Source organism: Rhipicephalus sanguineus, chromosome 4, assembly GCF_013339695.2.
Source record: "Rhipicephalus sanguineus isolate Rsan-2018 chromosome 4, BIME_Rsan_1.4, whole genome shotgun sequence".
NCBI lineage: Eukaryota > Metazoa > Arthropoda > Arachnida > Ixodida > Ixodidae > Rhipicephalus > Rhipicephalus sanguineus.
Window position 1 is genome coordinate 148,005,284 of NC_051179.1, and position 72,089 is coordinate 148,077,372.

A 72,089-nucleotide genomic window follows, 5' to 3' on the forward strand; every position below is an offset into this window, starting at 1 on the left:
GATCGCCGAAATGGAATCTGGTAACCCTTGGCCTCCGAAACTGTCCGCCACCCGCCCGCACACAATCGCACCTTCCTTTAGAGGAAAGATTTGCAAGCTTACGACGCCAGGTGTCAGTCTGTCCACTCCTATCGTCGAGCTTTAGCCACCAAAGAACTTGGCGCGAGCCTCGTCGACGCCGCCTCGCATGCGCCGAGTACCCACCCGGGAAAGGTCCATTGCACGTTCACTTTCTATGCTGATGGCGGTGAAGTACCATGGTACCGATATAACTACTGTCATCGCAGTGTCGTGGAGCCATTTAAGTGGCACGCAAAATTCGCCCTCCGACATCAGAGAAAGGTAGTGCGCTAGAAAAGTACTATAGTCTCGCGGCAGTCACGAATCGTATGAGACAGCTGCTGTGCATCGTACCACGTTACGAAAACGGTTGAGGTTTCTAAAAGGCACGCCCATACTCAAGCCCAGTCGTAATGATCATCTGCAGGGCACTCAGCGAATTTCCGGGTGACACGAGGAGGATACCCTTCTAATGCATTGATCAGCATCAATCGTAGGGCACTTCGGGAAACCAACAATATTTCACTCTTATATTGGGAATTATTCTTTTACTCATCAAAATTATTTATATGTTTTAAATTACTTTTCCGTAGGACTAAGATTACGATCTTCTATTTCAAAATGTGCATTTTCTCTTCCCCTGCCTTGATGATGCTTTACATTTAGTTTACCCGCCGGCTTCTTCGCTAATCCCCCATACTCGGTACGAGCTAGTACTAAACAACTAGCAAGCAAGCAAGCAAGCAGGTGCCGCTAGGGTTAACATGAAAGAAGAGAACAATGATGTGATTCGCGAGAGCACAACGCGCTGCGTGGCTCCCACGAGCTCCGACGTTGTCATGTTTTCGGTGGTTTGATCTCATCGGTGCTTTGATTTCCTCCTGGGCCTCGAAGTTGGTTGTGCCAAGTGTTCGAGGAACAACTACAAGAACTCCTGGGCCAATGCAGCGCCGAAAGAAAACAATATCTGCCAAGGTAAGCTAAACTGCAATTCAGTGTTGCTTTCCCTGTTCCTGAACTGGCTGTTTAGCGTGCGATTCCATCTCCGTGCCTTACCTTGGTACTATTGGCTGCGAGACTGTCGTTGAATAAAAATGATATTAACCTTGAAGGAGTACAGGCTTCCTCTGAGTCAGAGCTTACGATTCCTTTAGCATATTACTCTGAGGCTGCACCGCGTTACCAAATGTCGATAGAGGAAATCCAGTGGTCAAAAACTGAAACGCTATAGTCGGCTTGCATGACGGAGGATCTTTTATTGCGATCGACACACTCGGCGGGTTTTTGCCGTCGCCGTCATATACTGAATACGTATATGTATGTATATAGAAATAAAAGCAAGAAAGAAATATAAATCACACGAAAAAAATTTTGAAGTGCTTCACCGGGATTCGAACCTGCGACCCCTCGCTCCGCAGCACAGCGCGTTGGACCACGCCCCATCCGTTCTTTGTAATACTAACGGCGAGCTATCTATACTCACCATTTACCGATGGCGGTACGCAGAGCTCGGAGGTGCTTCAGCGTGTGCAGTATCACCAGCGAGATTGACTGAAGGGCGCGCTTTAGAGCAACACTCCTAAATTTAAAGCAACGCTCCTTGAGACGCGCACTAAAAAGTGGCCCATTTCTGCACCCACTCGCGATGTGGAACGCCGGGGAAACAATGCGTCGAACGCCACTGCGCGGCAGGAGACGCGGAGGGGTCACTCCACGCGCCACATTTTTAAAGAATAAAAAAAAATGTCTAAGAGCGTTGGGTTGCAGCACGTTGCTCAAACACGAAGTAACAACTGTGAAAGTTTGTTCCCGCTCGTCCTGTGTATTCCTGTGCATTCGTTTCGATAGTGGTTCCTTGTGTTTGAGCACCGCCGCAATTGTCGAGCTGTGATCGTTGTTAGTCCGCGCTCGTCCTGTGCGCGTTCTTTTCCTGCGTCCTTTGCGCTTGAGCGGCGCGCTACAAGTATCCAGCAGCTTGCCATTCTTCGCGTGACATTTTAATTGTTGCTTTCGCGTTCACTGCTCTGCCCTTGCGGCGAAACAGTGAATTTTTTTGTTTAGCCATCGGTGAATGCTTGATCTTCGCTCGGGAGTCAAATGTCGCCACAATGCGGCAGCAAGGTGACCGCGTTTATAAGGTGGCGGTATCCAAGAACGCCCGTGCACTTAGTGGTGCACGTTAAAGGGTTAGTGTGCACGGTAAAGAACCCCAAGATATAAAAAAAACTCACAGGATGCCGTATTTATTCACCTAGGCCTTGTTATTTTCACTTCTCAGTCGGGTGTATTAATCGTCCACTGCCCAACGCCGAAAGCTTTCTGCGTGTAAATTGCTTTAGCACTGCCTCCAGGATCATATGATGATGATGATATGTGGTGTTTTTATGGCCCAAGGGCCCTTTGATGGCCAAAGAGCGCCAGGTCATGGGACAAATGATGTGAACAATGATTGTGGTACGCGGCTGTATAAGGGCCTTCAAATTCCGCGCGCAAAAGGATGGTAAAACGTATAAGTATTAAAATCACGGCAGTGACATGAAATGTGTGCAGTGAGAATGAGTGGCAAACGGTCGTGATAATAAAACTATGATGACATGGTGTGAGCAGGAATGCCTCGTCAATGCCCGTGTGTACAAGGGCCGCGAGACAGGTGCTTTCGGTAATGTAGCTACCGCAGCAGAGGTCGTCTGTTCAGGGGTCACGTCGGGGATCGGAGGCATTGCAAGCTTTCTGCACCTACCCTGATTCTTCACTGCCTCCGCGATCGCTTCACCTTTGACCAAGCGACCATGTCATCCGATGACGTCACCGCGTGATCCTTCTTCGTATCATTCGTGTCGACGCCGCGGGATGTCGATGGTCAATTTTCGCGTTTGATGAGGCATCTAAGGTTTACGCCTTAATAATTAAAGCCAGAGTCATCCATTGCGGCATGTCTCAACCATATAGTGCCTTTAGTACGCCAACACGCAACATTTATTTACGACGTCTTGTTAATACGCAACCACTATTGCTTCGCAGAAGCCAGCGGGGGACGGCGAATCTGGCAACGAAGACTCCGCGGGGTCGGGAGATCAGCAAAACCTGCGTCCTTCGGGAGAGGCTGTCGCCGGTGCGGAAAAGGCTTCGTCATGCTGTCAGCAGACTCCGTGTGGCCATGCCGTCAACGTACGCACGCGGCATGGCCAGTTGTTGGCGCAGCTCGCCCAGCTACGCAGCTTGGTGCAGCAGGTCGCCGACGAGAGGGTCTGGGTTGAGAACCTCAAGAACGAGATGCTTACGCTCCAGGACGAGAACGTGCAGCTGCAAATGGCGCTGAATAGGGAGCTTCAGAAGGTGCGCAACCCTTTCCTGGCCGTCTTCGTAAAAAAGATAGGAAGGTGCTGTGCGAGAGTGCAGAATCTAAAGTGTGATTTCCAGCGAAGCTCTTTGTTTCGAGTTACCGTCACATTAGGAACTGTGGTTTCCCGAAGTTAGCAAATGGGCGGGGCTGACGCGAAAGCCGCGGGTTCGATCCCGGCCGCGGTGGTCGCATTTCGATGGAGGCGAAATGCTAGGGGCCCGTATACTGTGTGATGTCAGTGTGCCTTAATAATCACCAGATGGTGGAGATTTCCGGAACCCTCTATTATGGCGTGCTTCATAATCGCTCTTTTGGTGCGTAAAACCCCAGATATTATTAATATTATTATTATTATTATTATTATTATTATTATTATTATTATTATTATTAGAACCATTTCGGGCTCTAGAGCTAATTTCAGCAAACACCGTATATTTCGCTCACACGCCTTCATCTAAGTACGCGTGCACTTCACTGATAACGTTGTGCTCTTTTCAGGAGTGAAATTGTGGAAAGCACTTTGTGAAAAGCAAGTTTGAAACGTTTTAATTTCTCTGTTGAAGGTCCCTAAGGCAAGGGTGGCAGGAATATATATATATATATATATATATATATATATATATATATATATATATATATATATATATATATATATATATATATATATATTGTTTTACCCTTGGCCACACGCAACGACAATCCTTACTTGTAATTTAATCGCTATAGCTAAAATACAGCGCAGCGCAGGTTCGCCATCTTCTTTTTGCACCTTGTGTTTTGCTCACACTGTGTAGTTACGTCGAGCAAATTAGCTATTTGGACTAGTTGGTAGATCGTCATGAAACAGCGCGCACATACGTAGACAAATGAAGGAAGGAACCGACGACTCGAGCGCTGTCGTCGGTTCTTCCCTTCTTTTGTCTACGTGTGTGTGCGCTGTTTTATGGTGTTACCTCTAGTTCTTAAATAGCCGGAAGGTCAGTTTACTATGGCACCAGAACGAATTCAACAGGTCGGATGAACAGACTGGGCGTGTTTTCATATTTGGAGCCCTCTTCAGAACGCATTGTCCCGTCTCTTTTTTTTTCGCAATGGGCCCCGTTTCTCCCTATGACAATAAATCAAGTAGATCAGCTTAGAATTAGGCCTTGTGCATTTCGCTTCCTTCCTTTTAACGCCCCAGACACCATCACGTACAGTAATCACGGATATATAGGGTTGTGTAACGCACGTACTTTGGTTTCCAGCCTCAACAGTTCCTGTCATACCGGCGTAATTTACATCAGAGCTACTTGCACTAAAAGCGCTTGCATCGGAGCCAACATTCCCATCAGCGGCCATAGTTGCAGGCACATGACGCAGTTACTGCGAGCAATAACTCATAGCAGTCGTTTTCCTTATCGAAGTGCTTTGGCATATCAATCCCGGAGTAAGTACTGTACACGTTATATAGAATATGGGACCCATTACACGCCATCTGTGCGGCCTTTCTAGGCGGAGACCCTCTGGAACGAAACGGAGGAGAGAAAGAGGCCGCCCGGCATGTCGCCTCCACGGCCGGTACCACGGCCGCCTCTGCACCACGCCGGACACTCCCAGCACGGAGCCCCTCCGGCGCCACCAGCTGCCCTGCCATTCTACATGGACGACGTCATAAACGCGGACGTAGGGCGTAACGCCTCGGCTTTCCATCCGCTCATCGTGCCTTGGAACGTGAACGAGAACGACATACTCGATTTGGGAGATTTCGAGGAAGACCTGCAGCAGTACATCTCCTATCGTGAGTTTCTTACAACTTCGACACCGGTTCTCTCCAACCTGAAGTCCGCCAGGAGATGCCCGTTTAATTTCTCGTTAAGCAACTACGGTGTTTCAGTGCGTGACATAGCCTCATACACCCAGAATCCCTGGTGTGTAGGAACCTCACATCCCCATTTTAAGGTGCTATCCTGCCACGGACCGAGTGGCACCTGCTCTCTGCGAGCTCCCAGCCCAATTCAGTGACATGACGATCCTTTAGTGTGTTACATAGGCCAGGCCTTAGTGTAGAAAGGCAACTACAGAAATACTGTACTGCTTACAGATTTTGCCATTGAGGTTAGACGAAGGGTACGTAAGGGCACCATACCACTCAGGTTTTATGAATTGAATGGGGATATGATATGGGGAATATTTGAAACAAGTGTATGACTGTTTAAGGGCCCCTCACCAGGCCACATAGCAAATTTCAGTTAGGCGCTGGAAGTTGTGTGCCTAATGAAGAGCATTATGCCGCAAGACTTTTTCAAATCACTTCATTGCGAGCTCAGAAAAACAATTTGTAGCGGCGCGGAACCATGATGCGAGGAGGCGGGTTTCATACCCTTGCCACTCGCCCCTTGTAGCCTTCGCAAGCCAAATCCCTTCCCTGGCCTCTTCGGCAGCGGAGCCGGAGGATCACATGGCGCATACGCTTGAACACGTCATGCGCATGCATGGTCACGTGCGCACGACGTGCCGAGCCAGCCCGAGCACGCGAACGACGTTGCACGGCCGCTACCCTTATTTTTTTATGTAGCGGCCGTGGGCGTTGTGTCGGCATTGTCTGTGATGTACTGCCTGTTTCTGCGGGACGGGCATGTAAGTTGCGACAATTGTATCAGCGGTATCAAGATCCAGTGCCGCATGAACATTTAGTTAGACGCCGGAGAATATATGAGCGTAATGAGTGCTCGAACGCGCCAGAACATTACTTTCATGTCCAGGGCTGGCGTGTGCTCGATGCGCTAACCGCGGGGACAAGAACGCACGCGAAACGGAGGCACATTGGCCCCGCATTTCGGTGCAATTCACGAAAAAAAAATGAAAGAGACGTACAGATTCCCTTTGTGTGTCTGATTATTTCTCTGAAATTTTATTCATCTATTCAAGCAACAAATTACAGAAACGACACATGTCGTGTCAAATCATTATCGGAGTGTCGCAAGACTACACTCCCAGCAGACGTACAGATTCCCTTTGTGTGCCTGATTATTTCTCTGAAATATTATTCATCTATTCAAGCAACAAATTACAGAAACGACACATGTCGTGTCAAATCATTATCGGAGTGTCACGTGCTACTTTTGTCTACGTCATAGCACAGTCGTCTACGTAGAGGAGCGATGTCACAGCACTGCCGTCTACCTAGGGCCATTCTATCGTGTACGTCATCCCCTCATATGCCGGGCGCGCGCCCGCGAGAAGGGCGAGCAGCGTTCAGCTTGAAATTTGACCCATTTCCACGGCGCGTAGCGTTGCAAATTTTGGCGGATGTGATCGTGAACGCCCAGTTATGGTGGCTAGCCCAGTGCATGCATTGTGCTCATCAGCTCAGTATTGTCAAACCTGGTGAGGAGCCCTTCAAAAGAAGTGGTGGTGGTTACCTCGTGGGGACGAAGAAGGGGTCAGAAATAGCTACTTAGAGAGTATTCCAGACACCCAGCAGAAACCTGCGCCTACTTTATAATCAGACAGGCAACCATACATCCGATCGAAAATTCCTCGCCAGTCTCCGTTTCAAATTCGTTCTGCGGAATCCCGCAAAGTGGCTCGAAGCACATCACGACAAATGTTATTTCAAATCGGTACTGCGGAATTCCACACGGTGCTTCGAGCTCTCATAATTTCGCCTTCGATATGGGAATTGCTAGTTTACTGCTTAGCTCAATCGGTAGAGCGACCGCCCGGAATGGCGTTGGTCCCGGGTTCGATCGCCGCAACAGGACGAATCTTTCGGCAACTAAAAAGCTTTCTTTCTGAGAAGTCCATATTGATTTCCTTGTTGATCGGTATTGATTCCCAACCGTGCTACAAGCGGTTAACTGTCAATTTTCCTGTCCTAGCAGCCTCCGTTCTTCAGCCTGCGTTCTTCCCATACGTGCAATGCATTGCCTTGCAAAGTGTCTTACATTGGATAAGAACAGACTGCGTTATGAATACAAAGGCATCGTTGGTTAATACCTGCTTTCTCAAACCTGATTTCCGCAATCAATTCATTTACAAGTACACGTACAATGTAAGTACAGACCTATTTAAATTATGCAATCCTGCGGCGCAGGTGGCTCGTCGCCCATCGAGAACTACATCGACGGATACGGCGCCCTGCCCTCGCACCTGTCTTTCGGCGGGGCCGTGGACGCCCTGGGCACTAACCCACCCATCCACGCACAGCGCTTCCAGTGGCAAGACGAACATCGCCAGCGCCTGCGAACGGAGCGCCAACAGCGACAGGAGCACGCTCAGATAGAAGAAAGTGAGGAAGAACAGCAGGTGGCAGAGCGACAGGGACCGCGACAGCAACGGCAGCAACAAGAGCGGTCCCTTCTGCAGCAACAACGCAGCCTCTTTGGCTACCGGCGCACGCGCCGCCAGGACCAGTCGGAAGCCGTTCGTGCCGCAGCCACCAACGAGAACCCCGACGCTGAGCAAGCACAAAGGGCGGCCAGGGACCACCGCAGCCAAGGCGATGGCGTCACGGAATCCAACCGACGTCGCGGAAGTAACGCCACGAACCTGGAGTACGAACAACTGCCGCTGGACTGAGGAAGAACGTGCCAGATAACCTGCCGCTTGCGCGGATATCTGAATGCAATGTCCAACTGCCTTGACACTGCGACAGCTGTCGGCTTGCAGGTGGGGTGGGTTTGAGTCACTTGAACACCGCACACGGCAAGCGAAGCGTCTGGGGTCGCTTGCGCGAAGCATTTTGCTCAGTGGGTACATTCACACGTGGTTTCCGATAAGTGAATGTTGCTGGGCTGTTTGTTAACCTGTCGAGTGGTGACGTAGTAGTAGTGTCTCTTTTGAGAACAAGGAAATGCTGACTTTTGTTAAAGCACCTTCTTCCACTTAATACCTCTGTCCACTGGTGGAATGGTATGTGTAAGAGTCAACTGCGGCTACGACTTCAAACACAAGAGGTAACTCGGCTGTTGGCGCATAAAGTTGGTTTCTGGAACGCTCTGCTCCTACAGGAGTACGTGTTCGTTTGTCAGATTTCCGTTGCAGAAATCACTGCGCGAGCACACTTAGTGTTCTTAGTGTATCAGAGTTGATATAGAGGAAATAAGAAAAATGCTTTAGATGCCATTGTATCTCAATGCACGCAGAAAATCTTATTCTAGTCACGAATGGTCCAAAAAGGCCTGTATTATCTGACGTTTCCACGTGATCTGTTTGTGAACGTTCTTTCGTTCCGAGCAGCACATGATTTTCTTTGCGTAATTTTCTGCAAAGCAAGACTCTAAGCGTTTGATAGTAATCCGCCTTCGCTTATTTCTTCGTAGCAGAAACAAAGCCACGATGAAGCTTTAAATAATTACTGAGCAAATACAGGTACTGGGGGCGAGGTTCTCGAAAGAGGAACTGTACATAGTCCGTACCAATATGTCTCATGACAAAGTTTCGTTATTATCGAGAAAAACTTGGAGGACACGTGAACTTCGCCTTCAAGGGTAGAACGCGATAGTGTAAACGGGCCGCGTGCGCATCGCCTTCTCAATCGCTAGCCTAGCTTCGGTTCTCGGTGCATGCCTCAACCGTGCCGCTAGGAAACGAACGTCTGTGCGCGTAGCAGTGGCCGTTTGAAACTATCCTAGAACGCCCACTAAAAGTACAGTTGCGAAGGGGCCCACTACATCCATATTTCTTCCTTTTTCGAATCGGCGATGGGCCCACTACGCGTCCGTAGGGCAACACGCGAACATACGCAGCTGCTCACTTTGTTGATGCCTTTGCTAATGGGTGGGCATTTAAAACGGCCAGTCGTTGCGCAATTCACATGTGCTGACGCCTGGAGTGATTGCGCGCTTCTGCAACATTTTATTACATGTGTTAAGGAGACTCCTCCCACTACATGGCATTCGCATAGTGTTTTTTTATGAAGCAGTTTCACAGAACTCTCACTGGAACATGAGACTTTAAGTTAGCCTTCGAGTTCCTTAGCAGTGTCTTCGTTACTAGTGTCTTCGTCACGTTAATCGTCGCTATGTAACTGCAACACTGTAACTCGATGTGATAGTCCGCTATTTTTTCAATGAGAATTCTATTAAATATCATGAAAAAAAATCGCCAGGCCTTCGCGGAACACGCAGCACGGTCACAGCGAAACCTGGAAGAGCGGCCTTTCTAGAGCCAGTTGTAGACTCTCTTGGGAAAACTTAGTGCGACGTACCCACTACGCCATGGATGGATGGATGGATGGATGGATGGATTGATGGATGGATGGATGGCTGAATCACTTTATTGAGGTCCTTCGGTGCGCGCGATAAATCATAGATTTTATGTAGTAGGGAAACACCCACTATGTCATTGTTGGTCATTATGTAAGGCATTATGGGCACTATGTTTATGCTGTGGCTGCTGATGATGAAGAATTATGGCTGAGCCCTTTCTAATGGGTTGGAAGCATTCAACGACCCACCCATTGCGCAATTCGCATTGTGTGACGCCTGTTGTTATTTTACTCTTCCAGCACGCTACATTACGAGCACGTGTGTATGGGGTCTCCGCGGGTGGCTCTGTGGTAGAGTACTCGATTGCCACATAAAGGGCCCGCGTTCAAGTTTCATCCTATCCTAGAATTTGTTTCTTATTTCAATCTTTTTCTTATTTCGCGCGATAGCGTTTACAGACACCGGCGGCGGACAACTACGACGCCAAAATCGCTTGTTGTGAACTCACAACAGCTATCACTGTAAAATGAAATGGCATGGCTCTGTGGAACACCTGATTGCCATGCAGCAGGCCTGGGTTCGATTCTCACTCGCATTGAATATTTGTATTATTTATGTTATTTGCACCTTTCTCGATTTTTCGGACATGGGTAACGCAGATTTTTCGACCACAACCAACGACGCCGACACCGAAATTTCTGCGAAACAAACTCTTAACACTAAGCGTTAATAGGTATATTTGCGGCCTGAAAACCCATGCGACGGTTTAGTACATCTCTATAGAACTTCAGCGATTTCGAAGTTTGTTTTGGTTAATAAAATGCTGTTAATGTCGAAATTAAAATGAGTAGGACAGCCCCGCCACGGTGGTCTAGTGGTTATGGCGCTCGACTGCTGACCCGTAGGTCGCGGGATCATATCCCGGCCGCGGCGGTTGCATTTTCGATGGAGGCGAAAATGTCTGAGGCCCGTGTACTTAGATTTAGGTGCACGTTAAAGAACCCCAGGTGGTCAAAATTTCCGGAGCCCTCCACTACGGCGTCTCTCATAATCATATCGTGGTTTTGGGACGTTAAACCCCAGATATTATTATTACTAAAATGAGTAGGACAACTTGAACGCCGTATGCATTTTCTTTACATCACGGCCACTTGGCGCTGTAGCTTGAAACCAGAGCAAGAAAAGACGCGCAGGTTTGTTTTTAGCAGCTGAGATGTTTATGCAAGTCGTCGGTTGTAATGCGCGAACCGAAAACTATCATCATCATGAACCAGCACGCGCTATCTTCGTCCTCTTCTTAATCTTCTGCTTCGCTCCCAGAACACGTGCAAGGATTTCTTCGGCGTGGGATGGAATATACCTGATGGGTAGAGAACGAGCACATCGAGAGAGAGGAAGAAATAGAGAACCTGCGAAAGAGAATGGTATTGGAACCCGCGTACCCCGATGCGAAAGGCGAGCATCGTAACCACTCGGCTATACAGGCACGCTAGCATAAATTGCCTTTTATTGCATAGTATACCAAGGGGTGGGAAATGGAAATGAGGGTAAGAAGGATGGAAAAGAGGAGGGGAAACAGTAAAGCATAAATAGAAAGAAAAAGATAGACAGAAGGGTAGGAAAAATTAGGCAGGTCCCACGCGTTGTAGGAATCGGTTTCATGCGAAGCACTCAGCGAGTACTTCTATGCCGTATTTTCTGGCTTTTAGTCAAGTGTTACGAGTTGGATTGACGCGTTTTTGCAAGTGTAGTAGCTGCGTCCACATCGTGGGCTTACCAGGCACGTCGACAACACTGGCGTTTGAAAGGTAACTTATGGTGCGACGTAACGTCAGCCCTCACGTAGGAGTACATGCGTAAGTATTATCGAAACTAAGTGCACTTTATGGTGGAATCATGTTAATAACATACGTAACTTTCGGTAATGTATTCCTCCGGGGCCGAGCAATGCTTCAGTATAGCTTGCTGAATCAGAGGAATACAACTGTAATGTTTTTTAGACTGCTACAAAAGCGGAGCGAACACTACAACCATAGACGGTAATCTGAAATGACGCATGTATCGTAGGAATACATATTACCTAGTGTTTATTGCTTTCTTGTAAACTTAGAAGGCCAGCACCACCATATTTGACGTTGCACCGACATTACGCCTGCATGGGGTGTTTTTCCGAAGCAGTGTCTAGACCTGGCGTGGCTCTGTGGTAGAATACCTGAAAGCTACGCAGTATGCTTGGGTTCGATTCCTGCTGGGATCTTAATTTTTATTCTTTGCATTCATCGAGCCGACGCTGCCGATGTCGGTTTTTCTTAACGCTCTCGCATTTAAATCACCAATGTCTGTTCTCGCCGTTCCTGGGTAGATATATACTGTCAATCACCTGTGGCGCATACCCGTACACCGCGGCCCGTGGTAAACGGGTATGTGCCACACGTGTCTGGAGGTTTGACGACGTACGAGACAGGATTTTCACGTTATTTATATGTCATGACCCGATAGTCATATTCGTAAAATCCTCTGATCCTCCCATGCCAATTTTGGTCTACACCAAGTTAAGGAGGCGACCATGAGAGCACCCAGACGTAGGCGGCTAGATAGATAGATAGATAGATAGATAGATAGATAGATAGATAGATAGATAGATAGATAGATAGATAGATAGATAGATAGATAGATAGATAGATAGATAGATAGATAGATAGATAGATAGATAGATAGATAGATAGATAGATAGGGCTCCTTCACAGTGTCGGCTGAAGATTGTCCGAACTCTTGTTTGATAGACTGTGAATCACCTGTGGCGCATATCCGCCCACCATGGGCCGCGGTATGCGGGTATGTGCCGCACGTGACCGGTGTAGAGTATGTGATAACGTACGCGACAGGAAAGTCATGTTATTCATGCCACGACTTACTAATCGCATTGATCATGCAATGACATCCTACTATGCTAATTTTGGCATGTACCAAGCTAAGGAGACGGCCACGAAAGCGCCAAGACGTATTCGTGTAGATAGATAGATAGACAGATAGATAGATAGATAGATAGATAGATAGATAGATAGATAGATAGATAGATAGATAGATAGATAGATAGATAGATAGATAGATAGATAGATAGATAGATAGATAGATAGATAGATAGATAGATAGATAGATAGATAGATAGATAGATAGATAGAAACGCTCAAAGTGCCAAAGTTTCGCTAAGAAATGCTTCGCATTTAAAAACAAAAAGAGATTGAAAGACAGCCAGACAGAGTCAAAGAAAGAAAGAGAAATATAGGCAGAAAGAGATAGAAAGTAAGATGAAGCGAGAAACAGAGAGACAGAAAAAAAGGAAAGAAAAAATATAGAAGAAGCGAGAAAAGGAAGAAGGACATAGGAGAGAAAGCAAAACTAGAGATAAACAGAGACAAAAAGACAGAAGAAATAGGAGAGAAAAAAAAGAAAGAGGTGAAGAAATAAAAATAAAAATAAAGAAAAACGAAGAAGGCCGCCCAGCTCCGCACTTCCTTCTTGCTTGGCACCACTAGTGCGAAGCTGACTAAATTTTTTAAAGGCAAAAGCCTCAGACGTCTGTTACAAAATCGTGCCACTTTCAAAACACATGGTCCAAAAAAAAAAAAAAGCTAGCGCGCCTTATGCGCGTGTACTCCGATCACTACGTCTTCACGGCTTTTGCATAAGTAAAAGCACAAAAAAAGCACATGAACGCGTGGGTGAGAGCCAACCCGGACCTTCCTTTGATTTCAGAAGGTCCGAGTGAGTAGGAGCACGCAAGGCAGAAACGGCAGTTTGATATAATAATAATGAACAAGAGCAGAACACACGGCCATTAAGAGAGAGAGAGAAAGAGCAGAGGAAGGCAGGGGGGTTAACCAGAAGTTCCATAAAAACAATGCAGAACACAAGCATGTGAAGCTCCACACGAATGTTCTGAAATCTAATATTAATAACCGTAATATTCTGAACTTACGCGTACAGTTAACAAGAGCAGAACACAACCCCATGAAAAAAAATGTAAGGAGAGAGAGAAAGAAACCTTTATTTGTACAAGAATAAGAGCTTCTCTTCGTAGGGTAGAGCCCTTAGTTCAGGAGCCCATTGGCTTGCGCCACTCCACGTGCCCGCCGGGGCGTGGCACCGGTTCAACTATGACTGCTTCGCTCACGCGGATGCTTTTTCTTGTGGAGGTGCTCCTCACTTCAGTTTCCTGCCATTGCTTTGCAAGTGGACAGGATAAATCTTGGAAAGCTGCATCTTCGGCCGACGTTTTCTTCCATCGCCTATTTTTCCTTGGAAGGCACCGAAGGAGGCAACGACATATGAGACTCACGGATCATCACCGCTTCTTCTGGACAATGTCCGATACCAGACAACGAACCCTGGAACGTCACTGTGCAAAACTACAGCCTACAAATGCAACCGCATCTCGGTGTGTCTCTGGGGCGTGGCACCGGTTCAACTATGACTGCGTCGCTCACGCGGATGCTTTTGCTTGTGCAGGTTAGTCTTAACACCGCATGCGGTACTCATTACCTTTTTATTCTGCCGGTGCCACCCCCTGTGCTTTTCTATAGTGTAAAGGCCCATACTTGTCATTCGCGACCCATTTATTGTAGACGCTATCGGTCCAACCTATTGCGCCGTTTTGCATTTTACTTCTTATTGTTGCTGATATGCGGGGATGTTGAGACTAACCCCGGTCCCGACGATACTCTTCTCAAACAGCTAGTTGAAGGTCAAAAAGAAATTAAGAAAAAACTGGGTAGTATTGAGAAACATCAAGCTGAAAGCAAGTCTGCCATTTCGAGCCTGAACGAACGTATGAGTAGGTTCGAAACAGCACTCTGTAAACTCGAGGACTTGCACGACGTGGTAAGGGAATTCAAAGAGGCATGCGAAGAGCAGCAGGCCCAAATAAGGTCGCTTGTCGATAAGGTTGATGACCTCGAAAACCGTAGTAGGAGGTGCAACCTAATATTTTATGGTGTGTCAGACGACCAGGAGCATGAATCATACGAAAAGGCTGAGAAGTACATAACAGAAATTTGCGAGTCGAAACTACACTGTAATAAAGTTGTCATACATAGAGCACATCGTCTTGGAAGGTACAGTCCGAACAAAAAGCGGCCAATAATTGTGAAGTTCCTCTCGTTCAAAGACAAGCAGTCAGTACTTTCAAATGCTAGGAAATTAAAAGGCACGTCTATTAGCATATCAGAAGACTTTTCAGAGAACGTACGCAGAACGCGTAAACGCCTTTGGGATTACGCTAAGGAGAATCAAGGCAAAACTGGCAAAATAAATCTTAAGTTTACTACTCTCTATATTAATAAGTTAAAGTACGTCTACGATGAGGCCTCGGATCAGGTTGTGCGGGCGGACTGACAGGATCCAAAAGTGAATGGGTCGGCTTTTTCTTTTCTTATTGTGAGTTGCAGAAGTTTACGCAATAAAAGTGATGAATTCTCTAATCTTGTTGAAATGACTAGTCCGACTATCATTCTTGGATCAGAATCCTGGCTTGATACAGATATTGCTGATGAAGAAGTATTTCCAAGGGGCTATGTTTACTATCGCAGGGATCGAAATCGTTCCGGCGGGGGACTGTTTATCCTGGTAGATGCGACAATTTGTTCCCAGAAAATAGATATTGAGTGCATTGGAAGCGAAATGTTGTGGGTGAAGACTGGGCTGAAAAATGGTCGAGTAATATCGGTATGTTCGTTCTATCGTCCACCAGGGAGTAAGATAAATGCCCTTGAGGAACTTACCAACGCAATTGAAAGAGTGAGCACTGATTACTTATTTATTGGTGGAGATTTCAATCTTCCAGAAATTAATTGGTCACAGGCAGATCCCAGTTCTAGTACTTGCAGCCAGTCAGGCAATGAACTGCTAAGGTCATGTCGCCTCTTCGGGTTAACACAGCTTGTTCTGGAGCCCACAAGAGCAAAACATGTTTTAGATTTGCTGTTAACCAATACGCCTCAGTCGGCGCGATCAACACTCTGGTGCTGCCGGGCATAAGCGACCATTACGCTGTTCTGTGTGATATGAACTTGCAATACGTGAAAAATCCAATTGGTAACGCCCGTCGAATTTTCAGCTATGAGAAAGCACGCGTCAGTGATATATCCCTCGCTCTAAACTCTTTCTACGACACATTTGAAACGCAGGCGGAATTTATGCATGTTGAAGAATTGTGGCAAACATTTAAAGGAAAAATGCTGGAACTGCGCGAAAAGCATGTGCCATCATGGGTTCTCACTGCCAGGCGCAGCAGAAGTAAACCATGGTATTCACGTGACGTGAAGCGTAGGGCCAGGCAGCGTGCGCGTGTTTACTCTGCTTATAAGAAAAACCCTTGGTTACGTATTAGAGATGAACTCAAGCAAAGAACGGTAGATATGAAAGCGGCTCTCAAAATAGCTAAAGATAAATTCTTTAATACATTTCACCTGCGCATAAACAAACGCCCCAAGGAACTGTGGAAATTCTTTAAGACAAACAGCAAAGATATCTTATCGATTCCAGCCCTTGAAAGCAACGGCTCCACTATCCATAATGATGTCGAAAAAGCTGAATGCTTTATCTCATTTTTCAGTTCAGTGTACACCCCTCGAGTTAACATGTCTGACTCTTTCGTACGGCCCACTGAGGCGGTGGCGGTACAAATGAGCGATATTGTGATTGACCAGCATGGAATAGAGACCATTATCAAATTCATGAATGCCTCTAAAGCCACTGGGCCCGATGGTTTGTCACCTGCATTGCTTTCTTTATGCCCGCGCCAACTATCTAAATACTTGTGCGTCGTTTTCACTAAGTCTTTAGAAGAATCTTCATTACCCGATGACTGGAGACTTGCTAATGTAGTGCCTGTCCACAAGAGTGGACCGCGAAGTACTGTTTTAAATTATAGGCCCATTTCACTTACAAGTGTTGCATGCAAAATACTTGAACATGTTCTATTTACCAATGTTATGACTCATATGAACACGCATTCCTTACTTAATCCTCAGCAGCACGGCTTTCGTAGTCGTTTTTCCTGCACAACACAATTACTTGAATTGGCACACGACTTATCCGGTGCTTTAGATAAGGGTTTCTCTGTTGATTGCTTGTTCCTAGATTTTAAGAAAGCCTTTGACGTTGTACCCCACTCTTTATTAATTGAAAAACTAAAAATGTATGCTGTGAACGATACCGTTGTGAACAGGATAAACGAGTATTTAAATTTGAGAAGGCAGAAGGTCGTTATCAATGGTAAGACATCCCGGGAAGTTGATGTGTCCTCTGGCGTGCCCCAAGGGTCAGTCTTGGGTCCGCTATTGTTCCTCATCTACATAAATGACATTTCTTCCGGTATTTCATCACACATCAAATTATTTGCCGATGACTGTGTTTTGTACAGAATTATACACAGCTCCCACGATTGCACTACTCTTCAAAACGACCTCGATAGGGTCTTAGAATGGTGTGAAAAGTGGCGTATGTTTATTAATGCAAAAAAAAAAAACAGTGCATATATGTTTCACTAGAAAAAAGGCCCCCCATGACTCATTTTATGTTGTAAAGTCAACTAGGCTGCTGTCAGTTCGCGAACACAAGCATCTTGGTGTATACTTCACGCCGGACCTTTCCTGGAGCCGTCACATTAATCACGTCACAGCTAAAGCCGGACATGTGCTAGGTTTCCTGCGCAGAAATGCAAAAAAGTTACCATTTGAGGCCAAGACTCAACTATACATGTCTAACGTCCGATCTATCTTAGATTACGCTTGTGCTGTGTGGGATCCGTGGAAGGCAGGTGACGTGTCCAATTTAGAAAGAATTCAGAACATGGCCGTTCAGTTTGTCTGCTCTGATTATACCAGGAATTTCAGTGTTTCAAAAGCAAAAGAGAGGCTTGGTTGGGAACTTCTGCACAAACGAATTTGAAACTTTTTCACAACATATTTCATAACCAAACAGGACTGGTCCCCTCGCGATACTTTCATAAACCGGATTACGTTTCGAAGCGACTAGATCATGTCAATAAGATAAAAGAAATAAGCTGCCGGACTGACGCATTTAAAATGTCATTTTTTCCCAGGACGATAAGCCAGTGGAATCAGTTGTCTCCTGAAGTAGCAGTAATTACTTCATATGAAGCATTTTCAAGTTCACTGCTGGGTCTCCAGTAGTGTACTCGCGCTGTTGTGTAAGGCCAAAACTGTACTTTGAACCCGAGTTGCATTGGGTATATCACATGTATTACTATGTAAGTTTACAGTGAATTCTGTTTATTGTCATGTTGAAGTGTTGGAATCTGTATTCTGTATCGAAATATATTCTTCCCTCCCTCTCTAATGCCCTTGGGCGCTGTGGGTACTATGATAAATAAATAAATAAATAAATAAATAAATAAATAAATAAATAAATTAGCCAACGCTGCTGCTGCGTCTCTGAGCTGGTCAGCGCAGTCTTGCAGGAGGAATGTGAGGGTGAAGGAACAGGGGGCAGTCCGGTGGGTGTTTACATTCCTAGGTGCATCTCCAACCACCACACACACACAAAAAAAAAATGACAAACGCGGGCATGTGGCGATCCTCACGAATGTGCTCAAATCTAATATTATTATCCGTATTATCTTTAACATTATATATCGGTTGAAAAGGCAAATACGAGTTAGTGCAATCATATAAACTGGAGACTAGTCTACATGCAAAAGTGAGAATCAGAGTAGGAATCTTACGAAGCAATTTTTTTGTCGCTCTCCGCTATTTTTATACCGTATTCTTATTGAGGTCCCCTGTAATGATTACATTTCCATATTTAGAAAATGCCCTCCTGAAGCCGTCGATTAAAATACTGGCAGCGGTAATCTCCAGAGCATTTAGCTCCGTGCTTCAAACTCTCGCCACTGCGACGTCTATTCCTATTTAGTTAGGCGTTTTATTGCATCAGCGCATGCGACGAGAGATGCAATCTCGCAGACCAACTTTGTCCGTGAACGACACTGACAAACGACCTTCCCGAGCAACCGATGTATGCTCGTCACTCGTCCCTCCAGCACCAAGGTGACAACACGTAGCGAATGCCTCGAAAAGGTTGAAGCTGATTAAGCAGTGCGTCCAACATAGCGACAGGGCATCGACATCACTAACTAGTGTTTCACGACGGACTCGGACACACTAGATATTCAAGACAAGTGGGCGTGGCACTGTAGACAACGTGCATGTGGTCGTTGTCAACATCACCGCTGATTCGCGACTACGAAGACTTGGGGTCCAACGAGCGGTCGACGGCCCCTAGTCTGTAGTTTATATGGCCTACAGAATAGGACAAAAAAGATATGAGCACCGGGTTCATCACGCGGTCGGTCTGTTGCAAAGGTGGTGTCGCCGTGCGGGAAGCCATTTGCGCACTGCGATGGGGATGTAGAAGGGACACGCCTAGCCGCTACTACGCCATGGCGTGCATGTCGGACGCACGTCCGATCGCACAGCCATGCTGGCCAAGCAACGAAAAATGGTCGTGAAGTATTGCAGGCTGGGCTGAGAGATATCCGTGTCCTGGGCTAGAATATTCGGAACGGGAGTTTCAAACATTAATGAATCCTGGCGTTTTTACGCTTCAGCACCAGGTTATGATTACTAAACACGTCGGAGTGGTACAGTAACTCGCGTTTAAACCTAATGGTGAATTCCAATGGCAGATTCGAAGCACTTCCGGCAGCAGTTTTTGTGCTCCATGCGGAGCAAGTCTGTTTCACTGACATATTGAGAGTGCTCTCTGCATGTTTCATTGGCAGATTCGGAGCAGCTCCGCCGCCAGATCCACTCCACGGAGAAGCTCTGTCTACTCCGCGAAAAGCGGCGGATTCGACCAGAATCGCAAGCTCCCCGCGCGTGCGCAGAGCGTGGCCTACCGCGTGACCGACGGAAAGCGCTGCCCTAGCACGCCCGTTGTTTCCATGCGTGCCCGTGAAGGCTAAAACGGCGCGAAACGAAACGAATGCTGGGCGCTTCCGGAAGCGGATGTGCGCTAGCACCCCCTGCCATTTGCTCTGGCGGGAGTGCGTGTGTTCCACTGGCAGATTTCCTTAGGCTTCCCTCCGCCCGAGCGGAGTCCTCCGGCGCAGAGTTCGTCGGCCACTGCGAATCCGTCATTGGAATACAGCATAAGTTCATGAACGTTGTTGCATTTTGCACCCGGAGAAATACGTGCACCCACGACCTCGAACTTAGCCAACAGCGCTACAGCGCATAAGCTTAAACGACGGCAGGCTAGGAAGCGGCGCAGTAGATGTGCGTTACAACGCTAATCTTTAAGACTATGAGGACTATGAAATCATAAGCCGAAGAACCTCAACTGCATCAACGCAAATTCGAGCTCATTTACTATTATTTCTGAACATGAACATAGATAGAATTTGCACAAAGGAAGCAGTGAAATGCTTTATGCGTGAAAACAATACAGTGTTGATTTGTTTAGTAATTCTATATGAAGTAGACATCAAAACTCAGGTTACAAGAGGTTACGTTGGGCAATTGGGTGTTAGGTGGGAACTTGAACATTTTTGGCTCAGTTAACATCCTAATCATCTCAGTCCTAAGTTTAAAGAAAAAGGGGAGGGGGGATGAAGGAAGTGTTGCGCGGATTAGACACGTTACTGTAATATTTATAGTTATGCTCGTGGAATGCCTTGCTCGGAAACTTTTCAAAGGACACAGCCTTTCTGGCTCACTGCAAATTCTGTACGCGAAAGTGATCAGTATTGAATTTAGAAAAGTGGAAGATAGTAAGGCGTGTGCACAGCTAGCGTGACACAACAGACAACCTGTAAGCTAAGAAGATGAATCCCACCAAATAGCTGAACGCTCTGTCATTCTCAGCAATGGTGACTTAAGAAATTACGAATGCAATGGAGATGGAGTCGAGGCCCTGAAGGAAACCCGTCTGGTCCGGACGTCTCACCAGAGATTGCACGAGAGGAACACCAACCATAAAAGAAAAGGGAAAAAACCTGGTTGATCCCTCCGTCATAAGAATCGGTATGACGCGAAAGTGATGCGTATCTTCACAGACGCAGTGGGGTGTTTATCGTACATTGATATATGAGAGATTGCGCAATCACTGTCGGAGTTTGGCAGCTATAGCACCATTTAACGTGGAGCGTTGACGCTTGGTGGCGCATTTCCATCCCGACGACTAACGTCCATGATTATGATTAAACCTTTGTGGTAGATGAAGTAGTTAACATACACTTGAATACAGCATATGGTGAATCACGCGCAAAGGTGGCATTAACAAGCACATAATAAACACTGGTACTGGATATGGTCCATTCAGAGCGTCGTCACTTGAGGTGAGAAAAGGCTCTTCACTACGCTCTAAGTAATAGGGCAACCTATGCCTCCGCTCATATATACAGTACCACACAGCGCTTCAGGAACGTGACAGGCAGAGTTCGTAGCTTGAGCCGTGAACGCGCGAAGGCGTTCCACTACCCGGAAAGCTGACGTCTTTCTCGCAGGGAAGGTGTGGGGTTACAAGAAGCGTTTGTAAAGCCTCGTCTGTATGTGTCGGTAACGGAGTTGGTAGAGCGGCCGGCACTTATCTCCGCGAACCGGGAGTTCGTAGGTTCGACTGCTACGTCATGCACGTCAACGAAACTTTTACTTCTAGTTTTTCTTTCTGTTCGCGTGCATTTCGCCAACGTCATTCTCGCGACGGGAATCACGCCATTGAATCTTGGTGGACCCCAGCATAAAACACTCTCGTATTAAAAGAAGTTTCGAGGACTATCGGGTCCTCGACTTTATTGTAAACTAGGCTCCCGTCAGGGCAGTCGAAACGTATTTTTCATATTCTTTTGTGGTCGGCGTTACTCTTGTTTTTTATCGCAATGAAAATGGCCATAGACATTCCATTGTCCACCGCTGCCATCGGTGTTTCTCAGTGAGTATTCTGTGTTTCTTCGTCGTCGCATCTAAGAACTTAAATTAGGCTTCGCAGTAACACGTGTTACAACGCATCACCGCATTCCACGCAGTCAAACCATACTGTTTAGTTCCTTACTTGTCCCGGGGCGAACTTCCGTGAGTCGGGAAGCTGTGAGGGGCGTTCAGAGTTGGCGTTGCCTCAAGTGTTCTGTTGAAGGCAGGAGAGCCGGTAAGGAAGTTACAAACAAAGCACGCATCGCATATTACTTCAACTGGCGAGAGGTGGCGCGACACGTTAGTTACTTGGTTACTTAATTCTGCAGTAACACTAGTTTTCCGTAAAAATAGTGGAGCCTTTCTTTTCCGTCGATCCCCCGCGCGCTGCAGCTCTCGTGAAGATACCTATTTTTGCGACTCGATTTAGGGTGTAGCCACACGACGGACCGAATCCGTCTTTTCCGCCGCGGACGGCGCATCACGTGACCCCGCGTCACGGATTTGTGCCATCCGTGCCGCGTCCGCGGACATCGCGGACGGAAAATGCCAAGCTCTTTTTCGCATACGGATTCGCGCGGAATAACACAACAGATTTAGCCGAGGGTGCCATTATAGGTCTGGCAACAAGCGCTGCTTTTTCTTTTTCTCGTATGGTTTCGTAAATTTAGCCGATGAAGATTTTTGTTGTTATTGCCGGATATCTATCTGTTCAAGACCTTAGCGAAGGCCACGCTATTTATACCACCCTATACATTGCAATTCATGTTTGCACTTATGCGCTTCATGTTTTCGTTTTCTTTTGTCGTCTACACCTCGTTCAGTTTCAGCAGCAGTTGTCTCTCGACTTGATAAGAGTGGAGCCGCTCGATACTAGGGCCATAAATATTCTAAGAACAACCCAGCATAAACCAAGTTCAGCTAGCACCAGCAGCCAAGTTCGAACTCAGCATTAGCCGAGTTCAACGTAGTATCTGCCAAGAAAGGCCCTTGGATCGACCAGCTTTGCTGTTATCTAGTCTTGCGCGCCAGTGCAAGCTGCTGCTTTTTTTTTTCTACTCCCAGCAGCAGCACGCGGCTGCAACGCGGCAGCGCGATTGCGCGATGCCGTTCGTCAAAATGACGCGCGTCAATCGCGCCTGCAAGCGCGTCATGCGATTCCACTTTTAGAAAATAGCTGTAAAATGTAGTCGATTGCAAGTAATCCGGTACTTGTAGCGCGTTACATACCAGTCTGATCACGAGCGAAGCGTATCAGTGGTGTTGCAGTTATCTGTGTGCCTCCACTTCTTTCTGCTTGATATCGCTTGGTGGTAATGACGGTGGTACATTCGAATTGTTCCAGCACCCTAGCAACATGTAGTAAACGGTGTGGGCGTGTCCGGTAGGCAGAACATGCTATCCCGCTCGTAAGCCCCCGGATACATGGCGTCCAGCAGCGTTCCGTCCGGGTATGTCCCAGCCTGGAGTGCTGTCCAGGTGGCCGTTTTAACGCAATAGCCGTAAAGAGCTCGTTTCGCAGAAACTTCGGTGTCGGCGTCTTTAGTTGCGAGTGAAAAATCGATGTTGTCCGTGAGCGGAAATTCGATGTAGATGCGAATAAATAACATATTACAAACTGGCGAAGCTTGCACTACGCACAAGCCTTGAAGCAGCGAAAGTGGACGTTTCTGAAGACTAATCTCGTTGCTTCTAGGTTGTTTCTAGGCCTTAGCTAGGTTATGAGGGTTGCTTTTAGGTTGCTAGGCTTGAACTAGGTTGTTTCTACGTTGATTGTCAGCGCAGAGAGGTTCGAGTTAAACCACACACGGTCACAGATAGAGCACGGATCTCCAAACTCCAGAGACAGAAACTCACGCTGAAGCCAAGCCTTCGCACCTCTTATATATCCGCGGGCAGGTCGTCGTTGGCGTAGGCGTTCCATCGCTTGGGGATCTTCTCGCAGCCGCCGTTGCCTTTCCTCTTCCCTTGTTGGTTGGTTGGTTCCTTAGGGAAATATCTCAACCCAATACGGGGGATCGGCCACGAAGCGTGCGGCAGTAGACTTTGTGCAAAAATAAAATAAAAGGAATATGCAAAAACGATATTTTATAGTGAAAAAAAATGTTGGGGCAATTTTGATTTTTTCCTTTTTTATGAAATGTTAATGAAACGACTGCTATATAATAGAAATAAATAAATAAGTAATTACAGAAATTTAAGTAAGAGAATGAAATGATATATTTCTACTTACAATTTAACATGGCAATCTCTTTGTTTATTTAATATAAATGAATATGGCATCATATATGCCCCTGTTGCATTGCCCTACTGCCGACGCCCCGAGGGAGAGTAATGCCGATGTGAAAAGCTCAAGGCCAAGTTTTTGAAAAGGAGGTTTTAGAAATCTTTGCCTTATGTTTTGGTATCTTCGACATTCTGTGAAGTAGTGCTCTATTGTTTCGGCTTGATTACAATAATTACAGTTAGGGGAAGGAACGAAACCAGGCCTGTGTAAATAAAAATTTAGTGACGGTATTCTGCATCGCAGTCTAGTTAACGTTACTTCCAATTGCCTTGTACTACACCATGTGCTATTCCACGAAAACCTAAGGTGTTGAAAATATGTATTGTTTAGGACATGAGATTTAGTACGTTCCTCTTGCAGACAAAAATTTCGGAATCGGGCGATCGTGTTATTAGAAGACGGCCTCAGAACATTTATGACCAGTCCTTTGAGACATGCTGCCGCCAGAGTGTCCGCCGCTTCATTTAATATCACTCCAGTGTGGCCTGGTACCCAAACCAACCGGACGTGCCGTACGTGTTGCCTTCTTTCTTTTTATTGTACCAGTGGTGAGTTGTGGGATTTACCCAGTTTTGTGGCATATGCCTGATAGGCCGCACAAATTACGGCTGCCTTAAACAGGTTCGCTGTTAAAAATCTTCGGTCCGAGTGAGGATCGAACCAAGGCATATAGAGTAGGTGTTGATCGAACCCAGACCTTCTGCATGGCATGGAGGTCTTTTACCACGAAGCCGCGCCACTGCTTGGAACTGCTCCGTAAAGAAAAACAAGTCATAAGAATGTCATGTATAGTGGGAGGTGTCTCCTTAACGAATGCAATATTGCGTGGCAGAATCGTAGAATCTCGCCAGGCGTCAAAACGTGCATTGCGCAATGAGTGGGTGGTTGAAAGCTGCCCACTCATTATATACCGTGCAGCTGCGCAAGCGCGCGTTGCTCCTTACGGACGCCTTGTGGGTGATTCGCCAATTTGCAAAAGAACGAATTATGGCGCAGAGGGAACTTCGCAAGTGTACTTGCAGTAGGCATTCTAGGATAGTTTGACACGATCAATGTTACGCGCACAAACATTCCTTTCCTGGCGGCACGGTTGAAGGTGATGCGCACGGGCCCGGTTACGCTATCGCGTTCTACTCTTGAAGGAGAAGCTAAAACGCCCTCCAAGTTTTTCTTCCCTCCTTTCCGGCAGGTTGCGACTTCTCTGCTTCGTTTTTTCCTCTTGCCTCAACCCTTTGAACGCCAATAATACATTTGGAGTTTCACGTGCCCAAAACCGTGATATGATTATAGGGTTCGCCGTACTGGAGGATCCCGGAAATTTCGACCATCTGCTATTCTTAAACATGTATCGACATCGCACAGCACACGGGCCTCTATAGCTTTTCCCCTCCATCGTAGTGCGATCGCCACGGCAGGGATCGAACCCGCGACTTTCTTGTGAGCAGCGCAGTCACTCCGCCCCCGAGACAGACTTTATTCGCCAGCTTCTTGACCAATTACCCGTAATGGGTAACAGCTTTGCAATGAGCAGTAAGCAACTGTACCACAGGATATCGTTCCACCGCACGTGCATTTGCCCTGTACACCGGGCTGGTTCGCAGAAGAAGAGAACGCCGACGATGGGATCTCCTGACACAGGCACGACTCCGAAGGCGACGTCAACTCTGGCGCTATCGGGGCAGCACGCAAGATGGTAAGAATTCCAAGAACACATATTTTCTCGATATCATTGTGAAAGTGTAAACACCGCAAAATTAAATCAGTCGTAACCCTTAGGCAACAGCTGCGAAGGGCCGCACTCGCAAAGCTATTCTATCATACGTGCAGTTTACTTTTTACTATTGCATTTGAGTAATCCACGATGTGTCCTGCATCAAGATTAGCTGGTTGTTTTCTGACAGAATAATTCAATAATCCGAAATTTTCGTGAATACAGGCATTTATGAAGAGCTAGGCGTTGGACTTCTGCGAAAGGACGCGGTGCAGGCAACAACGCTAGTCGGGAGGTGTAATTTGTGAATTCAACATAATTCGCAGTGTAAAACTGTTTAGAGCTTAAACTATATTTAGGTAAAACTACGTGCGGGCACGTATGTGGAAGCTTTCTCCACTTCCGTATAAAAACGGTAAACTGAAGTCAGTGGGATGCCGGCTTTCCCGCTAAGTTTCAAGCTTATAAGAAAGTTATAACAGCAAGGTTAAAGCTTATAAGTAACTGCTTATTATTTAACTCACAGAACTTCAGTATAAAGCAACAGTGCTCAGCACGCCACAGAACATTCTAGATGTTTCGTGCTTGGTTCGCTCGAACATTCATGTAATTAGTGTGTGCATGCAATTAAACCTAATTTCTAAACGAATGTTTTTCCAAAGAGCTAGCGTTCATGTTCTACTAGGGGTGGCATAATTATCTGCAGAAGAGAGCCTAAATACAAGCCCCACTGCTGCAAAAGTATAATGACAGTACTTAAGGAAAAAAATCGAAAACCACTCTATGAACTTAGTTCATTCACTTCGGAAATTGCGTCATTTTGATTTGAAGGTTTCACTTACACGCTAACATTTTAAACGCCTGTCGCGCTGTCTGTACGTCATCAGCATATGAGCCGATTACTGAAGGCGGCATGACTGTACTCGGTGATTAATTTTTTGCAACAAAAGGCAATGTACAACAGACGTGTGATGGCCCATTTGTTTCTGAATAAGTGTACTGAACAGCGTTCTCCCAAGGCGTTCCTAATGCCTAAATTCAGTCCGCTTTCGTCACATTACCGCACTACGCGTGATACCATTACTTTTATGTGGAACAAAAATACCGTGAAAAACTCTGTGGAGGAAACCTTGCATTCTTGTGGCCTAATTCCATGTGGTGGTCAAGTGTGGTTCATTTCCGTCAGTAGCCATTGATAATATCAGTCACGTGAAGAAAATTTATTCGATGGAATGAGTCGATGGAGTTTTCGAGTTGGTTCTTTGTCGATACGCCGCTGGCCTCCCTTCACGTACTGCTTTCTTTATCTGTGCTTACACCGTGTCATTTCAGGTGCGCAGTTCTTGCGGTCAGCCTATGCGTCGTTGGTTTGGTATTTGGTACCACCATGTTCATCCTGCACCTCAAGGGCATCCCCGCGCGCCCAGCTGCTCTGATCTCGCGCGAATGCCTGGTTGTACGGACTTTGGCAGGAAAAGTCCGAGGCACGGTCCTTCAGTACAATGTCAAAGGCACTAAATACAGTACCGTCGCCTTCTATGGCATCCCCTTCGCAGAACCACCCGTAGGCCGGAACCGGTTCCTGTCGCCCAAATGCGTGAAACCGTGGAACGGAACTTTCGATGCCACGTACAAGAGGCCACCTTGCAAGCAGCTCGACACTCACTTCCCAAAGAACTACACCATTGACGCATCGAACACGACCGAGGAACTGCCTGCACATCAACGTGTGGGTACCGGTGATTGCGCTAGCCCGGAAAAGCCGCACGCCGTCGTGTTTTGGGTGTACGGAGGTGGCTTCGCGGGCGGCGGAAACAGCTACGACTTCTACGATGGCCGTTTCGTGTCCGGCCTGGGAACTTGGTGGTTGCGGCGCCCAACTACCGCGTCTCGCTCTTCGGCTTCCTCAACTCGGGCGCAGGACACGACGTGCGGGGCAACATGGGTCTGCATGACCAAGTGCTTGCGCTGCGATGGGTGCGCGACAACATCGGCCACTTTGGCGGAGACCCGAACAACATCCTGGTCGCCGGGGCCAGCTCAGGCGCCATTTCGCTTTCCCTCCTGATGGCCAGTCCTCTGGGGTCGCTGTCCAGCTTCCGCAGAGCGTACCTTATGAGCGGAACCATGAACACGCCTCTGGTTCGCAACACGGGCAGCAAGGCGCAGGCCACTTTCGAAGCGATTGCGAAAGCCGCTCAGTGTCTATCAACTAATGCGACCGCCGCGTTGCGCTGTCTTCAAGAGCGCGACGCCTCGGCGCTTCTCGAAGCCTCCAAAGGTGTTGCAATACAACTCATGCCGAGCCCAGAGGCGCCCCTGCTCCCACCGGGGGCCGTGAAAATTGGCAAGCGCGACACAGGTCACCTAGAGGTTATTTTGGGCACTACCTTTAACGAGGGCATGTTGTTCTTCCAGAACGTGTTCCCGCAGTTTCAGGGCACGAAACAGGTGGACCCTAAGGAAACCATCAAGGTGGCGATTCAGGGCATTTACGGCAATGTCAGCGATTCACTCGTGGATATCATGATTGCAGTCCTTAGAGAAAGCTACGACATCGACGATCCGGACTATAAAGGCTGGGTCGACTTAATCGGTGACGTACTGTTCCGTTGTCCAACGAAGAGTTTCGCGATCGAGCTTGCGAAAAGCGGAGCGACGGCCTACTACCAGGTCTACGAGCCGAAGCCCTCCTTCACAGTGTTCGACGGTGACAGCGCAACGCACGGCGAAGATGTGCTTGTATTATTCGGCGGTGCAACCTTTCTCTATCCTGACCTCGCCACGGACGAAGAAAGAGAAACAACCCTTCGCATGATTCGCACCCTTGCCGGTTTTGCAACTAACGGGTAAGGTCCTTTACATTACCGGTCAGACAACGGCATTCTTCACACAAATACACACACACAAAACGAAAATGGAGTAATTCGAGAAAGATGAAATATTCACACAAGGGCTCGCAAGTCATTAGCAGAAGAGCGTACTTTCGAAAAAGGTCAACAATACTATCAACCAAACCACGCAGGGTGCGTAGAAACATTGTAGCGCAAGAACGCCGACTCATCACCGCCGTAATTCGTTTCCGCGACACCTATCAGGCTGGTGAGTGGTTGATACGCGAGGCGGCGTTTTGTTTTCGATGCCGCAGCCTAACTGGCACGCAGAAGGGGGCAACCAAATAAAAAGTGGGCTGCTGAGTTCCACTGAATGACTGGTGATGCTAGACGCGAGATTCAAAAAAAAAAGGGGGGGACATTAAAGAATATGTCGGGGGCCCACATATGCCGATAAAAGAACGTGCAATTATGACGACATCTGTTCATCTAGGTGGAAAAATATCTGCGCGTAACTAGCCCGGTCAAACACATTGCTTCAGTTAAAACCCACACACTGCGAAAAGCGCGACTTAGCATTTTGCATATGGTCGCTCGAGCAGCAACTTTGAACTTTGATTCTAAGGGCGCGATCGCGATCGCTGGCGCGCGTACTATCAGCGGGCGGCTCGTACACCCCCTTCTACATGCTGCACTCTGAACGCCGATGAGACTGTGCGGAAAAAGCATCTCTCCCTGGAGCGGCCGTGTTCTCTTACACCAGCGTTTTGTAGAGTTATGCGAGATCGGATCCAAGAGATAGCTGCCAGCGTCACCTCGTATAACATTAAAATTTGTTGCTATCGCATTCATTGCTTCGCCATTGCGGTGAAACTGTGACTTTGTTTTTCTTTTCTTCTGCGGTGGCGTTACAGTATGAATTGAATTGGATGATGATGCCCAAACTGCAGGTCGCCAACACGGCTTCCATTTCCCGCTAAAATTAGCGCAACTGAGAAAATTTCGAGGCTGGTCGGGCATTTTGCCGCAGCCTCGCGCAATTTCAACAAAATTGACGCTTTGGCTATGCTTGGCGCAGAAATACGGAATTGTATCAAACTGGCGCAATTGGCACAGCTGTTGCACTCCTGCCTTTACTTTCGCGTTATCATCGATTAATCTGAAAGAGTTATCTTTTTCCTTTTTTTCGATTTTTGTCCAGCGCTGAATGTGCACGAAACGTACCAAATCCAACTAGTCCAGCCAGCTGTTCGCGGCAAAACCTCGAGACAGTTTCTATTTTTCAGATGGTGAATATTGGCGATGAAAAATTAGGGTGGCACAGCTGCGAGTGACGATAGTGGCACAGCTGCAAACTGCAAATTCGATGACCAATATCTCGAACTACGCCTAACTTTTGTGATTTCTAAAAAATAGGTATGCCATATATTGGAACGCACTACAACTTTGTAATAATGTTGCAGGTCTGTGCCAACACTAGTGGATGGCAGCTCCTGGCCGGCGGTTCACGACGGGTCCTCCAACGAGATTGTGCAACTCACGTACGCTGGATATAACCACAGCAGCCCGGACCGCGACTGCATGCTAGCGGACAGCATTATAACAGTTCTAGATACGTTGTCCACCAGCGTGTCAAAGCGGGCCGTGACAACCTTCAGAGTCCACGATGAGACCTCACGGGTGGCAGAGGAACTTATGCGTGTGTACATGCGACATCGTCTTGGCTAAACATCGTTTCGCATTTGCGCATGAATAAACCACGAATGAAAATATGTCATGATTAGTCTAGGCGTGGCCAAAGAGCACCATGTCTTATTTTGTAGTGTTAGACCAATGATTACGATGATAGGATGTCATTATGGCTGTAAGGAGGCCTAAAATCACGCGCTATATAGAAGCGTAAAAAGTGTATATAGCCTAAAATTATGGTAGCGACAAGTCGTGTGATCTATGGGTTTTGAACCCTTATGAAAATGAACTTTGAGTGTCGAATGCGGACCTAATGCACACTTAATGAGTCATTAGATTTGCATTAGACCTGCAAAGCCTAATGTCCTTTAGCATTACATGCACATTAGAGAATCAAATGACGATGCGTATTAGGACTTCTAATGATAAAACTACTTAGACTTTTAGTTGCGGTTCCTAATGTCAAAGTACATCACATGAAGAAAAAAACAAAAACAAATGTGAAGGATTATTTACTCCCACATTTACATCATAGTGGTCTAGAGTTGCAGCTTGGTGTTTCATTAAACCTAGAAAATTAATTGCTCTACACTTTTGAACGGTGTTTTTAGTAAGAAAATAAAACTGCTGATGATGTACAATAAGGAACGTGGACATGTGTTACCTTGAAAATTATTTAGACCTGACATTCTTAATGAACATTCGCTACAGAAAAGTTAACTTTGGCTGAAATTCAATGCAATATTAGCTATTGCAAATTTAAATACGCTGGCCATGCATTCAATATGCCTAATGTCCTTTAGCATTACGTGCACATCAGAGACTCAAATGACGATGCGCATTAGAACTTCTGATGAGAGAACTACTTAGACTTCTAGTTGTGGTTATACATCGCATGAAGTAAAAAACAAAAATGTGAAGAATTTTTTTAGTCCCACATTTACATCATGGTGTTCTAGAGCTGCAGCTTGGTGTTTTATTAAACTTAGAAAATGAATTGCTCCACACATTTAAACGGAGTTTTTAGTAAGAAAATAAAACTAGTGATGATTTACAATAATAGAAACCTGGACATGTGTTACCTTGATAATTATTTAAACCTGAAATTCTCAATGAGCATTCACTACAGAAATATTTTTTAATATTTGGGATTTCATGCGACAAAACCACGATATGATTGAGGCATGCTGTAGTGGAGGGCTCTGAAAATTTCGACCAACTCGTGTTCTGTTATTGTCGCTGACATCGCACAGTGCACAGGCCTCTACCATTTTGCCTCCACCGAAATGTGCCCGCCATGGCCAATATCGAACCAGCAAGCTTCGGGTCACCAGCCGAGCACCGTAGTCACTGATCCACCGCGGCGGACTTGTTAGAGGTGTGCACGTGCTCCGGGCAGCCCGAAAGCCCGAGCCCGACCCGGCCCGCGGGCCGGGCTCGGGCGGGCCGACGTACTTTCACCTCGGGCCCGGGCCGGGCTCGGGCTACTTGGAGATTTATCGGGTCGGGCTCGGGCCCGGCGGAAAGCCCGACTCAAGCCCGAAATATAGAGAATGAGCGGGAATTGTTTTCCAGCACGCATACAGCTTCTTTTCTGCGACAGCCCTTTACCGCTTTTCCTTTCCATTTGCTACGTTAAACAAAAGGGGAGTAGGTAAAGCACTGCCTCTGTTGCACTCCGACAAACAGAGAAGTAGCACCACCTGAGCTAGTGACGGCACCACGCGACTGTTCCGCGTTAGATTTAAGGCCAAATCCCATATGAGTGAAAATGCATGCGACAGCGACGAGCGACCCGACGTAGATCGCCTTCGTGCAAGCTGACGCTTGCATTGGCATACCCCATACACGTGACGGCTTTGGCGAGCGAACTCCATTGCTGCTGGCATGAGGCCGTCTACTTGTATAGCAAAAGTGCTGCGAACAGTCTCTATTAGAGACTGTTCGTCGTGTGTCGTTTGATCATATTCGATATGCACAATAAAATGCCAAATTACCGGAAAACGATGTTTTGTTTTCGCAGCGAACCTTCAAAAAGCCGGGACGGGCCCGGGATTTTGTTTTCGCACGTCGGGCCGGGCCGGGCGGGCTCGCAGCCCTTTGCCGTCGGGCTCGGGCGGGCCTTCGACAAAGTCAGCGGGCCCGGGCCGGGCTCGGAATTACGGCCCGTGCACAGCTCTAGGAATTGTCGCAGAAAAGTTAATTTTGGCAGAAATTCAATGCATTAAGAGTTATTTCAATTTAATATACAGTGGCCATGCATACACTGTGCCAATGTCCTTTAGCATCACATGCACATGCAAATTACACTCAAATGACAATTTACATCAGGACTTCTCATAACAAAACAACTCAGGCCCGCTATTTCTAACAAGCTTACAATACACTGTTCAAGATGTCGCACAGTAAGTTGGTTCACACCGTAAGTGGTAACGCGAAAATTGGCCTCCTTTTACACCAACCATACTTCTAGGAAGCGTTCAGGTGATGACAAAAGCCAATGATACTATTCATAAAGAGTGATTTCAAATCTATAAAACGCTATTGACATCTGAAGTGAAAATAACATCTTAAAAACAGTACTTATGGAAACTACCAGTACACATTTCAAAAACATTTATTTCTGATAAAAAAAATAATTCACATAATTAAAATAAAACATGAATAGAAATAAAGTACAACTTTCCAAGTTCCACAGCACAAGAGATGTGAACAAAACAAGAATAGGCACGCACAGCACTGACTAGACCAACACTCCATTCCTGTGAACATGAAACAAGGTATAATTACAGTCAGAAGAAATTTGAATGCACGTACAAATATGTAGCATTGCCAATCAATTTCCTGATCGTGTACCTTTTACGCTTTATCAAGTATAGCAGTACACAGCCCTGTTTGATAGAACAAATAACTTATCATTCACAGTAACATACACAGTATGACTGAGCTAGCTTACAAGTTATGTAGAACCAGTAGTATACCTACATATATACGAGATACATCTCAAAAGTAAGATCTATATTTTTTAATATAAAACAATCCTTTCTTTAGTGCAGTAGTTTCATCGTTAGGTTGAAGAATGCTTTGTTTTTCTGCATAATTGCTATATTGATGATGATATATGGTGCTTATTGGCGCAAGGGCCATTTGATGGCCAAAGAGCGCCAAGACATGATAACGAAACTGAACAATGGTCATGTTACCTGGCTGTATAGGGGCCTAAAATTCCTCGCGCTAAAGGCGGGTAAAACAGATATGTAATAAAATCATGAGAGCGACGTGAAGCATGGGCATGGAGAATGAATGGCAAGTGGTCATGATGGTAAAACAATAGTGATATGGTGGGAGCACGAATGCCTCCTCAAGGCCTTTGAGATCAAAGGCAGGAAGGCAGGTGCTTTCTCCAGTATAGCTACCGTAGCAACAACCTCTTTTCAGAGGTCGTGCTACGGATTCCCTGGGTATATGACGTGAAAACTATCGACGTCTTTAAAAAACGCGAACAGTGACTGATGTTTAAAAACGGCTTCCCTACCGACGAATATTGATGGGTGTAGTGGTAATTGTTGCCGGTAGGGTAGTAGGAAGTGTCGTTTTCTAAGCGTTTCTAGTTCCTTACACTGTATTAAAATGTGAATTAAGGTTAGTGTTTCACCACATCTCTCACACATGGGTGGATCACCACCAGATAGAAGGTGTGAGTGTGTACTGTGTGTGTGTCCTATTCTTATCCTGGTAAGTGTTACTTCTGTGCGGCGTGACTGTGTTACTGACGGCCAATACGCGATATGTGGCTTGATAAGATGAAGTTTATTTTGTGTTTGCGTGTCCCACGACCGCTGCCAGTGATCTCGGAGCTTTCTTTTAATGAAGGGTTTTAGGTCGAGTGCAGGGACAGCTATGGATGTATCGGCGGTAGCATTTTCGTGGGCAGAAGCAGCTAGCTGGTCCGCCAAGACGTTTCCTCTAATTTCGCGGTGCCCTGACACCCAGCACACTACGACCTGCTGTTTGAGTGCGTAGACCGTGCATAGAGTAGTGTAAACCGAGACTAGGACAGGGTTCTTGTGCTTTTTAAGATTTTTCAGAGCTTTCACTACGCTTAGCGAATCAGTGTATATCACTGCACTTTGTAGTTTACTTTGTTTAATATGTTTGATGGCCGCAAATATCGCGTATGCTTCAGCTGTAAAAATACTTGTATTGGAGTGCAGAACGCCTACATCTGAAAAGGATGGGCCAACCGCTGCGTAGGACACAGAAGTGTGAGACTTCGAGGCATCGGTAAAAAATTCTGGGAAAGTGTACTTGTGCTGGAGTTCAAGGAAGTGTGTACGGATATGTGCAGCAGGCGCGTGCTTAGTAACTTCCATGAATGATATATCGCAGTTTACGAGTGTCCACTGCCACGGCGGGGGATATGCAGCGGGAGCCACCAGACGGTGTTCAAGAAGCGGCACACCCATTTCTTCAGATAGGCCCCTCACACGAAGTGCGTAGGGCTTTCTCATGGCAGGACGGTTTTCAAACAGGACAGAACTGGACAAATCATTTATAGTAGAGTGTAACGGGTGTTCGTTGTTCGCGTTCACCTTGAGGAAATATACAAAAGATAGGTAGGACCTCTGGAGGTGTAACGACCACACGTTTGATTCAACGTAAAGGCTTTCTACGGGGCTAGTACGAAAAGCACCCGTAGAAAGGCGAATGCCTAGATGATGGACAGGGTCAAGCATCTTCAAGGCGCTTGGTGTCGCAGAGTGATAGGTTATCGCCCCGTAATCTAGGCGCGTGCGTATGAGGCTTCTATAGAGATTCATCAGGCACTTTCTGTCACTTCCCCAGGTAGTGCGTGACAACACTTTCAGAACATTCATGGTTTTTATGCATTTGTTTTTGATGTACTTGATATGTGGTATAAAGGTAAGCTTCGTGTCTAAGATTAGCCCTAGGAATTTATGTTCTGTATTTACCGACAGACGTTGACCATACAGGTTGATGTCTGGATCGGGGTGAGTGCCTCTCTTTCTGGAGAATAAGATGCACGTGCTTTTCTGTGGATTTAGTCGGAACCCGTTTTCCTCTGCCCATTTAGAAACCTTGTTCAAACCAAGCTGAACCTGCCGCTCACACATAGCAAGATTACAAGACTTAGAGCCGATCTGCACATCATCGACGTACGTAGAATAGAACATGTTACGCGGGATGTACAGTCGCAGCGAGTTCATTTTGATAATAAAAAGTGTACAGCTCAATACACCACCTTGCGGAACTCCTGTCTCTTGGACAAATACTCGGGACAAAACATTGCCCACTCGAACACGGAATGTCCGATTGGACAAGTAACTATCGATTACGGTGAACATCCTACCTCGTATACCTAAATGTGAGATGTCTCGAAGTATGCCAAAGCGCCATGTGGTATCATAGGCCTTTTCCATATCGAGGAACAGAGATAGAAAGAATTATTTGTGGACGAAGGCATCACGGATTTGTGCCTCGATACGTAGCAGGTGGTCAGTTGTGGATCTACCTTCTCGAAACCCGCATTGGTATGGGTCAAGTAGACAGTTCGTTTCAAGGAAGTGTAGGAGTCGCCTGTTTATCATCTTTTCGAAAACCTTGCACAGACAGCTTGTTAGGGCTATAGGCCTGTAATAGGAAACTGAGGATGGGTCCTTGCCCTGTTTTAAAATAGGAATAATAATAGCTTCTTTCCAGGCAGAGGGGATCTCGCCGGAAAGCCAAACAGCATTATACAAGGAAAGGAGGGTTTTTTGGGTTTCAGACGGCAGGTGTTTCAACATTTCATATACAACACGGTCGGAGCCTGGGGCGGAATTATTGCAGCAATTAAGCGATGCTTGTAGCTCAGCTATGCAGAAAGGTTCATTGTATGCTTCGTTATTTGTGGATTTGCGCTCTAGTTTCTGTCTTTCGATTCTTGTTTTGTATCGTTGGAAGGCTTCAGTATAGTGCGACGGGCTCGACACCTGTTCGAAGTATGCGCCGAGGAAGTTTGCCTGGTCTTCCAAGCTGTCGCCTTGTGTGTTAACTAGAGGAAGTGAATGTGCTTGTCTGCCTGCTACCCTACTAACCATGTTCCAGACTTTAGCCTCCTGTGTATATGAATTGATACCCGATAAAAACTTCTGCCAACTTTCCCTTCTTGCCTGTCGGCGCGTTCTCCTGCCTTGGGACTTTATGTTCTTAAAACTGTCCAGATTCTCAGCTGTCGGGGAGTCCCGAAGCAGCCTCCATGCCTTGTTTTGTTTTTGCGCGCGTTTCGGCACTCAGTGTTCCACCACGGCACACGTCTTTTGCCGGGCAGTCCACTTGTTTGTGGTATACACTTACTTGCAGCATCAATCAAAAAAGCAGTAAAATATTCTACTGCTTCATCCATGCTTAAAGCACACATGTCGTTCCAACTTAGGAGAGCCACTTTACGAAAATGTTCCCAATCTGCTTTGTCAATTTGCCATTTGGGAACCTGTGGAGGACATTCATTTACTATTGGTGTGCTGAGAACTACAGGAAAGTGATCACTTCCGTAAGGATTATTAATGACTTTCCATTTGAGGAGGGGTAGAAGTGATGGAGATGTGATGCTGAGGTCTATGGCCGAGTAGGTATTGTTGGCGAGGCTATAATATGTTGGCTCTTTTTGATTCAGAAGACATGCGTCGGAAGAGAAAAGGAAATGTTCAATAAGACGACCTCGCGCATCGCAGCGAGAGTCACCCCATAGACAGCTATGTGCATTAAAGTCCCCAAGTACCAGATACGGTTCTGGAAGTTCATCTATTAGTGATTGGAATTCATGTTTCTGAAGGTGGTAGTGTGGAGGTATGTAGATAGAGCATATGGTGACGAGTCTGTTCAAAAGAACCGCTCGAACAGCCACTGCCTCAAGGGACGTTTGTAGTGGTAAACGTGTGCATGCTACTCCTTCATTAACTATAACGGCTACGCCACCAGATGACGCTACAGCATCATCCCGGTCCTTTCGAAATATAAGATAGTGGCGTAGAAAATTGGTGTTCTTAGCTTTTAGGTGTGTTTCTTGTACACACAGCACTTTTGGCGAGTGTTCGTGTAGCAACTCTTGGATATCGTCAAGGTTTCTTAGAAGACCTCTAACGTTCCATTGTAGAATTTGTGTGTCCATTTTGGGTGTAAGTTAGTGCTGTGTGTACTGGAAGAACTATTGCCTTAAGTCACAGAGCCCTTTCCAGGCCCTGTGATGCGGGCTTTTTCTTTTTTGGCGCGCTCCAAGGAGCTACGCCGTTCCTTCGGCGCTTGAGACGCCGTTGGGCTTGCCGTTGTTTCCATCGCCTCGGCAGAGGCGCTGGATGCCCGCTCGCGGCTTACGCGCACGGGTGTCAGAGATTTGAGGCTTTCTGCCTGAGCAGAAGGCCCTGGGCCTGCAGATCCAGAGGCCTGCGTGCCCTTTGGTTGCGGAGCAGCACGGGCTGCTTCCGCTGAGGGGGCGGATGGCGCTACCGCCCGTCCACTGTGCGTGGTACGCGCGGCCGCCGCGAACTTTTGTGGCACTGCCCCCGTGCGTGCCACATCCGCGTACGAATGACCCTGTGCAAAAGAAAGGCGTTTGCGCGCCTCCCTAAAAGATATGTTTTCTGTGACCTTGAGTGTGATTATTTCCTTTTCCTTTTTCCACGAAGGACATGTGCGAGAGTAGGCGGGGTGCCCACCGTCGCAGTTTGCGCAGTGTGGGGTTTCGATACAGTTGTCAGCAGGGTGTTCGTGTGAACTGCACTTGGCACAGGTTTGACGGCCACGGCAACTCTGAGAGCCGTGACCGAAACGCTGGCACTTAAAGCAACGGGGCGGGTTCGGGATGTAGGGTCTGACCTTAAGTTTCAAGTATCCTGTTGCGACATGTTCTGGTAGGGTGCTTGTGCCAAATGTGAGGATTAGGTGCTTTGTAAAGATTTCTTTGTCATCGCGCCTGATTTTGATCCGCTGGACATTTATCACATGTTGTTCACTCCAGCCCTCGAGGAGCTCCGCTTCTGTCAGGTCGAGAAGGTCTTGATCTGATACCACACCTCGCGAGCTGTTGAGAAAACGATGCTGGGTGATTGAGACAGGTGTGTTTCCCAATGAAACAAGTTTAGACAGTTTTTCGTACTGAGTTTTGCTTTGAACTTCAAGGAGGAGGTCTCCGCTAGCCATTCTAGTTGCCTGGTAACCATGGCCCAAAGTTTCAGTAAGGCATTTTGACACAACGAAGGGAGAGATTGTTCTGGCATTCTTATCGAGTGTTTCACAATGGATGACGTGGAATCGCGGGAAAATTTCATTTGGCTTTAAGAATAGGTTAGCTGTATCTTCGGTGCGTCCCCTCTTTGTGCGAGGACGATCATTGAGTCTGGGAAAGGAAGTGGAGGCCATAAGATAAGTGTATTTTCGGCAGCCATGCCAGCCGCCCACCATGGAGCCCAACATGGGGACGCGACAGCACTTATGTTTATATAAGGCATGCCAACGCCAGCTGTACACAGCCACTATAACCAAATATAATGTGCCCAAGTGAGGGCACACACACAAGGTTAACCCTTGCCGCCAGGAAAAGTGGAAGTAAATAGAAGAGAGGAGAGGACAGGAAAGATTAAAGTGAGAGAGAAAGACGAAGATGAGGGGAGAGAGAGACAGGAAAAGGCGACTGCCGATTTCCCCTGGGTGGGTCAGCCCAGGGGTGCCGTCTACGTGAAGCCGGGGCCAAAGGGGTGTGTTGCCTCTGCCGGGGGGCCTTAGAGGTCCAATCACCCGGCGTCGGCTCAACCCCCAGGATCCCCTTTTCCCCGGACACGGCAAAGCCACGCACGGCTAGGCGTGGGAGGGGGTCGAAATCCCCCCGTTAGCTCGGGTCCGTGGTGTCGCTACACACCAAACGCCTGCTTCCACAGACGCCCCTGCGGGGGCATAATTGCTATATTGGTCGATGCATTTTTGTAGATGCTGTGGAGGTTTTACAATGTCCATGTCATACCAGCTCTCCACCATGTGCTTCAAGGTGCAATGAACCTCATATTTTACCTTGTCCTCGGAACAGAACTGCCATGCAGACACGTGTCCCTTCAACTTAAGGGAAAGATGGCGGACGCTATATGGCGAGTCCTGATTGTATGGTGGGTGGGTGATACCGTTTCTACCAAAGATTTGCAGAAGATAGTCAGTTTGACAAAAGACGTGTGGAAGCTAGGGCATCATCGCGTAGAATACGTACGCATTTGCTCACTATTTTTCTTCAGTTCTGCATTTTTCAGTGTTTCACGGTATCTGTCAGCATTTGTTGTCCCAGCAGGCAGAAAATCAACCAAAAGTACCCTTTTCTGGTCTTATGACTAGTGCCATGACTTATGACTAGTGCCATGAGATACCACCGCGTCGCTTTGAGCGGACACGGTGGACTCCTGAGGCCGTTGTGACGCTGCCCCCTTACGCGTCACCTCGGCATAGCTTTTGTGGAAGAGGTGTGACAAGCGTTTTGTCGCTTCGACAAATGAGATCTTTTCTTTTACGGTTAGTGTGATGATTTCCTTCTCTCTTTTCCAGGATGCACAGGACCGTGAGTAGGCGGGATGGTCTCCACCACAGTTGACACAATGAGGTGAGGCTTCGCAACTTTCAGCTTCGTGATCATTTGAGCTGCATTTTGCGCAGGCGTCCTTCCCTCGGCATACTTGCGATGCATGCCCAAGCCGTTGGCATTTGAAACACCGCCTCGGGTTTGGAATGCAAGGCCTTACATTGATCTTCAGGTATCCTGCCTCAATTGAGGTAGGCATGTCACTTGTTGCGAAGGTCAGAATGATAGGTTTTGTTGGAGTTTCTTGATCATTTCTTCGTATTACAATTCTCTGAACCTTGATGACTTGTTGATCTTGGAACCCGCCGAGGAGTTCCTTATCGCTAAGGCCAATGAAATCTTGCTCGGATATGACGCCTTTGCTTGTATTTAGAGATCTATGGACGGTGATAGATACTGTTGTGTTGCCAATGTTCGTAAGCTCGGTTATCTTGTTCTTTTTCAGTTAGTTCAATGAGCAAATCGCCACTTGACATTTTAGTTACTTTATGCTTTGGTCCGATTTTTTCTTTGAGGCACTTGGCCACCAAAAAATGGTGATAGCTTCCTTGCTTGTGTACTAAGTGTAATACGTGGTACTTCGGGAATGTTATTCTGGGCTGGAGAGAAAAATGGAAGGTTGCTTCGGTGCGGTTCCTCTTGAGAGGCCGATTGAGAAGGGCGGAAGCTTGTGTAGCCATAAGAATAATATGTAAGTTCGGCAACAGCGCCGACCGCCCACCACGGAGCCCTACAGGGGGACTCGGCAGAGCTGTGTAAAAAAGGACTGCAGCACGCCAGTCGTACGCCACCACTATAACCTAATATGGTGTACCAAGGTTGGATGACCACACACGGTCAACCCTTGCCGCCAAGAAAATTAGAAGTATCTAGAAAATAGGAGAAGACACGAAAGATTGAAAGAGAGAAAAGGACGAAGATGTAGGTAGAGAGAGGGACAGGAAAAGGCGACTGCCGATTTCCCCTGGATGGGTCAGCCCAGGGGTGCCGTCTGCGTGAAGCCGGGGCCAAAGGGGTGTGTTGCCTCTGCCAGGGGGCCTTAAAAGTCCAATCACCCGGCGTCGGCTCAACCCCCAGGATCCCCTTTTCCCCGGACACGGCAAAGCCACGCACGGCTAGGTGTGGGAGGGGGTCGAAACCCCCTCGTTAGCTCGGGTCCGTGGTGTCGCTACACACCAAACGCCTGCTTGCGCAGACGCCCCTGCGGGGAAACATTTTAAAGTAAGTATATGACGCCTGCTTGCGGTTTTCTGCCGGCGGCGCTGGTGTGCCGATTTCTGGTTTAGGGCCGTGTTCAAGCATTTTAGCGCGAAGCAACTTTCTAGCGTGACCGCTCTTCAGGAAGGCACAGCGGCGGTACTCTTGTCTTTGTGTGAAAGTTTTGGACACTCAGTGCGCCGCACTTCAGCGAATGCCCAGCATTTCCATTGCTGACGATCTGCAGTCAGCCTACAGTTACGGTAAGAAACAGTACCTTTTTATAATCGCGCACGCGACTTTCGTTTTGGCGCGAAAGTCATACCAGTTACACAGGCGTATTTATGTGGAATATTTATGGGTCGTGGGGTAGGCTCATTTTACACATTTTCTGGGCGAACACTTTCAGGCACTCTAGCTGTGGCAATGGAAAGAAAGAAAAGGCCATTGGAAGCTTTATCTCGACGACAAAAGCAACGTCGACTCAATGCTCTTGTCGTGCCGCTGATGTGTCACCTTCCCGCGCCCGGGAACGTCCAGCAAGGTTCAGCTGATACGGACAGAATGCATACACCGGAATCGACTTCTTTTTCCGCGTGTTGGTGTCGCATCAGATGATATTAGCGGAGTTGTTTCCTCTACAAGTCATTTTTTGGACTCGCATGAGAGTACTGTGCTTGGCTCTACTAGTGACATGTTGCAAGACTCATGTGAGAGTGCCGTGCTTGGACCTATTGCTTTAGACAAAGAAACGACTACCGTGTATTTTCAAGATGAACCTGATAGCTCTAGCTCTGCATCGATGTCAAGTGAGACGACTGTGGAGGATGAAACGTTGCGTTCATCTGTGCAGAGCGGTAGCTCGGCCGAGGTGGCAGCCCTCTTGAGGAATTGGGCATGCGAGGAAAACATTACGCATATGGCAGTGTCATCACTACTCAAAATCTTGAAAACACATTCATGCTTACCAGGAGACACACGATCGCTGCTTCGAACCCCACGTGTGACTTCGATTGAGGACTGTGCTAATGGGTGTTATTGTCATTTTGGCATCGCAAACGGCATCATCTCCATGTCACTGAACTTTTCCGATGTACCTTTACTGCCCGAAAGCATTGCACTGTTTTTCTACATAGATGGGCTTCCACTGAGTAAAAGCTCACTAAATCAGTTTTGGCCAATCCTTGCTAGCACAGCTGACATCCCAGGAAGTGGTGTTTTCTTGGTTGGGTGCTACCACGGAAATCAGAAACCATCCTCTTTGACAGACTTTCTTGGCCCACTAGTCAGAGATTTGAATCACCTTCTTGATAATGGAGTGCATGTACACAACCGGCATGTCTCCATTAGTGTAAAAGGCATCATTTGTGATGAACCTGCACGAGCATTTATTCTGGGCCCTAAGTTGCATTCTGGGTACTATGGCTGTGGCAAGTGCACTCAGAAAGCTGAATATAAGGAAGGTAGAGTTGTTTTCCCTCAGACCCAGGCACCATTGCGGACAGATGCTGACTTTGCTCAAAGGGTGCAAGAAGAGCACCATGTGACTGTAACGCCACTCTCAGAGCTTCCAATCGGCCTCGTCTCTCAGTTTCCCTTGGACTACATGCATCTGGTATGTATCGGGGTCACAAAAAAATTGATACTACTTTGGATGAGAGGCCCATTGCCGCATCGTTTGCCGTCAACATCTGTAGACAGGATGTCAACATGGTTGATGGCAGTAGCACAGACCCGCAGTCAAGAGTTTGCACGAAAACCACGATCTCTCAGGGAGATTGATAGGTGGAAAGCAACTCAACTTCGATGCTTTCTTTTATATTTGGGCCCATGCGTTATGAGAGGTGCATTGTCAAGAGATATGTACAATCACTTCTGATTCTACATGTGCAATCACCATCCTTTGCAGCCCTTCTCTTTGTCCTGAATACTGTGGTTATGCAAAGGAACTTCTTATGTGCTTTGTCTCTTCGTTTCACTCTGTATGGAAAGCACAGTCTCACATACAACATTCATTCATTAATTCATTTGGCTGATGACGCCCTCATATATCGTCCTCTTGATAGCTTTAGTGCATTCCCGGCAGAAAATTTCATACATCATCTCAAGAAGATTATAAGGCATTCAAATAAACCACTACAACAGCTGGTCAACCGCATAGCTGAACGAATGTCCTCTGGCACATTGTTTGTTGTGAAGAGTCCTTTTCAGCAAGAAGTAGAATGTTCACAAAATCACAGCAATGGGCCACTAGCAGAATATTGCTCTGGGCCTAAGTACCACATCGTAAGGTTTCCACAATTTACCTTGAGGACCTCTGAGGGCAATAATGTCTGTATCATGACAGACTCCACTATTGTCATGATATCAAACTTTGCTCATGGACAGCCAAGGAAATAAAGTGCTAATTGGAAAAGCCCTTGAACGCTCTGGTGACCTCTACACCACACCTTGTCCATCGTCTTATCTTGGAATAGTCACCGTGAAGGAAACTGACAGTCCTCTCTTGTCAAGGAAGCTCAGTGATGTGAAGTCCAAGTGCATGCTTCTGCCCCTGGAAGGTTCATGTTCGCACTATGTGCTTTTACCCCTAATCCACTCAGTTCTCTCCCCTCCACACATATAGAACCGTGACCAGGCATAGTGGTTTATGCTTATTAATGCAGGTACTGTTGTTTTGCTTTGTATTACACATTATGCAGAAAAAAAGCCTTGCAACTTTGAAGTACCACCTAAATTGCTTTCCTGAACCACCCTTTGAGTGGACCGTTTGGATTCTAGGTCACACTTGATGTAATAATTTAGAACTGGCAGATGCAGCAGTGATAATGGAAGCAGCATGTTCGCTGTAACTGCCTGCGTAAGTTGCTAAATCCCACTCGTCTGCACACAAGCTGCTGCCATATAAGTGCACGTTGCTGTGCACCTCTGCCAGCCCAGTTAGATCTTTCAAGTGCAGCCAGTATGCTAGACAGCTTGTTAACCAGGTGAAACATGCTAAGTGGCACTGAAGTGGTGTGCCAGCATTTTATGCATGCTTGTTCTTGTTTATATTAAAAGTGAGTTCTTAAAATTTTTCTGTTGATATGCAGCAAAATCTACTCATTAGATTTCACTACTTGGAAAGGCACACATACATTGTTCCAAAATCAGAATAATTGATGCTTAAAAAAATTTATGTGCATTGGTACTTAACTGCTTTTGTGTATGCATGTGTTTGGTAATATGTGAAAAGTGGTTTTATGAGGCACATCACTTAGAAGAAATTTTTAAATTAGAACCAGTTTTCAGGTGCATGAAACTAGCAGTGATAATGCATTTTTGTCCTTTCTTTTCTTTTTCGTTTCTTTAATCCAATAAAACTCAATTTTCAGAGCACAAATAGATATTCACAAGCTTCGGCATCATGCATTCAAAAACTGGTGTGCTCAGAATTTATTTCGACTGAGTGTGACTTTCACAGTCGCTGGCTGAAATGTATATTGCAGTGTGTGCCGTGAAATACTTAGTTTAAAAGGCTGTTTGAAAACTTCAGTATATGGTGAAATTAATATCCATATTGGTCTCTTGTGCAAATAACTTCCGCTGATGAAAGTGATTAACCTGAAGAAGTAAACTTGCTTTACATGCATGTGGGGGGGTTTATAAAAACTATGTTACCAATTTTCAGAACACACCTGATATGTTGAAAGGTGATTCAAAGAAATATTGTATAGTGCTCATCATTTTGCATTGTTTGTTGGGTGATGATGTTGCAACTGTAACTGTTAAAAATATAACAAAGGTCTGACTAGTCTTGCTTTTTCTCATTGAAAAAATTTGTGTAAAGTTTCTTGTCATTCACAGCCAATTTAATGATCCCCACTTATTTTGTTTTGTTTATTTATGCATTTCTTCATGTGTGTTGCTTCCTGAAATAAACCTGGGCCTACTGTACTGACCTGTGCACGTGTCCAATGTTCACTGCTATTTCTGTTATTTCTTCTGCATGCTCACTATGCTAGGTCATGTATGCTGTCATCAGGTTTCGTAAGGACGGTTCTGTTGCCGTCGTCCCAACAAACTGGCTGTTAAAAAAAAGAACACTGTGCCTGTGGCCAACTTCACTAAGTTCAGATGATTTAACAAGGGCGGTAAAACGACGAACTCACCAACATGGTTCCGCCACATCCATCTTCAAGGTGAAAGTCCTCAAAACTACAGGTATGAAACAATTATTTACACATGTTATTTGTTTTCTGTCATTTGGCTGTTATTCGTGAAGCTTTTCAAAGGCTATGCAGCTGTTGAACGAGGCCAGAAGGGAGGAGCAAACAGGAAAGAGTCTTTTTCATTATTAATAATGCAAAGAAGCAGATATACCACGTAATTTCTTTTTCAGTAACGTACGAAGAAGCTCGGCGAAAGTTGCCTGAAGCGGAAAAAACAGACGATATAAACACGACGGACCAAGGTAAGGGTATCCGTGTTACCTTAGCATATTGTTATAGAATATACTTTTACAGAAAAAGGACGTGGCAAGCGGCGTAAGTACGCACGGATATTGAGCTCACCTGATCACTCTGAGGAGGAACACCTTTTCAGCCTTCCAAAGAGTCCCCCTTCTCAAATAGGTCATAGCTGTTTCTAATGCACCAAGTGAAGGCATGTGTATAAATCTAAATATATTGCAGAAACTTCAGGCAGGCAGCGTTGATGATGGACAAGTAAGTAATGCCCGCTTTTATATGCTTTGTCAAACGTAGACAGCTTGGTTTACAAATAAATGGGAGGCAGCGTTTGTTTGTAGAGGGACAAAGTAATGTAAGATTTAATCTAGTACCTGTTCCAGCTGAAGCAATAGAGCATACCAGGGAGTTGAACTAATGCATTATTGCCCAAATGTGCATTGCTTAACATTTAATTCTGTATGAAACAGCAGGCTTCCAGACAAAGTCCCAGTCGGCGGACGTTCTGAAGGTGAGCAATGGGGTTATGTTGCTGTTTATGCCCAGCTTATTAGACCTTGTCTGTTTTGCTTGGCACAAGCACTGGAGCACCGCTGAATTTATCTTTGAAGTGCTTTTCAAAATTTGCGGAAAGTCAGCGTACAGACTCTCCTGAGCAGACAACTCATGAATGTAAGGTTTCTTTGGTTCTCTTCTAGGAGGCAGATGAGTCATGTTATGGTGTATGCTAATTTCATTTTGCTTTTTTCCCCTTCTCTTGGCCTCAGTGGAAGAGTGTATTTTTGGACAAAAAGGTTCGTAGTGAATGTGCAGTGTTCTGTTAAGTCAGGGGTGACACAGCTGTGCATATTGCGCATTTTTGATACAATTCCGCTTTCATGCGCCAAGCTGCTCCAAAAGCACAAAAATCGCAAAAATTGCGCCGAACCGCTCCAAAACGGCCCCAAAAGCCTGAGTTTTGATGCCCTCATCAGCTTCGTTGGGAAAAAGGGCCGAGTTGACAACATAATTTTTCAAAAAAGCGCTACCTGGAAAGTTATACGAAGTGAGGCTGGCAACTAGCTCCTTGGATCCGATCTCGTGTAACTCTACATATCGTCATGGTGCAAGAGAATACGGCGCTCTAAGGAAAGAAGCGCTCTGCCGATGCCGAGAAAGCGCACAGTTTGCTGCTCGAGCCACACCCCTACACCGCCTTCCCCCCTCGCGTTGTTTTCGTGCTCCTTGAATACAGGCGGCGTGTTTCCTTTCTGACTGAGTAGCAGTCGACGGCAGGCCTGGCAGGTGGTGTTATGCTTCTGCATGCGCCCTCCGTGCAACGAAGATCGGTCGGTCTTTTCATCTCTGCCTCAGCCGCGTTCATCGCCCCCACTAGCGTGCTTTGACCCGCGGGTAAAACATACATGTTATAGATTTGGACGTTATATGCAGCATGACGGCGATGACGACGGCAAAAGCCCTTTCAGAGTGTCCATAAGTGCAATCACAATAAAAGCCATAGCAGTAATCTGCTAAATTATATCACTGACCTTATAAGGGCCTACTGCTATGTAACTACTACAATTCTTGTGCAGTCAAATTGTTTTCTGTTTTTCATAAGTGTGATGTCTTTTTTTTAAGTATCTAGTTTGCAGCACCTTTTCTTTCCAATTGTTTCACGCGTTTCTTACTCAGGCTGGATAAGTTGCATAGTATTCAAAGAGGTAGTATAGTTCATACCTGGCCACACTGTCTCGAAAGGCCGCTTCAGTGTTTTGTCTATTGTAGCTCGATTTAGATATGTACTTGTCCCCCCAAGTAGCTAGAAATTTGTTTTTCAAGCTGCTAAAATGACATAAAAAATGCCGCTAACTGTTCCAAATTAAGGTTCTTCTGCTCCAAAATCGAAATTTTGCTGCTCCAAAAACTGCTCCCAATTCAATTTCCGCCGTCTCACCCCTGGTTAAGTACATGAATGCTTCTGAGCAAATGGCAAAGAAGGGCTGCTGTCAAACACTTCGTAAAATTGTGCTTGTGGTTTACAGAAACGGAGGATGTTAACTCGGGAGGTGAAACACAGCCCCCAGGTAAATATCATCACTTCTTATCTTCAGGGCGGCCAACAGTGCAGTTGCATAATCAGTTTCTGTTGCCTTTCCTACTGCACTTAGTTTACTTTGTAGCATATGTCTGGCACAGCTTAGCCTCAGTTGCTCTTGTGCCATAAAACCCAATTTAACAAATTCTATGAAGGGTGGGAACTTGGCATGTTCGTGCATCATAATGTACAAACACAAATGTACAAACAGCGCAAGAAACAAGGACAAAGATCACACAGCAGTGTTTGTTTGTGTCTCTTTCACCAGTCCTTGTGTCTTGTTCTGTTTGTGCATTTATTGTGAAATACTAATCTACTCATGCGTGGATTCTAGGCCCACTTGTAAAAAAAGAGTATCTTTAGAGCTTTTATTCAGAGTTGTCGGTGTGTTTTTTGTTCAGGTAGCCTGCAAGTTATATGTTCTTTGCAGTCATTTCAGACAGGTAAGTTTTACTCCTCGCTGTAATTTGAACAGCAGTGCTCACAAAGAGACAGTACAACATATGTATTCCTTACTGCGTGCTTTGTGTGTGACTTGTGCTACAATTTGAATATGCATTTTAACAAACTAGTTGAAAGGAGCAGTGACATCAAAGTTTTGCATCCTGTTTTTTTCTATCGAAATAATAGTTAACGACCCACTTATGGCGGCTGCAAAGCTCGTTTGCTTGAGCTCGGAATGATTAATCATTTGGAGACAGTTTTATAGTGCCCAATCGCAGTTTTCGTTTCAGAGGGTGAGTGCTTTCTGTGTAAACATAGCTGGCTACGTAGCACCTGCCGAGGCAAGGACGTAAGTTTTTGTACTCCCATGCAATCCTACCCCCTCTTTCCGTTTAAAAGGTCTGCTAGGAGAGTGCTCGCAAGGATCGTGGCAGCCAATACAAACTCGTGGTGCTGGTGGCGGTTGGTTGTTTATACCGAAACCAAAGACGGGTTAAGCGTGCAGTGCCCGGCGTTACTTAGCGCAAAGTTCAGCACAGAAGAGGACTGGGAGAGGGCTCTTAAAAGCAACGAGCTCTCAGTCCAGCTGTCGGCAGTCCAGGAGGCCTGCCAACGGGCGGAGGGCCACGGTCTTCCAGTACCGGCGTGGGCGCGGCCAGCAACTGCGGCGGACCCCTCTTCGGGGGTTGTCTGATCGGGGTTCTCCAGGACCAAATAAAGTTCATTTCATCATCATGACTTGTACGCATTTTAAAATTGGTTTAAATACAGTTGAACCCCTTTATAGGAGGCATGCATGGGGTAGAAATTCTTGCCTGTTATGTGAGGTGTCTCTTATAAGCAGGCTACTAAGTTTTGCATTTTCCTATCAACCCTTACTTTCATGTAGCACACTGGTGTCTCTTATACCCCACGTGTCTCTTATATCCGTGTCTCTTATAAACGGGTTCAACTGTAATATCTATTATCTGTTGATATTTCGGAGATGGTGCCTGTGTGTCCTCACAAATTTATTCCACAGGTTATCTTGTCTTCGAAATTTTCTGTCAGTGCTCCTTTAAGTGTAAGGGTTATTATACATTACATTTGCTCAGTAATGTATTCCTTTTTTTCATGCTGCACACAAGCCATGGTAGCCTGTACCAACTTTGCAATGTTTTAAATATATTCATATATATTTCTCAGTAGAAGTGCTCCAACATGAAATCGTACCTTTCATTTACAGAATTTTTTAGAAGCTGTCAAGTTTTTTTTCGACAAGCAGCTTTCAGTGTGATCGCAAGCGAGCACACAGGCATGTGGCTATCATGGTGGCTATGCAGCACACAATACTCAAATCAGCCAATGTCCATGGACTTCACGCTTATAACATGGTCATTTAGGGTATATGGCATCATTTGTCGAGACAAGAGGGAGCAATTTCTAGCTGACTTTGAGAATTAATGGTAAAGTCCAGGTCGCGTGCTGCGTTATGATTTTTGGCTCGAGTGTTCCCAGGAGCCTCAACTACTGATCGGCTGTGTTTTTTCACCATGCTGAAAGAGTGTTGCAGGGCCCCTTTAAGTGAACAGGACTGTTTATGCATTATTATTATTGCCTGTCATGATTGCATTGATACATTGCCTTATGTAAACAGTGGCTTTAATAAACTTAACCCTGTGGTGTTGCCTGTTCAGCTTCGATTCTTACGCACCCCAGCGGTGCCTCTAACATCACGCCTCGCACGGCAGTGATGTTAGAGGCACCGCTAGGGTGCGTAAGAGGCATGACTGTTTTATGTTCGTATATACGTGTAAATAAAGACAGTTGGTGACGAGCACTCGGCCCAGGCGGACGTGTTTCTTTTCGGCGCACTGCGCCAAATCGTGGGGTGGCTTCCGGCGTTCCCGCCGGCAGCGTCGGCGTGCTGCTTCGGTACGCTTCTTCGTCTTCGTCGGCGTCGGGGCTGCCTGACCACGATAGAACAAACCCCTAAATGATATCTCAGACTTTGCTTAGAAATTATCAACCATGATGAATCATGTCCAAATTAAATGTGAATGGTTTGTGTATTTATTTCATAAAGTGGCTCAAAAGTAAATCTGATGAGGTTTTATAATGCTGCCTAGAAGCACTTGCATGCCCGTTTTTTTTGTCCATTTGAGTCGGCGGCTACAAGTTCTCTTAGGGCAAGAAATAAAAATGTGAAAACAGTTAGTGTAGGACATTTCATAAATAATTCATTCAGTTCCTTAAACCTAAGGTTCAGGTATTTTTCTCTATAGACGTCAGACTCTGGAGTTTCCAAGATGTGTGGCGCCACCTGTCGGAGAAGTATTGAGTAGTGCATAGACCGACTCTCTCGCACAGTTTGCTATGGGACCAGGTGCAACTAGCGAGTGCGAAACAACGATTGAGCTTAATATCGCGTGTGTTTGCGCATTTAGCACTCAGAACGAGAGCTGTGAATTGCTCTCCGCTAGTCGGACGCGCCACCGAGCCGTCGTGAACTGCTTGCTGGATCACTCGCCTTAACGACGACGGAAACAGCAGCAGACGAGAGCTCTCCGCACGCTACGAAGAAACTCCGCAAAAGACGCACTGTTGCGTTGTGAATTGCCTCGGACGTAAAAGACTGAATAACAACGTTCAGTTTTACCGATTTCCATAGTTGTCGTACAAAGAAGAAAGGCGAGAGCGCTGGATACGGGCCGTTGCGAGCGTGTTGGGTAAGCGAAGTGCCCGCGTTCTCCACAGCCGGTGGCATGAATGTGTGGCTCTGCTGTTGTTTTGCGTAGCCCTGATGCAAAACCGTGGTAACCTTGACTATGAAGCTCAGCAGAGGTGCTTGTCGTGTAACACGAAGTGAGCAGCTAGAGGCAGACTGGAGACGCGTGATACGCACACCGCGACGAGTTGGTCGTCACAACACAGCATTGCGGACGTATGTACGTTTTGAAGGCTCAGAGTTCTGGTTCTAACTAGCTAACACCACGTGCGTCACACAAGTAAATCGCAGAATGTTGGTCGTGACCCCCTTCAGGTTTGTTTCGCCCGTGTCCTCCGCGGTTGCCGTAGCTATCTCGGAGGCCACGGTTTTGCCTTTGGTTGTACCCCGCGAATGTAGACACGCACGTATCCCCATTTGCAGTACATACAAACGGAAGACGACCATCAAGAGACCATTTGAGGATGCGTAATAAAACACTCCAATGCACAGGAAGCGAGAGATTAAGGGAGAATGCAACTGAAAAAGCGAAAATCGCCGGAGCCATTCGCCCCTGATGAACCGAGTTTTGTAGCACTTATCGTAAGATGCATAGCTAAGTAAATTGATCGTGTATGTAGGTACTTTATCGCTGTGGCATACACCCGATTTTAACGCATTTAGGCTCTAGAGAACGGGTGTCGGAGGGCTTGCCTCGAACTCGGTGTCGTGTGATGCTCGCTTGTACTTGCGAGTTGCAGCGCGCGGGAATAACTAAAACTTATTTTGCATTGTACTCGCAGTTCGCTTTGATCAGCTTCCTTTGTTTTTGAAGCGTTGATTGGCGGAAGAAGCTTTCCAGGTCCTTGATTTTCAGGAAACCGCGCCTCGACACCAACGAAAGAGGAGGGTTATATTGCGGCCTATGCACATTCGCTTGCGGGCGGCTCTCCTTGCACTACCCAGTTAGTGCCAGGGCTACGATGAGGGCGCTGGTGGCGGCGTTTTTCGCAGCGCCGCCTGGGCAGAGTCTGACGTCTATGCCTTACAACTCTGGCTGAAGCAGTTGTCATCAATTAGCTAATGAAACATTTAAAATGCCTACATGTAGCTATAAAGCTTTGTGGGATGTGGTAAAGTTGTAATAATATAATAATAATATCTGGGGTTTAACGTCTCAAAACCACGATATGATTATGAGAGACGCCGTAGTGGAGGGCTCCGGAAATTTAGACCACCTGGGGTTCTTTAACGTGCACCTAAAGCTAAGTACACGGGCCTCAAACATTTTCGCCTCCATCGAAAATGCAGCCGCCGCGGCCGGGATTCGATCTCGCGACCTTCGGGTCAGCAGTCGAGTGCGTAACCACTAGACCACCGTGGCGTGGCAGTGGTAAAGTTGTCGACCGTGTAGTTTTCACGAAAAGCCTGACCACTTGAAAACTGATGTCCTCCTTGCAGAACAACCTCATCAAGGACTGTTGTCTTCAATCAGCAAGGAAATTTCATGTAAATACCTTTTGCACTGCTTCATTTGCTATGCTGTTTACATGTCAATAATGTTATTGCTTGGGTTTTGCACTCGTGTTTTTTCCTGTTATATAGTTAAGAATACTTCTGGAGATGTCACCAAGTAAGAAAGCATAAATCTTATCCATAAATTTTAACCTTATACGTAAGAAATTTGTAGCAGTTTAATCCTATCGAAAAAAGGCTACGGCCGAAGGAATACAGTTCTGTGAAGTGACCAAGCCGTGTACTTGAGTTAATGTGTCCTCAAACCATAAAGCATTTTTATTTTCCATTACAGTGTCCACTCGCACTATTTTAAAAGAGCTTGCTCTAGTGAAAGCTCAAAACGAAGCCCTGCTCAACCTTTTGAGTGCCAGAAACGAGGACGGCGATGAGGAGGCGCTGGCCCAAACCTACCCAATGGAAACACTAGACGATGTCGAGCAGCTGGAGAGAAAGCTGCAAACTTCTAGCAGCGCCCGCAAGCAACTGGTAAATAATATTGCTGAAATGGGTTTTATAATAATTTGTTGTTCCTTTACAGTGCAAAGTCCTAGCCAACCTTGGTGGAAACACAGTGCGCGCGGTTACTGCAAACATTTTGAAGTTCTTGTTCCAAGATTCTCTTCCGGTGAAGTACAGCCTCCACGGCCAGAAAGGCAAGAAAGCTTTGGCACAACTGGTGCTCTTCGGGATAATTCTCCGTAAGTGTGGTCACTTTGTATTGTAGCTGCATACAGTCTACAGTGTTGGCTTGGTTTAATTAGAGTGTACTAGAATAGGGGAGTGGGTCCACTGGAGCCGGTGGCAAGCGGCGCAGGTGAAGCAGAAAGCGTGGAAAATTTGCGATTGCGCTGCAGTCGCCTTCACCTGAATTCTCTGGCGATTCGGCCGTGATGGAGCTCTGGCGAGAGCGCCGAGCTATCGTCTGCTTGACGCACCGCCGCTCACGTGTTGTTTTTACGTTTTGTCTGCTAGCTTCTTTCCTTTAACCTGGTTTGTGCTAAAAGGCAATCAACTGAAATGAAGGGAACACTGTCGTTATTAGCTATGTGCCGGGTATTTAGTGAAATAAGCGTGTTGCCTTCCATTAGTTGAATTATTCTGGATACGCTGTGCAACGCCGTCCACGGCATTGCACGAACGCTGCGGGTTACTCTTGAGAACCAACTGATGCGCAGCTGCCCACTGCCGCCAACCGCCGCTCGCGGCCGTTACCGTGGCAACATCAGCGGTAACCATGGCAACCTTCAGGTGAAGGCGACGGGAGCGCGCCGCCTGCATTGGAACAAAGACATCAATCAATGTGACTAGCTAAGTTTCTAGAGTGTTTGCCAACTATGGTATTTAAAAGCTTTTCTGGTAATATGAAGGCTCATTGAATAATGACGTGCTTTTTACAGAGTCTGTATGAAAAAATGCTCTTACAGCATCAGCCTCGAACGCGGAAATTCGAACAAGCATCATGGGATGGCTGAAAAATGCTCAAGCCCGTCTTGACACTGCCATGCGGCGGTAATGATTCTTGAATGACAAATTTTTTTGTGGTCTGCCGACATCCATGCATTTCATTTCACCTCTAATATTATGTTACAAAGACATAATTCATGGCAAAATTTAAGCGCACAAAAAATAAAAGTAGACATACCAGCACTGTTAACCTTTTATTTAAAAAAAAAAAGGTCAGCACCAACTGTGTTTTTCATAATCATCTACTTATGTCTTGTGTGCACTACTATTGCACAAATAGTAACCAACTCTCCCAACTTTCAGTTCTGCAATACCTAAGAAATTAGTCGACCAACCACACGGCATGTGTTTTCGCTTTGAAAATCAAGGCGCTTTGATTTCCTTACAAATATACCTTCTTGTTCACTTATTTTTAGTCGTGGATCAAAAGTGAGCACTACAGTTAATAAATTGAGTACTGAATACAATTTTAATAATGTACATTTTTGTATCTAGAGCCGATGTTATTTTAGCAACATTCATGAAGGCTTTGTACATCTCTGTGTTAGGTGATGAAAGAAATTAGGCTGGATCGTTCACATATTTATGACCATTGTTTCAGTGCGAAGCCACGTTTATTGCAATTCTGTCACGTTCTGTTACCCTTGTAAGTGTATGTTCATTACGTTTGCACTTCATGAACCAGTTCACAGTAGCACTAACCCTTGCCACATTTCAAGTGTGGCAAGGGCTACACTCCTCTGCTTTCGACTTTCTCTCTTTCCAGGCAGAAATTACCAACAGCAACAGACGCGCCACCGCTGGACATGACGTCATCACTAACCCCTTAAAACTAACACGCCAGGGATGACAAGGCGCCTTTGACAAAGATAGGTCCCCTATCGAAACGTCGGCCAGCCTGATCTGAGGCACTTTCTCCTGTTTTGAAACCTATAACGTGTATCAATCTGTCGGCTCCCTTCTTGATCATGAAAGCGAATGTTAACTGGAAAAACATATTGGTCCATGTGCGCGTGTAAACCCAGTGCGGGCGTCTATTTCTTTATTTTATTTTTTTAGTATAAACATGCAGTCGTCTATCACTTGTTTGCATCTTGCACTTCTTTCTCGTATTTCGCCTTGTTCATGCTAAACATTGATGTAATTATGCATGATTATCAAAGTAATTGACCCTGCCACCAGCTGTGAAGAACACTATGGTTTGAGCACAACTAGTGTGAACTGTGCATTCCACCCGTGGATGACGAAATGATTGTGTCCCCTTTTGTTGGGAAAGCTGTCAATATGGGTGAACCGGTCGGCCTGATGGTGAGCTACAGAAGCCCACTGCGTACTTGTGCTGCGGGCCGATCTGGTACAGCATTATCTCCGGGATCGTCCCCCATTCTGTAATGACGGACCACGACAACAACGACACGAAAAGTGCCGACTGACGGGCCTCAATGTCATAACAAGCTAATGAGCGCAGTCCGTCTTGGTGCTGGCAGGGAAACCACAATGATCCCCAAAAAAATGAGCTTCTCGACGCCAACCAGTTCACTCGCAGCGCAGAAACGCGTTGAAAACAGTGCAAACAGAAATCTAAATATCTGCTGTGTACAAATCAATGCTTCTTGGTTTATATAAGTGGTGTCCAACTGCCATTTTCGCGACTAAACAACAAAACAAATCTCGGAGGCCATACTCAACTGCGCGCACCACATTTGAAAACCAAAAATGAACCCTTTATACTTTGAAACCAATCTTTAAGGCCATACTTATGCACAGCACTAGCTGCACAAGCGACGTCACTGCTGGTAAATTATCATCATCGTCATATGCTCAAAACATTTTTTTCCTCTTTGTTCACCGTTTTCCTAGCGCGCCATTTGCAAAGAGGCTTTGGAGTGCTTGCGGTAGAGAGGCTCTACTTGCGGCGTGTTTCTCGACTTCTATTTCGCCATGTCGCACGTTCTGGTGAAATGGCTTACCGAAGAGTCCTGGGACGTGTACCCAGTGCGGGCGATTCAAACCACGAGCATAACTTTACAGCTCCTCACAGAGGAGGGCAGCATTAAGAAGTTGCGCGGAAGCCTGATTGTCGTGGACTGGGAGCCCGGCCAGAAGCCAGCGGGGGCAAAGCTTTTGGATTTTGGGAAGTGTGTGGAGACATAGGCGTGCGCACAGGGGGGGGGGGCAGGGGGGGGCGGCCGCCCCCCCTAATAACCTAAGAGGGGGGCGCAAAATCTGCCCCATACATTGACCCCCCCCAGTCACCTAAGAGGGGGGGCGCAAAATCTGCCTCGTACATTGACTTACAAGGGGGGGGGGGCGCTGCGATGAACCTTCGCCCCCCCCCCTAAAGGGGAACCCTGCGCACGCCTATGTGTGGAGAAGTGTAGCTTTAAGCACTTGTTGTTGATTGAGATGGTCATTGGGCCAAATTTCTGCAGGCTTCCAAAAAGCAATGGAGCAGAAGCGGGCCCGGCTGGCCAAAGTTGCCACGGCCAAGCGACGGAGTCCCGGCGGTTCCGGAGATGCGCCTGCGGAGACGCACGGAGAGATAACTTCTCGCGTTGCACGCACTTTACGAACATATTATAACCAATCAGCTCGCACATTGCGTTTTGCACTGCCTTGCAATGTTAGCCGCACGTACAGGACTGCCTGCGTCACGTGGCAGCATCAGCACTCGACCGTGGGAGTAAAAAACTTGGAGGAAAAGAAAACCATTCGGTAATAATAGTGGAGGACAACAGTGAAGAAGTGTCTAAGTTGCACGACTGATAGACGTGTGACTTTTATTTATGGTTCTTTGCAAAAGGCGTGCAGTGATAGGAAGCAGACTGATTGGACTACAAGCGGCGTGGTGCCCGTCTTTTGTGTACCACCTTGATTTGATGCTATAACGACGCCAGGATATAAATCGTGCGTCACTAGTGCTTATCCGCTTTTCGTTGCCCTAGAACTGTATTAACGCACATAATATAAATGTGTTTTTGTTGCTCTAGAACTGTATTAATGCACATATTATAAGTGTGTTGAGCACAGAGAAAACACTGAACTGTCATATGTTACAACACGTGGTCAGTTTCATTTGTAACTGTGGAATAGCAGTTATCTCTGCAAAGCGAGAATGACAGCTAACACGACTCCTGCAGGCTGAAGTTTAATCAACTTCAAAAAATGTACGTGTTTGTACCAGCTTCTGCCGCCACAGCAAGCTCTGTGCAGTAACTGCCCCCTTCCCCGAGCCTGTTGAGTTGTAACAGATGTCACATTGTCATATCTCTGCGCAGCTTGTTTCTGTGCTGATTGCAACATAATACCAATCTGTTTATACTGATGGTTGTTCAGAAACACAGGAAAATGTGCTACTTTACTGGATCAGATTTGTGTTCTTTGTTTCTTTCCTGTGCTGCTTCCTTAGTAGTGCAGTAGGTAAGCCACATTGCATGCGTAGATGGCACAGCTTGGAGCAAAAAGTTTGCAAGTGGCCCGTGTGGCAGCGGCCTCTGTGGCTACAGTATCTTTGTTCGAGGAGATTCTCAACTTAACTCCATGGGGGCCTCCACAGCCGACACAGGCGGCTTGTACGTGTGAGATGGGGGTGGAAGTGATATATGTGCATGTGTTACTGATTGTGGACAGGCTCCTCTTTATTTTTCGCGGATAGCTCCCCATTCAAGCCCTGTTGGCCATGTGGTATCCATTCCGTAACAAGAGGGCCTCCCACTTGCATTGTACAAGTGAAGAGCCGCCCTCCCAATTATGACAGATCTCAGAAAGCATGTGAATTGCAATTGGCCTGCACGGATGCTATACATCAATTTCACGAGAAGGCTGCCATTTTTAAATCTCTCCACCGCCGCAGCGCCGTCTAGCGCCTGCGATGGTTCGCCGCCCTTCCGGTGTGTGGGGTTCCGCGGCAGTGTATGCAGCGTATGCGCTCGGTTCACAAGGTATTGCTGTTCTTCGCGATACACTGGCAACACAGGGCAACGCTTTTCGAGTGTAAAGGCGCTGATAAATAATCGCTAAGCTTTCAGCTTCAAAATGGCTGAAACAGAAAGCAGCGGCGGCCCACGAGACGTTCCCGCGGAGCAGCGCCGACGATGAGAAATGCCAATGCAGTTCTTAAGCAGCATGTGTAAACTGGTAATTGCTTTGTATGTTTTGTTATAGCTGGCCGGGTGGGGTTCTTGGAATAATCACTATAAAAGAGCGTTAACATTTAGGACAACTGTCGAAGTATAATCGTAGAAACGTAAATGGAGACGAGCGAACACGTAGACCATTGCGCGGCTGCGCGCTAGGTGCGCGCATTAGTGTTTAAGATGGCTCCCGGGTTTCCGTGCCGTGATTATTGAAGTTCAACGTAACTCTAATCCCTAACAGACCATTTTGGTTCCGCTTGGCACGTTGCAATACAATGTTCACGGGACGACAGGAGCACAAACACCGATGCCTGTGTTTATTCGTGTCGCCGTCGTAGCTTGTGGCCTCTGATCCTTGCACAGGATAAGGAACAGAAGTACGACGTGTGAGCTCAAAATTCGGTGCAGAAACAACACCTATGATAAAATAAAAATAAGCCTGTTGCACATTTGGAAGCGTGGCATGGCGTAAGTTCGCTTCGGCGCGAGCCGCCGCCCCTAGCGATACGCCGAAAGGGCGCTCGTTTTTGGTAACATTATTGTCAATTTGTTTTCTGGCGAGTATTTCAGAAGCATTACGACGAGCGCACGTGTCCAGGTAACGACCTGGCTTTAACGAATGTGGGCCGATTATTCACGACACCCAGTCTGCCGCGGGAAATAAAAGAAAAAAAAAAAGAGGTGAGGTTGTCATAACGCTACCCCAGTTATCGTCACAAAATTGACAAGTCGAGAAAGAACGTACTCTCGAAGAAATGTTAGAGACGCGTACCTGCGCCAAAGCTAGCACATGCTGTGAAGAGTACTGGTAGCTTTGGAGACGATGATGTGCATCTGTCAGTACTCCGTGGCAGACTTACTATGAGGCAAGTGACTGACTGAGGCACGTGATTTCTTAAAAGAGCATGCATATATTACACCAGGTACCACATCATGTAAACGTAGGAGTAAACAAAACCACGAACAGATGACCGAAAACTGGATGTGCTAACATGAGGTACATTTTTTAGTGTTTTAGCAGATTGAGGTGCAAATATCTTTTTTTATTGAACTAAAAAAAAACAGTAGAAGTATCACTGAGAATGTTTTCACGGACAGAAACAGGCCGTTGTCTGTGTCAGTAACAGCTGTTACATAGTTTTCCGAGGGGCGAGATAATTTTCGAATGTCTTTGGCAGAAAAATGCAAATTCCCTACTGTATGCAGTTATGCTGTGCAATAATAGTTGGCTCACATGTTCACAGAAGCATTGACTACAGATCAGCAGTGTTTTCTGTGTGTTCATGAAGCCTTGGAGGCTCCTCTAAGCCTCGCATTTTGTTGACCTTAAAATGTTTTTTTCTTGCAAGACATTTTCGACAAACTGATTACAACTAAGCTTTCTTTTTTTGTAGTTTCAGAATGGCAATGAATGCCACTGCAATGCGTCACAGCGCATAAAAGATCTTGAAGATCGTGTTCAGGACCTTGAACAGAGGCTGCAGGAGGCCAACAACAATTATGGTGTCACATATCGACAGGTACATTAAAAAGAGTCACAGTTTCGCCGCAGGGGCGAAGCAATGAATGCGATAGCAAGAAACTAATGCTATACGAAGTGAGGCTCGCCAACGGATACTCTCAGATTGAACAGCGCTCCTGTTGCAAAGGCGGCCGAAGCAGCGAAGGAAACTAGCCTGCTTCAAGTGTCGAGCTGTGACACTTGAAAGTTCGCCCTCATCTTCTGTTTGTTCGTTTAGCGGCGTCCCTTGAGCACTAGTTATTTTTGTACGCTCCGTAACATGAGCGTGGACATCACGGTGAAAGCTTGAAACATTCCTCTTCCCCTCACAACGAGAAAACCGCGCGAGCAGACAGCGGAAGGGCAAGGTTCTCCCTGCGCACATATAAGAAGTAGCGAGCGAGCTCGCCGACGACTTTTAAATGCGCCCGTCTCGCTCCTAGCGCCATCTCTCTGGTAATGAAGAAACGCTTACAAGCGCTTGCCCTCTCTGAGTCCGTCCAGCGGTAAAGGGTGTGTATATAACGCCCGCCGTTAGCAACGTGGAGGATCTGCGTTTCGTGGCGTAGTGGTTAGCGCCACTCGCTGCGGAGCAAGAGGTCCCTGGTTCGATTCCGCGTTTCGGAAGCATTTTAAATGCGAAGCATTTCTTAGCGAACCTTTCGCATTTTGAGCGTTTCTATCTACGTATCTATCTATCTATCTAGCCGCCTACGTCTGGGCGCTCTCATGATCGCCTCCTTAACTTGGTGTCGACCAACATTGGCATGGGAGGGCAAGATGATTTGACGAATATGACTGTCGGGTCATGACATGAATAACGTGAAAATCCTGCCGCCTACGCCGTCAAACCCTTTCCTCCAGACACGTGTGGCACATACCCGTTTACCATGCCGTGGTGTACGGGTATGCGCCACAGGTTATTGACAGTTTATAGCAACCCAGTAACGGCGACTACAGATAATATAAATGCGAAAGCCTTAAGAAAAACCGACATCAGCAACGTTGACCCGACGAATGGAAAGAATGAAAATCAGGATCCCAGCAGGAATCGAACCCAAGCATTCTGTGTGGCATTTAGGTATTCTACCACAGAGCCACGCCAGGTCTATAATCTGGTTTGTAAAAGCAGCCTAGGCAAGCGCAATGTCGGTGCAACGTCAATTTTGGCTGTAGTGCCGGCTATCTAATTTTACAAGAAAGCAATAAATACTACAATTGTACTCCTACGATACAGGCGTCATATCAGATTAACGTCGGTGGTTCCAGTGTTGGCTCCGCTTTTATAGCAGTCTAATAAACATTACGTTTGTATTCCTATGACTAAGCAAGCTATACTGAAGCATTCCTCGACCCCGGAGGAATACATTAACGAAAGTTACGCATGATATTCACATGACTGCACCATAAAGTGCACTTAGTTTCGATAATACTGACAGATACTCTAAGGTGAGGGCTGACAAGGGGAGAAATTCGGCCTTGTTGGTAAGACATTAGGAAAAATTTTTCAGCGCAAAATAACACAGGGACGAGAAGGGACGACACAACACGTGCGCTCGTGTTGTGTCCTCCCTTCTCGTCCCTGTGTTATTTTGCGCTGAAAAATTTTTCCTGAGGGTTGACGTTACGTCGCACCATAAATTACCTTTTAAACGCCTGTGTAGTCGGCCTGCCTGGTAAGCCCACGATGTAGACACTTACACTTACAAAAACACGTCGATCCACCTCGTACAGCTTCGCTCAAAGCCATAAACATAGAACATAGAAGTACTCGCTTACTGCTTCGCATAAAACCGATTCCCACAACGCGTGGGATCTGCCGATTTTATTTCTGAATTATTTTTCTTCTTTGGGGCGTTATATACATATATATATATATATATATATATATATATATATATATATACGGTGCATGACGGCGGCGGCGGCAACATCCAGCCGAGACTGTCCATATAATTGCTATCGCAATAAAAGTGTGCAGTTTGTTTGTTGCCAGAGATTACATCCTTCTGCACAATTTTTCAAGATCTGTTAACTGTTCAACAGACATTTTTTTCTGCAGGTCATACAGAATTATCTCGAAGAAATTTTCTGCAACCATATTTTTCTTACTCTGATTAAATTATTTAATTTGTTACCTTCTCTTAGGGAAGCTTTCCCTCTATGCTTACCATACTGATGGGACCCAATTACTGAAGTGTCCCATATTTACTTGAACTGATATGTCGTTAGAAACTGTGGAGCTTGCTGCCTATGCTTCATTGCTGACACATGCACAACCCAGCATGTCATTGCCCTTGTCATCGCTCTTGTCATAACTTGAAACCCTCTCTTATTCACAACCAGACTCGCTTTGCAAGACGTATACCGTATTTTGACGCATATAACCTGCTCCGAAAAACTGGAAAATGTGCTTAAAAGTAGGGGTGAGGGTTATATGCAGGCGTCTTATGCATATTTTTTTCCTCTTTTTGTAGAGTTAAAGTTAGGGGAGCAGGTTTATGCAGGGGCGGCTTATATGCGAGAAAATACGGTATCCAGTCTTCAGAAACACTGGACTTTCCTCTGAGTCACATTCAGTCTTCAGCAATGCTGTCTGATCTACTCCAATAGACCCGCCACGATGTTCTAGTGGTTATGGTGCTCGAGTGCTGACCCGCAGGTCACGGGATCGAATCCCGGCCACGGCAGCCCCATTTTCGATGGAGGCGAAAATGTTTGAAGCCCGCGTACTTAGATTTAGGTGCACGTTAAAGAATCCCAGGTGGTAGAAATTTCCGGAGCCCTCCACTATGGCGTCTCTCATAACCATATCGTGGTTTTGGGGCGTTAAACCCCTAAAATTATTATTAGATCTACTCTAGCAGCTTTTTCTTAAAGTACCTCTGCCACTGGCATTCCTCCCGTGCACTGCAGTTTGGCTGACTCACAGTTGTGGACAATCAACAACTTTGCAGCTGAAATGCTGTTTTGTTTGCAAAGTACTTGTTGGTCACTATATGCACTACTATAAATTCACTCGACTCCACTGCTGCTATGAATTCTTTGACCCAGGCAAGGAGAACCTTCCCATTGAGTTGATGTCTTGTAAAAAAAACTAACAATCCACGAAGGAACCAGACCGATAGCCGTTCATTGTTCCAACTTCTTCTTTTGCAGTGCTCACCTGCACGGATTCATTATTTCATCTTTTTCTTCATAATCCCGCCCCCCAGTAGAGCTGCATAACTCGAGCTTATAGAATTTGTGTGCAAGTATTCTTAAAAACTTGCTTTCTTGAGCTTTCTCTCGGCGTGCTCGAATTATGCCATTTTGACCAGGGTAAACGTCTATGATTCGCCCTAAGGACCACCTGTCAAAGTGCGAAGCTCCTTGATCACCAAATCGCCTTGACCAGACTGCTACTAGGATATGCTGGGCAAAGATGAAGTGCCCGTAATAGGCGCTCCTTCTTCCACCGGATCCACTGGTGATCTACCAGCTTCTGACAGTATCTCAGCTTCTTGCTGTCACGTCGAGTAGCCTGAGCACTTCGAGCTTCATAGTCGTTGGTTCGCTGTGGAGAAGCCAGTGATGAACGTTTAGTGCCTGTATACGTGCAGGTCAGTGGTCTTGAATTAAAAACAGCATCTTCCGCCAACAGAACAATCTCAGTTCACTTTCGAGTTTGCACTTTTCCAGCACCTTGCGTAATGATGATTTGTGTTAGATGTAAAACGATGATTCGGGAGACGTTGGGGAAAGACTGGCAAGAACAACGGTTACTTTAACAGAACAACATTTATTTTGATAAAGTAAAGAGAGACAAGAATACGGCGTCTCTCCAGTTGCACAGCCGTCCCTCTTCTGCCTTCCCCCTAGGGTCCGTGCACAGTCGCACGCCCTGCTCACCACAGGGGGTTCACTTCGGTGTCACGTTACAGCTCCGGCCAAGGGCCGGCTCGGCTTGCACAGCGGTCGTGGCCTGGCGCCATCTTTCTACCCTGTCTCGCACAACAAGAGCGCGCTCACTCGGCCGTCCTGCAATTACAGACCGTCCCGGTTGGAGGTATGAAAGGTATGAAAGGCTGGAGGTATTGTGAGGTATGAAAAAGAAAGAAAAAAAAATAAAATAAAATAAAACCTCGGCCTGCACCATAATAATATAGCAGGCAATGCCAATGAGAAAAGAAAAATGAACAGGGCAGAGCCAAGTTAAATTTTGGAGGGGAAGGAGAACGGGACCCCAACCCAGAGTAGCGGACAAAAAAAAAACTACTGTTCATGTTACATTGATTTCTTGCTGCTAACATGTTGTTGTTGAGTTGAGTTGGGTTTTATGGCGCAAGAGCGACTAAGGCTATGCTGCGCCAGACACATGATGGGGAAAGGGAAAAGAACCTAAAATAACCAACACTATGGCCCTGACTATGAATGTGTGCTGGGCGATGATAGATGGGATTAATGAGTGGTGTAGCTTGGCTGTAGAGAGGCCTAAGATAACTCGCTGCCTGAGCGCGTAAAATTTATGTATACTCTAAAATTATGGGCGTGATGCATGGGCTGGCCAGTGTGTATCAATGGTGCCCGAGGTTATCAAGGAATAAAGTGACGGCGTTCTTGTTGCACTACTGCTCTGCCCGTGTCCTTATAAGCAAGGGCCGGGAGGCCAGTGCCTCATGTAAGGATACCTACCGCAGCAAAGGCCTCCTGGAAAGGCCGTGCTGCAGGTCGCATTAGTTAGGTTTTTCTATTACGGTAACAGTAGCACAGCCTGTCATAATTAAAGTGTATTTAATAATCCTGCTTCGTCTAAAAAACTGATCACATTATCTAAGGGGATTAAAGGCTCATCATCTAAGAGTAACATTGGGTGAAATGGAATGTTTAACTTGTAAAAGATATGAAAATGTTTTTTCTTAGAGTTTCCAGATGTGGGCAAGCAATTAACATGTGGGCTACTGTTAGTTGCTCATAACATTTATCGCATGTTGGTGGTTTTTCATCTGCCAATAGATAGTTATGTGTGACATGTGTATGGCCTATTCGAAGTCGGCACATTACTACTTCAATAAAACGTTCTTGATGATAGCACGTCTTCCATTCACCAAGGATAGGTTTAATTAGGTGAAGTTTGTTATTTTGTTGCGAATTCCATCTAAGCTGCCAATGAGAGCTGATGGCCAGGCGAACTGCTTTAATCGCATCCCTAACAGGTACGTTTATCTTTGAAACACGCAGCTCTTTTGCCGTTGCTGCTAGTTGGTCCGCCCTTTCGTTACCTTGGATCCCAACATGACTCGGGACCCAACAAAATTTTATGATGTGGCCTTCAGGTAGGTGTGATAGAATATTCAATATATCACCTGTGAATGGCTCATACTGATATGGCTCATACTGACGGCGAACAATGACAGTGCATGCATGCGTGTTCCTAAAACATTTCAGTGAAAGCACGCGCAGCTATTTCGCCGCCAACTTGAATTTGGTCCGTGACCGGGCAAATCTTGTCTGATTATATTTCACCGCAGGTGGGGGTCATCGCAGGTGGTAGTCAGTTCATGTTCAGTGCACAGGCCACAGGCTGTTTTAGGGGCGAAGCTCCTTAAGGCGGCACCCGTTCGTCCCTCGTAGTCGTAGTCGTAGTGCGTAACCAGTCTTACGCTTTGACCTCCAAGGTGGTGCCGGTGGGAGATTTTTCCTGTGCGTTGTTGAATAAAAAATTCGCAGCGTTAGCTAAAAGCCGACTTCTTCTGTCTCTCATTCCCATTAGCAGCCATTCTTTAACGCCAAGGTAGTGCCTGGTGAGATTTCTCCTGTGCGTGATTAAACAATAAAAATTTTGTTCAAAACGCCGTTGATTGATGAAATAAACCAACGAAAGACGGCAGATGTTTTGTAAAAGCAAAACGAAAGAACGCCAGATGTTTCTAAAGCAAAACGAAAAGACGCCAGCTGCTTAACGAAAGACGCCAGATGTTTTCTAAAGCAATGGTTTTCTTAACAATGAAAATTCACAGCGTACATGTAAAATTAAAGTGAGCCGCAAGTCGTCATAACTCATCGAACCTTTAGTATAAACGCGCCCGATCTCACGTCGGTGATGATGTACTGGGCAGAATTCACGGAAGATTCACGGTTTACCGATGAACCTTTGCAGAAAGAAATAACGAGGGACCTCTTCCTTCGTTATCTCTTTGCGCTTTCTGTGGCTTATCCGCAGAACATGCTGGTATTGCTGCTTCTACTCACTAGGTTATGTATTCCACTACTGTCGGATCTCGAAATTCCATTGCCGGGTACCTGTATGAGAAGGTGTCGCACAAGAAACTTCTCACATCGTCTTTCTGCTTCTGCTGGAGATGGCGCATTGTGAGAAGAGCTCGCAGAGTGCAAGTCTCACCATGTCGCAGAAAAGTTCCAGAGGCGCGAAACGACTGTGGACAGCCGACGAGGCAGAAGAACTAATTTTACTAGTGCGAAAGGAAAAATATTTATACGACCTCACTGAACCGGACCACAAAGACATACAGAAGCGCATGTGCACGTGGGATGTGATTGGAAAGAAGCTTGGATTTACAGGTAAGCAACGGTATCTCGAGTCATGTTCATACCTAGTACTGCATTTAATTGCTGCATTTACCTTAACATGAAAGCGTGAATGCGACAATAACGTGCATGTGTTGTCACCGGTTCGTGCACAGTAACGTACGACACGCGCTCTACTTAAGAGCAGAAAATATGTGTGGGCGCAAGTTTGGTACATTAATACGAGTGCAAAATTATCGTAACGGTAGCATGCTCACGCGCAGGCACTGCGCGCACGTAATGTCCGAGCGTGAACCATTCTTACTCAGTGAACGACGACAGGCACGCGATCTGCTTGCGTGCAGAAAGTTGTGCTTGCACGTGTGACAGTAGTGCGCGAAGGCCTTTCGCTGAGATATACAGCATAAGTAAAGGCAATCGCGGAACGACTTCATAAGCTTATGTACTAGGTTTAAGAGTCATGCAACACGCGGTCGCCGTTTTCGCAACATGAACTGCACGCCGGCGCGCATGATATATACAGCTGTATATATAGAGAGAGTACAAGGCACATGCCAGAGTGATACGACACCCACCTATTGTGTTTTCACCATGAAATTCACTTCTGCAGAAGATAAATGTATGGATGGCATGTTAATGCAATTTTCATCACCCAGAGAAGTCATGATAGCTACTTCACGAACCAATTTCTCTTTGTCATCCTCCACTTGTGTTATGGTTTTTGTTTTACAAATTCAGGCGTGCATGCATGAGCATGGATTACACTGTCTAGCTAGATTCCCTGGATTGTTTACCTGTTCGCACTTCCACCGATGCTTCTAGAGACTAGTGTCTTAGCTGGAGCAATAATACGCTGAGCATGTACAAACATAGACCACACACCTAGAACCACAAATTAAATTGGGTCTTGCAAGTATGCAAATACATATTGCCTCTTTGAATCGAGCCTTTCGCAGTGGTGTGTGGTGAAGTGTTGAAAGCGCCTAGTCTCGCGTATCTGTAGTGGGGTTGCAGATATCAGAAAGTCAAATCCCATTTTGTCTTTCATTTTCTTTATCTCCTTTTTTCTTAAAGCTTATGTATTTCAGTGCATTCTTTTGACTGGAATGAAACCAATTATCAGATAGCGTAGGATCACAGTCAAACTGTTGTGGCTTGGCCTTTCTGACCTGCATCGACCGAACTCATTCCAGACTTAATGCCTTAATACACCATCAGTCATACGGTCTTTCTTGGCAATAGAAGTGTGCCGTTTTTGAAACTGTGCGTGTTCTTCAAACTACATGAAGTTTGGCACTATCTGTATCATGGTGCACTATAGTGAGATAAGATATGATATTGGTCATGCAAACTGTTGTGCATTCCCTTTAACATCCTGTTATTTCCTGCACACAAACACAATCAACTAGGTGATTTCGCAACACGCGGTGCAATGGTGCTTTTCTTTTATTGATTTTTGTCCCTGCAACCTCTGTCTATGCGTCCTTTGAGTTTTCTTACACATCAACCATCAGTTAATGCTATACTAGATAGAGTGCTGGATTTCACGACGGCTGACGTTAAACTCCGGAAACATGATAAAATGATGTATTTTGTTTGTATTGGCATTACAAAAAGCTAGAAAAGTAGTTGAGAAAGCTGTATTTCTAAGAAAGTTATAGGATGGGATACTTATGTCCTATATGTACCTGAAGGGAAAGAACATGCTAAAGTAGTAGTTGTAGTTCTTTCCCTTATGGAACTCTAGAAAACAATGTCTCGCCACTGCAAAGTTCAAAGACATTCCACAGACTGTGTGAAAACTTATCGCATGGTTTCCAATTTGCACATTGTGCAATTTATGTTTCCAACAGTTCTCTTTGACCACTGCAATACATGCTAAGAGGCCGCACTTTGTAGGCTGAGTTAAAGTTAGGCTACTCTCTACTCGACTGAAACTCGTCTTCTGCAAAATGTAAAGCACTTCGAAGCTGCCCGAAGCAATGACGAGGCATCAGACTTGCAATAAAAGGCAGAAAAACGTTAGGTTGACCAATACTTTGAGTGCTTGCACAACGCAGCAACCCATATATGTTCACTCCTAGAAACACCTTCATTTCTTTGTTGGTTGTGAAAAACAATTCAATTTTCTCTCGTGTAAGGGGGACTTGCTCGAGACCACTATATTCAAGTTTATGACTGCCGAAAAAATCTGAAGTGGTGTGAGCATTCCCATCTTCACCAGCCGATATGCATCGCACTAGCCCCATCTCCGAATGATCTGTTAATCTTTTGGACGTGTACTTATTTACTTCTTGTGCAGCTAACGTGGCACTCGAGTCGGAAAAGCTGGGTAACAGGTGATGGGAGAGAGGCAGCTCGCCTTATGCATTTGGGGGAATTTGTGGGCCCCAGTTTGTTAGAGTGCTTAGTGTAAATTTCTGCCCTAATGTTAAAGGAGTACTGACATGATTTCGACGTTCAGCAAAATGGACGTTTTTCGTTTCCTTGGGATGTAGTGTTAACGCTCTCCCCCCACCGGAGCCGGGAAGCACACATGAAATATTTTAGTTTCAGTTAAAGTTTTTCATCTTCCAGCATCTGCAAGGCAGCTCAACCGCCATGCCCTATGCTATGACGTTTCAAGACAGCTTACTGGGTTTACGAAATCTGCGTCTTGCATGCAGCCTAAATCACAGAAATCGCTGTCGGAGGCGCTGGACGACAGTTCACTCATCATGAACCATGTGCGACTGACAGCAAAGGATAGCAGGTAGATGTTTTGCAAGTTGTAGTTTGCCCGTGACGTCACGAGCGGACTTGACACATCATTGCGAAGGTGCCCTCTCGATATCAAAATTGAAACTACTGTTTTAAAGTAGTGGTATTAAATATCTAATCAATGCAGTCCTAGGCACCACGACACTCTTAACAGGTTTCTCGACACGCGTTTTCATTTAGAGCAACAAACCGAAAATATGTATTAATTAATTAATTAATTAATTTATTTATTTATTTATTTAATATACCTCAAAGGCCCCGCAACAGAGGGCTTTACATGAGGGTGTGGGCAAACAATGTAGGGTTAATAAAAGAATGATTCTATGGCATTTCGAAAGTTATCAGTGTTGGAATGATGGATGACAGTTGGGGAAAGATCGATCCAGTCCCTGGCTGCTTGGGCGAAAAAGGAGTGATGGTGGGCTGTGGTGCAAGCAGGGGGTGGGTAGACAGCCCTGTGGTGACTTGTGCGGGCTGAAGTGCAATGGGCTGATTGAATGGGAGAGTTATAATGAAACGTATGGTATATTTTGTGATACAATGACAGTCTAGAAATCTTACGGCGTAGTTCAAGGTTAGGTAGACCTGGTTTTCTTTTAAGGTTAGTAACACTGGTATGATATGAGTAACCTGAGTAGATGAATCTAACTGCGCGGTTTTGAATTACTTCGATGAACTTACATAGGTTAATTTGAGGTGGGTCCCAAATGGCGGATGCGTACTCTAGTTTTGGGCGAATGAGTGTTCCGCAGGCTAGTAATTTGATTGATGGAGGTGCAAGATGTAAGTTACGGCGAAAGTAACCGAGAGCTCTGTTAGCATTGTTAACTATTTTACTTGCGTGAGAAGACCAGTTTAGATTCTGTGAGATGTTAACACCAAGATATTTCATGGAACTTGGGGAAGAAACTACGGAGCCATTAATAATATAGTTAGCGGCAGGTAAGTTATGGCGTCTGTGAAATGAAACAAGTGCAGTTTTATTAGTATTTAGGACCATGAGCCATTTGCGACACCACTCCTCGAGTTTTAGTAGGTCATGCTGGAGAGTAATTGTATCTGAAATGTTAGTAATAGGCCGGTAGATTACACAGTCGTCAGCAAAGAGGCGGATGTTAGACGAAATAATATCGGGTAAGTCATTGATGTAAATCAAAAAGAGGAGGGGGCCTAGACCTGTACCTTGAGGCACACAGGAATTACGTTAGAAAGGGATGAGGGCATGTCGTTAGCTTCTACAAATTGCTGACGGTTAGTGAGGAAGTCCTGAATCCAATTGTAGACAAGTTAGTTAAGGTTTAATTGAGAGAGCTTTAGTAGTAGGCGGTTGTGGGGAACTTTGTCAAAGGCTTTCTCAAAGTCAATAAAAAGGGCGTCAACTGGTATGTTAAGGTCTACGCTAGTGCTTAGGTCATGGATGAATAGTGCAAGCTGAGTATTGCATGAAAGTCCCTTTTGGAATCCATGTTGGTTAGGATGAAAAAATTTAACTGAGGTAAGGAACTTAGCAATTTGCGAGTGAATTATATGTTCCATTATTTTTAACAGATGCTGGTTAGGGATATGGGCGTGTAACTAGATGAACCTGGCTTTGGAACCGGAACGATCTTACCCACTTTCCAGTCGTGAGGAACGATGCCAGATGAGAGTGATTGCTGAAAAATATGAGAAAGAATAACACTGGTAATTTCTATGGTGTTTTTCAGCACCTTAGCATTGTTTTGGTTACGATCGATGCAACAGGATGATGTAAGTTTTAACGATTCGATGATTTTCTGGATGCCCTGAGGTGAAAAAATGACGTCTGGCATGGTGGGGTAGTTGTGGGGGGGGAGACATCAGGGAGGGTTTCAATGGGTTCTCTGGTAAAAACGGAAGAAAAGGTAAGGTTTAGTGCTTCTGCTACTGAGTTATTCGGGACAGGTTGTCCGGTATGATCCAATATTGATATGCATCTGTTTTCGTTCTGTGGTTAATCACTCTCCAGAATTGTTTTGGGTTTGTGCGGAGTAAGTTGGGCAAGGTGGTATTATTAAACAGCCGCTTCGCTTTATTGACGGCAGAGCAGAAGTGTTTCATGGAGGCCTGGTATTTTTGCCACGCCATAGGATTGTTAGTGTTTTTTGCGGAGCGAAATTGCCGTTTCTTTTTTGTTTTTGAGCCTCTTGAGTTCAGGGCTAAACCAGCGCGAGTATATATAACGTATAAAATTCGTGTCAGTACTCCTTTAAGCATGTCATTGTCCGCAAGTTCCAAATCGTCAATGTTGTTGGCTCAGGGACGCCGGTCAACCAGAGCCTTCTGAGGGAACATGGAGGCCAACCAGAACAGAAACCTTCAACTAGTCGGAAGCCACACCCAGAATATCAGCTGTTCAGGGCACGCACACGCTGAGCGTGTGCGTGCCCCAGGCTGCTCTTTATTCCTCCTTATTCTATCTGGCTGCAGCCAGTGCCCTTGCAACATCAGGATGAAATGTAGTTTCTTCGTAGCTGTTATCGGCAAAGAATTACTGGTATTCTTATTATGACACAGGAAGTTTATGCCACTTTCCAGCCTTCCTCCTACTAGGCAAGAAGCTGCACGTTAGTCAAATTTTAAAGTAGCTCACAAACAAATGGAAACACGAAAGCATCACAAAATTTTTTCTCATGACATTTTCCAAGGCAAATGGCACCACTTGCATTCACGTCCACTTATTCAATATAGAACCAAAGTTCTATCATGGTACATGGGGACACATGTGTCCTAAACAAGTTTTTCGCCAGGAAAGGTAGGACACAGGCTGATTTAACCACTGATTCTGCTGTCCTGGTTGTTTCGAACCCTATCGAAACTACTGCTTTGAGTTTCTTACCGATAACCACACTGCAATATTAAAAAATTGCAATTACTTTGCCGGGTAAAAAACGCTGCTTTTTGGGGTCACAAATAGTGCTTTGGTGGGATTTGCATGGTACTGATGCCGACTTAAATATAATTTTCAGCTAAAGCCACCTTAAGCGTGTTGAATGTGCTAGTTGTGTGTCTATCAACGAAGCAGTTTTTTTTAGCTAAAACTGACTTTGTTACGAGGACATATGTGTCCCGTGTACCTTTAAGGACAACTCCGGCGATTTTTTGGCCATGTCAAAGTAATGGTGCTTTTATGTTCCTGAGACGCTGCTGTTACGGGCCCGATAGCAGAAATACTCGGCAAATTGGAGAATAATTCTAAATAAGCAAAAAAGCGCAATACCTAAACCGAAACCCAACCGAGTGTATTGTCTACATGTGACGTAGACGTTGTTACGAACGAACCGGAAGTCGTGCAAGGCATGCCGGTCACGCCGGCGCGGAGTATGAAAACTGTGACAGCCGGGACGACCAGCGAAGCGCCGGCCAAACCAACGCTGTCTGTCGCTTTGTGCACAGCAGACGCTCGCTGTAGCGGCCTAAGCACCGAAGTTAGCGGTGCCCTCGGCTGCGTCACTTCCGCCGCCTTGCCAATACTGACGTCACAGACGCAAGGTTGCCAATAATTGTGGGAAGCCAGGAGGGCGTTTGCAGACAATCTTTAAAATTCATTTGCAAACAATCTGCTCATGTCTCAAGCCTGTATTTTGGCATAAATGACGGAAACGTGCAAAGGAACGTACCCAGCGAATTTCACTGAGATCCATC

The 72,089-nt window shown here is 46.1% G+C and overlaps 2 protein-coding genes across 2 annotated transcripts; both read left to right on the forward strand.

Annotated features, from left to right (window-relative positions):
• The first annotated feature begins 4,878 nt into the window (after positions 1-4,878).
• LOC119391716 (uncharacterized) lies at positions 4,879-8,089 on the forward strand. The gene is made up of 2 exons (XM_037659373.2): positions 4,879-5,183; positions 7,482-8,089. The coding sequence occupies exons 1-2, from the start codon at positions 4,946-4,948 to the stop codon at positions 7,964-7,966; spliced, it is 723 nt and encodes a 240-aa protein (XP_037515301.2). The 5' UTR covers positions 4,879-4,945; the 3' UTR covers positions 7,967-8,089.
• An 18,826-nt stretch (positions 8,090-26,915) lies between these two features.
• On the forward strand, positions 26,916-28,381 carry LOC119391717 (carboxylesterase 1C-like). The gene is made up of 2 exons (XM_049415375.1): positions 26,916-27,257; positions 27,347-28,381. The coding sequence occupies exons 1-2, from the start codon at positions 26,916-26,918 to the stop codon at positions 28,379-28,381; spliced, it is 1,377 nt and encodes a 458-aa protein (XP_049271332.1).
• The last annotated feature ends 43,708 nt before the right edge of the window (positions 28,382-72,089 follow it).

Coding starts and splice junctions, on each gene's coding strand:
- LOC119391717 (XM_049415375.1), top strand. CDS start 26,916: ATGTTCATCCTGCACCTCAAGGGCATCCCCGCGCGCCCAGCTGCTCTG. Junction 27,258..27,346: donor AACTGCCTGCACATCAACGT/GTGGGTACCGGT, acceptor CGGCGGAAACAG/CTACGACTTCTACGATGGCC.
- LOC119391716 (XM_037659373.2), top strand. CDS start 4,946: ATGTCGCCTCCACGGCCGGTACCACGGCCGCCTCTGCACCACGCCGGA. Junction 5,184..7,481: donor GCAGCAGTACATCTCCTATC/GTGAGTTTCTTA, acceptor CCTGCGGCGCAG/GTGGCTCGTCGCCCATCGAG.